The sequence below is a fragment of the Crotalus tigris genome, unplaced genomic scaffold, assembly GCF_016545835.1.
Source record: "Crotalus tigris isolate CLP2741 ecotype Arizona unplaced genomic scaffold, ASM1654583v1 scf7180000019363.1367679, whole genome shotgun sequence".
Classification (NCBI taxonomy): Eukaryota; Metazoa; Chordata; class Lepidosauria; order Squamata; family Viperidae; genus Crotalus; species Crotalus tigris.
Window position 1 is genome coordinate 38,887 of NW_024097499.1, and position 50,895 is coordinate 89,781.

General features: G+C 40.1%; 2 protein-coding genes across 6 annotated transcripts; both read left to right on the forward strand.

Moving 5' to 3' along the window:
• The first annotated feature begins 2,608 nt into the window (after nt 1–2,608).
• Nucleotides 2,609–6,824, forward strand: SP5 (Sp5 transcription factor). Its single transcript, XM_039361816.1, has 2 exons — nt 2,609–2,945; nt 3,672–6,824. Exons 1-2 carry the CDS (start codon nt 2,895–2,897, stop codon nt 4,761–4,763), a joined length of 1,143 nt encoding a protein of 380 aa, XP_039217750.1. The 5' UTR covers nt 2,609–2,894; the 3' UTR covers nt 4,764–6,824.
• Nucleotides 6,825–12,491: 5,667 nt separating this feature from the next.
• Nucleotides 12,492–44,393, forward strand: ERICH2 (glutamate rich 2). Of its 5 annotated transcripts, XM_039361811.1 has the most exons (13): nt 12,492–12,635; nt 12,720–12,768; nt 15,514–15,547; nt 18,372–18,408; nt 21,997–22,030; nt 22,645–22,693; nt 31,707–31,743; nt 34,676–34,759; nt 35,402–35,484; nt 41,013–41,206; nt 42,084–42,141; nt 43,485–43,556; nt 44,179–44,393. In XM_039361811.1, exons 1-13 carry the CDS (start codon nt 12,571–12,573, stop codon nt 44,313–44,315), a joined length of 933 nt encoding a protein of 310 aa, XP_039217745.1. In that variant the 5' UTR covers nt 12,492–12,570; the 3' UTR covers nt 44,316–44,393. The 5 variants fall into 5 exon arrangements, with proteins under 5 accessions (XP_039217745.1, XP_039217749.1, XP_039217746.1 ...); XM_039361813.1 differs by lacking the exon at nt 12,720–12,768 and having other exon boundaries at nt 12,523–12,635; XM_039361815.1 differs by lacking the exons at nt 31,707–31,743; nt 34,676–34,759; nt 35,402–35,484.
• The last annotated feature ends 6,502 nt before the right edge of the window (nt 44,394–50,895 follow it).

A 50,895-nucleotide genomic window follows, 5' to 3' on the forward strand; every position in this document is an offset into this window, starting at 1 on the left:
GCAGGAGGGCAGGGTGCTGGATCAAAGCAATGGTGTAAATGTAGGGAAAGAGTGCTCACCACCACCGCCCCTCGCCAGCAGTGTCCTTGTAACTTCTCTGCTATGGCTGGATTTGCAACTATTACTCTGGATGCTGCTATGAGATCGAAACTCCCCCCCCCGCCCCGATTCTTCACCCTTCCGGATTAGCCTCCCCATTCCTCTATGAACTTAAAGAGAATTGAGATCGCTGAGCTAGGCTGCATCCTCCCTACCCCACCCCCCTCCCCCCGCCCTCTGGCTGTCCGGCGGTCTTGGGAATCTCCCTGCTGCTATCACAGGCCGGAAAAAGCTCCTGCGTTTGCTCTGGTCTGTGCCGTCCCATGTAAACAGCCGCCGCTTCTGGAAAGAGAAGAAAAAGAGAGTAACTGCGAGGACGGGAGCGGGAAGGAGAGACGTCCACAATGCGGCTGGTTTCTTCACAAGCCTTAACTGTTCACAGATGGAGCCAAACCAAATCTGAACAGCTGGAGATCGGACAGGGACACAAAGTCTTCTTTACAGGGGGCAAAATAATTACCCAGGCTACTAAGTCCATTTCTGTGCGCACGGGCACGTTAAACATGTAACGTATGTCATATCTATACTTGGGCGCCTCTGCGCTTTACAAACAAGGGCAGGGGGACAATCTTAGCTCTTCCTCAAGCGGACCGCTGGGGGCCTCTTGATTAAAAGCTGTTGTCAAGTATCTCAACGCGGCAAACGCATCGATCTGCTCCGCCGTTCCTCTTCCCACGCCAGCCTGCATTTCCACAGGATCGATACGATTAAGCAGTTACGAGTCGAAAAACCTCAGATGCCCGCTCTCCTCGCGGCACCGTTAACGTGCGAGGTGGAAGGCTATCCAGAGGCCCGGCGAGGGGCTTTGCTTCTTCCTGGGAATCCGTATGGAGCCGTGGGAGAGGCCTCGGCCCTTTAATCCCTTCAAAGACACCGACGCGATTCAAGCCTTTACAACTCTTTGGAACCCTTCGCGGGGCCGAGGGTTGTTTGGATAGGAAGGCCAGATAAAGATATCGCCCTCCTCCCTCCTCTCCCTTTCTCTTTCGCGGCCGGACGGCCCCTTAAAAGGTTTCAGTGGCAACACGAAAACAATTGAGCGCGGCCACCGCGGGGCGGCTCAGGTTACCTGGGGAAAGTAAGAGAAATGTCATCTAGCGGCGGGGAGGAGCAAAGGGCCGCCTCCCGCCTGTGCCCGCCCCCGCCCCTTCCTCTTTCCCAAGACGCTCTTGCCGTACAAAGCTCCTTTTCGGCACGTGTCTCAACTTCAGCGCGATCCCCAAAGAAGCGGCGGTTCGTTCGTCAGGCCGGGCGCAGAGAGAGTCTCCCTTCTCTTGGGCGCAGTCGTTCAGGCATGCGGGGCGCTCTGCGGCGAAAGCAGCCTACAGCCGCCCCAGCCGTTAGCCTGGCCGCTGTTTTCAAGTAAGCGCACCCACTAAAGAAGTACCAAACCGCCTGGAATCGGGACAGCTCAACAGCCGCTCTCAGGTCACTCTGGAGACGACTGCGGAAAATGGAAAGCGCGTAAAGGCGGGAACGGAGCAGCCTTTTATTTGCCAATAAAGAGAACGCAACTCCGCTTCTGAAGCAAACAATCGAGAAGTTAACTGCTAGATCATCCGAAGAGGGAAATGGTTTTGAGACGGGGTGGGGGGGGGGGAAGTGTTTGCAGTCCAACTCGCCATTTGAGAAACTTGGAAGGAATCGAGGGTCTCGCCGCGGCAGCCTCTTTGAGGGTCACCCACTTTACTTAAAAGGACGCCTTTGAATAGATTTCATTTCGGAGTGTAAAGTTCACGAATCGCATTTCTAATACTTTCTTGGGCAGCTTTCTTGCTCTGTAAAATCAGAGAACTTGAGGTCTTCATCGCCAGAAAACGTTGGACATCACTATCTAAAGGGGTCACGTTCAAAGTATTAAATAAATTGCACGACTGTTGTATATTTTTTTAATAAAAGCAAAACAAAAAAAACAACTAATGGAACCAAGATCAAATACGCCTTTCCTTTTGTTATTTACAAGGGACATATCACACATATTCTCTGGCTAGAGAAAAGTACATAGCCACTCAATGCAAACTTTAATATTGGGACCAGGTGTCCCTACGGTGAACTTTTGGCGAGTTTATTTTTTTTTAAAAAAGGAGCAAATACGAGTTACTGAGTGCCATCCAAACAGACCGTCTAGAGGCAAATATCCGTGAGATACAGCAAAAGACGTATTGTCTAAGACTCCGAGGCAAATTTTTAATCGCGATATAGGTATTTCTTAAGGAAAAGTGGGAACGCAAAAAAAAAGCAAGTGGTTTGGGAAAGATACAATGTCTTGAACGTCGAGTGAGTCTCCAGGCGGTGAGAGTCCCTTTGATCAAGAAAATCCAATTATTTGTGTATATACATTTCCCACATAGTGATTACTTCATTAATTGTCCCGCCTTTATCTCCTCCCTTCCCATCCCCCCCTAATAATCAGTTCTTTTATCCAGACCAACAAACACACCATAGGAGCTTTGTGGATTCAAAGGATTTGCTTTCGCTTCTGAAAGAGCCGCTATTCTTTGATGATTGGGCAGCGGCAAACTTCAAAGCCATAAATCTTCCTCCTGACTGGCTGGCGGCCCAGCAAAGTCCTTATCAAATTCTTGGAGGTGATCCTGGCGCAGTCAGACAGTCCGCGGAGATCGCGCTGAGCCTGGGCTGGCGGGCTGGCTGGCCGAGACTGGCCGAGTCGGCGAGGGGGGAGAAGAAATCAGGGGCGGAGGGCAAGGAAACGGGGCAGCTTTTTGGCTGCCTCTTGGCGACTTTATGTCGCGGCAGTGGCCCTCTGGCCTCTTCTCCCTCCGGACGCGATAGCCATGGCCGCGGTGGCTGTCCTGCGAAGCGACTCCCTGCAGGCGTTTCTTCAGGTTAGTCTCTAGTTGAAGATGGAGGGTAGAGTACCGGGGAGCCTACTCCCCCCGCCCGCGCGACGATATTGGAATTTCAGGCGACAAGATTGGCGGGAGACCACAAAGCGGGAAGGTGGCGAGCTGGTGGGTGTTTAGGAAGGGGGCCAGCTCACTTGGGACCCTCGGAAGTTACGGGGGTTGATTGCGCGTGTAAAATAGACTTTTGAGTAAATCCCCTGATCCTTGGGCTTTTTTTAAAAAAAATATCCACTTTTGAGAGAAAAAAAGTTTTCCCCTTTCTGCTCTCAGCGAAGGATTCCCTACAATCAAGAGCCCGCAACTGCATCTAAACCCCGCCCTCCCCTTCCAAAGCTATTGTCCTGAACTCAACTGTCTAAGTCGTCGGAAGTAGTCCAGAGTGAGGGGAGGAGGTAGATGGGCGTGAGGGTCTCTTTCAGCGGGGTTCGCTGAGAGGTTTCCAAGTTGGCACCGAACTGAAGTGGGCGGGATGAGATCGAGGCAGCACCGCGGGCTGCTGACTCCGGGCATCCCAGTTGCGGCTCATTGTCTTCTGAGAAACGCCCCGCCCAGGTGCCAGGCTCAGCCACTGGTACTTAGTGCCTGGCAGTAAACTTTTTGAGATGCTGCCTGGTATCCATCACCGGGCGTCTGCTGCTAGGTGGAGAGGAAGAAGCCCCAAGGAACAGAGATTAACTGCCTCTCTTTCCCCACCTTTTGCCACAGGATCGGACCCCCAGCGCCTCTCCCGACTTGGCCAAGCACTCACCTCTGGCTCTCCTGGCCGCCACCTGTAGCCGGATCGGGCAGCCGAGCGCGCCGGTCGCTCCCTCGGATTTCCTGCAGGTCTCCTACGAGTCAAGCTTGGGCTCCCCGTCCAGGATCTTTCACCCGTGGAGCAGCGAGATGCCAGCCCACTCCCCGGGCGGACTGCCTCCCCCGCCGCCGAGCCTCGGGCTCACCCCGCAGCCGGCTTTCGCGGGCGGCCACGAGCTGCCGCTGACGCCCCCCGCAGATCCATCGTACCCCTACGAATTTTCGCCCGTCAAGATGCTCCCGGCTTCCATGGGCGCCCTCTCCTCCAGCTGCCCTCCACCGGCTTACGTGCCCTACGCCGCCCAGGCGGCCCTCCCGCCGGGCTATTCTAACCTGATGCCCCCGCCGCCCGCCCCGCAGTCCTGCCGGCAGCTCTCGCCGGCGCCCGAAGATATCCCTTGGTGGAGCATCCAACAGGCGGCGCCAGGCCCAGGCACTTGCGCACATCGCTTCGCGGCCGCCGGGGGCCTTCCGCGCGGGCTGGTGTTGGCGCCTTCGGAGCTGGCGCAGTACCAGTCGCAGCTGGCCGCCCTGCTGCACCCCAAAGCGCCCCTGGCGGCCACAGCCAGGAGGTGCCGCCGCTGCCGGTGCCCCAACTGCCAGCTAGCAGCAGGCACCGGGCCCGACGCCACCGCCGAGCCCGGGAAAAAGAAGCAGCACGTGTGCCACGTCCCCGGCTGCGGGAAGGTCTACGGCAAGACGTCGCACCTCAAGGCGCACCTGCGCTGGCACACGGGCGACCGGCCCTTCGTGTGCAACTGGCTCTTCTGCGGCAAGAGCTTCACGCGCTCCGACGAACTCCAGCGGCACCTGCGAACTCACACCGGCGAGAAGCGCTTCGGATGCGCCGAGTGCGGCAAGCGCTTCATGCGCAGCGACCACCTGGCCAAGCACGTCAAAACGCACCAGAACAAGAGGCTCAAGGCCGGCCTTGGCCTCGGCCTGGCGGGGGGCGACGGGCGCGCTTGCGCAATCAAGCGAGAGGAGTCGCGGGACTTGTGACCTGTTGCTTGGTGTTGGTTGAGTTGAGGCGCTTTTGCGCTGCTTCTGTTTCCTCAGCCGCCCCTTGCAGGTTTCGGAGCGGGCCGCTTTCTCCTGCCGAGAAAAATTCCACTTCAGCCCCATACAGAATCTGGACATTTCGGGAAAAACCTAGAGAGCTCTTTATTTGGAGACCATTAAAGAGGAGCTAGGAGGACACACACACCCGGAAATTTTCCAAAGTATGCATCTTAGAGGCTTGCATTAGTTAGACCGATTTCCTTTGAGAAGCAGTTGGAAAATCCTTGGTCAGGAGACCTAAGGGATTGATAGTTTTCCTTGGATTCGGATCTTCACCCTCTGGAACCCATAGTCCTTGTTTGTGTGCTTTGAAGTGCAACCATGAAATCCATCTGCGGATTTGGAACTGCTCTGTGGATCTGAGATTAGCCTTCTGTGAAGAGGTTTTGTTTTTCCTTTGGATCTCCCGCAACCCCCTACACACACTTTTTTGAACTCCAGATTAAAGCTATCCTAAGATCTCATCTTCCATCCAACTCCTCCAAAGGATTACGGCTTCATTGTCAGATGCTTGTGGCCAAAAGACTGTGGTCCCATCTTCCACCACATTTGGAAACATCTGGCCATAATGGACCAGAATGCTTTTTTAAAAAAAAAAAGAAAAAGAAAAATAGAAACAGCAACATTAGCCTGGTTATTGAGTGTCTAGGTATACTTTTTTGCCTTGTATTTAGGGCAGTGTTTCTCAACCTTGACCATTTTAAGGCATGTGGACTTCAACTCCCAGAATTCCACAGCCAGCAATGCTTAAGTCCACATGCCTTAAAATGGTCAAGGTTGAGAAACACTGGTTTAGGGTGAGAGATCAGCCCTTTGTATACAGTTTATTTAAAGCTTTGGGAAAAATCATTCCTCTTTCCATCCCTCCCCTTATTTTTATTCTTGACTCCCTTATGGGGACTACACCATGAGAAGTTTGAAGTGACCCACAGTGTGTCAGCATGCTAAAATAAATGCATCAACCCTGGGGTCATATTGGAAAGATCACACTGAGCTGATTTCATCTGATTGTTTATTTCTTTTGAAACTTTTTGAACATATACCACTAAGCCATTTTAAGTGTTTGTTTCACTTCAACCAATGCCCCATTTAGTTGGAGAGCACCTTAGTATGAGCTCCAACCTGCAGCTCATATTAACTCAGCATTGAAAAGATCACCTATATTTTCCTTGTGGAATATATTATGATGGTATAAAATGTGTGAGTTTTTATTGCTTTATCTATTTTTTTTAAAACAATGATTGATCAGAGTTGTAACATTAAAACATTACAAGGAAACAATAATGTATATATACTGTTTGCACCCCAGTGGAAAACTGCAAAGTACAAGGAGCTTGATCCAAAAAGAGAAACAGAAATCAACTACTGTACAATTATATTGAAGAATTTATGTTTAGCGGTGTTAAAATCAGCAAGACTTATTTCTGTGTAATAAGAACCACCACACCAAAGTTAAAGTATGTTTTTATTTAACTTCCATTGTCTTCATTGGGTTTAGGAGTGCTTAACTTGCAAGATCATGCTTAAGGTCGAAAAAGCACCATACAGTATGACTTGTTACTAGAAGATATATTATATGGCAGTATAATGCTGTAGGAGTATGGTTTGTCAGAGTCTTGCCATTTTTGTTCAGTCTTCTGCACTGCTAAAATTGTTTCACATTGAAATTGTTTCCCCATCTTTAAATGGACAAGATGAAAATCAAGAAAATCAAGTTTGAAGTTTCTTTTTCATTTCCAGATGTCAGAAAAAGGCTGCAGTTTTGTACCATATGCGCATAACTTGGGAGTGAGATTTATTAAGTGCTCCTAACGCACCTAGAAAATATCCAACTTTTTCTGAGCCACAGATTTTATTTCTCTATTATATAAACATTTATCAAAGCAGTGAGAGCCCCTAAGCGTTCATCTTGTAAAGCCTGCAAACTGTCAGATCTCAGCCCTGTAAATTTGTAATATAAATATAATACAAAAGGAAAATTCCGTATTCTTTGAAAAATAATTTGTCAACTACATCTTAAAATAAAGATTTTGTTACAAACTAACATGTATTCTCATTTAAAGTACAAAAACAAATCCAGCTGGAGCTTATTGAATAAAATTCAAGTTTGTGTTCCCAGTTTAGTAAATAGCAACATCACAGTGAACTGTTCTAGGACTCTGGTACTAGTGAAAATATCCATCTGAAATAAAATGGTTTAGTTGCATTTGCAATTTTATTATTTTTTAATGTAAGCATTTGGTAAATCGTATAAATATCAAGATGAATTTGTTTTCAAGGTACTGCATTGGGTTAAGCAATTTAAAAAAGAAAACTGTCAAAACTGATCTCCTGTATAATTGTTGCAGTTCTTTAGAACATCTTGCAATTAATTTTATAAGTGCTTGCTTACAGGTAAATTTTATTATTGTATTTTCAATGAAGCTTATTCTTATGAACTGCAGTCCTGAAGAGAGAACATAGAGTAGTAGCTGCTATTTTTTAAATATTTCTTATTTTTTACAATATACAATAATGGTTATCCTTTTTCAATCTAATAAGAAGATAGGTTGATTGTATTTTTATACAAAGAATATATTTTTAAATATATAAAGAATATAATCCTTTTAATATATTATGAACAGGATACTTGTTTAGGTTCATCTTTTATGAGATACATCTTCATTTTTTAAATAAGCATCCTATATTTTCCTAAACTGAAGTCTTCCGTCAGTATTAGCTAGCATGCTCATGCAACTTGATAATGGTAATTTCTGGAGAAAATTGCTGTATATTCTGCAAAGCAGTGATACAGAATAAACCTCTTTGCACATAGGATTTGCTTCTGAGAAGACACTGGTTTGCATTATATTTATCCTATGTAACTGGGTAAGACCATGTGACACATACAAATCAATTAAGATCAACTATGTCAAACTGATTAGACTGGGATTGCTTTAAAGCAAACACTTCAGTTTTATATTTAAATGAATGAATGTAACTATCTGTATAAGATATTTAAATCAGCGATTTCCAACCTATCCCACTTGGCCTGGCATTGGAGGGGAGGAAGAGGAGATGGTTTCATTTGAGTTGTGCTGAGAGTGCAAATACCCGCTGTTCACATGAATGGGGCTGCATGTATGAGTGCCTGCTGCTCGCACAAGTGGAACTGTGCGCATGAGGGCTCACTCATCTTTTGTGCAATGCAGTTCCAAATGGACTGTGGCTAGGTAGTGAGCCACAGCCCTGGGGTTGGAGACTCCTGATTTAAATTACATAATATAAATTCCCCAACGTTCACAAAGTCTCTGTACTCAGAAAGTCAGTCATTCTGGGCCAATTCTAATTGTCGAACAGTATGTTTATATATTTCAGATTGTCTTAAGTTGGATCTGGGTTAATTCATTTTGCATTTTGTTATAGCATTCTCTAGCAGCTTGCTTTCATAATAAGGAAATATTTTAGATTATTTATTTGATACATTGATTATAATTCATGTGTTTATTTATTGTACGTATATGCTTCTTCCTCCTATGATGCTAGATAGCTCACAGTAAAACAAAAACAGATATGGCATTGTACATTAAAATATGTTCAAATAGTAACACACATCATGTTGCCTTTGAACTAAATATAGCAAACTGGATTGCTTCAGTTATATTCTATTGTATTTATACTCCAAAGTCCTGTTGGAAATGATCTTAATTACTTTTTAACATGATAATAGCAAATCACCCATCCCAATCTCAACTAATTTAATTTTCCCCTTCACATGCCATGATGTGATTATAATGGATCCAGAGTCCAGAACTTGGTTATACATTCTCTAAAGCTGCAGATCTATATCCTCCTAAAGTTAATGGTGACTAATTTTCATCAAATTTGATGCATTAATTAGGTAAAATTAACATAAAATATGTCAGCTGGGCAATTTATGAAGAATCTGAATCCAGTCTGTAGTGTCCACACTAATCTTCCCTCTCTTTGCTTATGGGCAATGGCTTTTCCTAGCTTGGTGTCCTCCCACTGGATCTGAGTGACTGCTGCTAGAATTTCCAATCAATCTGGCCAATCATTGGGAATTCTGGAAGCCACATCCAGAAGCCATTGAGTTGGGGAAATACACTGTACATTATGAAAGCACTAACACAGGGAGTTAATAATCATTTCAGAGATGATGTGAAGAAGACCTCACATTTCCAGGATTTCATCACATTCTTAGGATATTCCTATTTTTGCCAAACACACAATAGTTGTGAATACTTTTATTTCAGCAACAGTATTGGTCTACAAAAGTACAGTATAGCTAGGATATAGCCAACCAATGGTTTTTACTAAACTGAACTTGTCCCATATTTTTAAGATAACAATAATCACATGTATATTTGCTGCTGATTTTGATTCATTGATACCCAACTTATGGTAGTCTTACTTCAAACTGATCCAACAAAATAAATGTACATCCAATTGGCAATACTGCTGATTCCAGGGTAACAGCAATACTTCCTGCTCAATCCAATGCTCCTTCTCAGAAGTAAGGTGCTTTATTTCTTTAGGGAAATTAGGCCTAGAAGTTTCTTCTCTTCTAAACGTATACAAGAAGAAATATTTATAGGGGAAAGAGGTGGTTCCTGCATATTTAATCTTTGGTCATTGTTTTATAATTTCTTTTATTTGGGAAGACAGCACTAGGAAGCTAAGTCATATTCTGAAATGTTTGACAGACTTGGTGCTTGTGATGTAAGATGAAGGAGGCACTGTAATGATATAAAGATAACATATTTCCATTGTGTGCTAGGGATTCATTTTTTATGTATTACATCATAGGGGAATTGAGCTTTTTTAAAAAATTATTTTATGGAGTGATGTTAGTGTGTTTATATTCTCCCTCTTGAGGGTTTAGTTGTAATTCATCTGTCATTTTGTCAAAGCTCTGTTTCCATTCATCTCCTGAAATGTTCTGTGCTGCATATTTTGTATTTTTACAGTCAACCCAGCATATTCTTCTGAGTAAAATTGCTGCAAGCAGGCAATTGCTTTCAGATTTCCATCAGTGATTATTATATCAGTGATGGAAATCTTGGTTTAAAATATTTCTTTGCTTAAGAACAAAAAAAATGGATTTCATATGTTGTATTTCCTACACTGGGTTGCATTGTTAGCAATATCTATGTATAGATGCATATATTTTGAACTGGAAAGCTTCCTGTGAATAAGCAAATTAATACATCAGTTGCAAACCTTTCTAGATTAAATTAGTCTAAGATGTTACAGAAGTGGTTAAATATTATGCATATACAGTGGGTATAATCCAGCCATGATCAATTGTACATAGGTTTAAAGATTTTGATTTGCTCTATTGATTTGAATAGGAATTAATTAGGCTGTTTTCTTCAATGAATATTCTTTTCTGAATTACTAACTTTTGGATGTCATGTGGTTTAAAAAACTACTTCCGTTTGGAGCAAGAAACTTTCCATTTTTTTCTTCCCAGTATGCCTATAGTTCAGGGATAGGCAACCTTGGCTCTTTTATGACTTGTGGGCTTCAACTCCCAGAATTCCTGAGCCAGCATGGCTCAGGAATTCTGGGAGTTGAAGTCCACAAGTCATAAAGAGCCAAGGTTGCCTACACCTGACCTATACCCATCATCCAAGCTGCTTCAGAATGATTTGGAGTTTATTCAAGGAAAGGATATACTACTGGATGAACACCAGGTTCCTGTTTGAAGTATGGCCTCAGTGTTTCCTGATTGTATTAGTTTGTAATAGTATGAAAATGACTCTCAGTAATAATTTCCTTGCATGGGATCAGATAGCAAGATAGAGAAGTATTCTGTAGCCATTCCATTCACATCATTTCACCATCAATATGCTGATATAGTAATGCACACAGTTTTTATATCTGTTATTGAGTAATATTGTAAGATGCTCTAGGTCTCTAGTGACAAAATTGCTTTGTTGACTGTTATTGGATTCTCCCATGAAAACATACCAAATCCAATATTTTTGAAAACACTGAAAAAAGGTTGCCTGTAAGGAATAAGGCTTAAGTTGTTTCTTTCTTTCACAATTGATTCAAATAGATGTTATCATCTACTTAGTATCTAAATTTGAATAAATGAAACCTCAAATAGCTCTCAGGGTCGTCAAAATCATATAAACATAGAATGCTATAAACATAGATTTGTTGGGAGATTACTCGCTTTGCAAGCATCCTGCCATAAAAGGAGATAGAAAAGAAGAAAAAAGCAGGGTTCAGTCCAAAATCAGGAAGCTGGCTTTGGAGAAAAATCCAACTTGTTTTGGCCTAATCATTTATGAAGCAAAAAGAAGGCCTGAAATAAAGTCTTCCAAGGTACAGTATGTGATCAATGTTGTGAGGTATAGTCTGGCTTTCAGTGGCTGCATTCACAATCTTCATTTTATTAAGAATAAAATATATACAAGTACTCCTTGACTTACAACCACAACTGAGCCTAAAATTTCCATTGGTAAGCAAGACAGTTGTTAATGGAGCTTTGTCCCATTTTCTTGCCAGAGTTGTTAAGTGAATCATAGTAGTTGTTAAGTTAGTAATCCAGTTGTTAAGTGAATCCGGTTTCCCCAATGACTTTGCTCATCAGAAGGTAGCAAAAGGTGATCACATAACTCCAGGCAGTTGCCAAGTGTCTGATCACATGACTATGGAATGTTACAATGGTCCTAAGTGTGAAAAATGATAATGTTGCTTTTTTCACTAAACAAATGACTGTAACTTGAGGACAACTTGTATCTTGAATAAACAATTGCTGGATTCCCACAGGGGACTATAACACCTGATTTGCCTGGATAAGGCATCAGGCTAAAAACCAGGAGACCATTAAGTTTAGTCCCACTTTAGGCACAAAGCCAGCTGGGTGATCTTGGCCAGTCACTCTGTCTTAGCCCTTGTAAGCAGACAAGGCAAAGCCTGGGAAAAACTTCCCAAGAAAATTGTCAGGACTTGTCCAGGCAGTCTCCAAGAATCAATCATGGTTGAATGGAAAGAAAAGTTTAGTCTTCTGAACAAGCCCGGTCATTTGTAGTTCATCGCTCGCATCATAACATACTCTGACTGGAAGATGGGGAAATGGAAGGATCATCTGGTCATCTGCATTCTTTTAGAGAGTCGTTGAGGCCACTTGGAGGTTTACCTGTGTCTTCACGTTCACCTGAGTAATGCAAATGTGTGGCTGCAGGATATTTTTTGTTGAAGACAGGCACAAGCTGTTGGGGATGAATCTGTGTTGTCTGCATCTCAAATATAAATCCTTCCATTCCCCACCATCCAGTCAGTGCTAAGAAGCTTCTTGGATGAGAAGCGAAAGTCTTCCAAGAAAAACAAGGAAGTCCAGTTGTCTCCTGAGAAAGCACCTTTGGGAGCCCAATCAAACTGTTTTGCGTGTTACTTAATACGGAACCCGGGATGATAGCTGTTCCAGCCAAATTTAATTTATTTAAAAAGCGCTCTAAGGGTTAATTTCCAGATAGCAATTCGGCTCTACATTTTCTCATCTCCACGAAAACTTTTTACATTCCCGGCTCCTTCCGAGTCTTCTCCGAGTGCGCGCCCTGCAAGGCTTTACCAGCCGCGCGTACGGCACGCACGGAGGCGGAACGTTTCCGTCTCAGCTCAAAGTTCCCCGTCGGCCTCCTTTTGCGGTAGGCTCGGAGATGGCCCCAGAGCATGTTGTTGCTATGGCAACTGGGTGGCTGCTCGTCCCCGTAGAGACGCTTTCGGCATTATGCAGGGAACAACTCCGGAGTTCAGCGTCTTGTCTCGCGGGCAGCCGAGTCACACCATGAATAGGTAGCTCTAAAATACTTTTCCGAAGAAGGTCAAGGAATACGTATGAATGAGGCCTAACCCTCCTTCCCTTCTTTTCTCATCCAGATTAAATGTTCTTGTGGGGCAAGGAATGCCTAGGCCAGGGGCTTCTAAGGTAGGAACCTCGATCTTTTTTTTTTTCTTTATGCGGGCCATAAGTTGACCTTTCAACTTATGGCCCGCAACAAAAACTTTGGACATCCACAATGCTTAATATGGAAAAAGGCCGTACAGCATCTGTTGATCCTTACTTTGAAAAGCATGTAGGTATGTCTAAAGTTTGCAAAACACTCAGAATCTCACATGTACAATCTCTGTAGCTAAGCCAACTGGGGAAAGCCTTCATCTGTCTTCAGTTAATTTTCTCTCTGTCTTCCAATAACCAAAGAAACAATATCCTCAAATCATTAAACAAACCCACAAGTAGGTGTCCTAGAGAAAATTGTTTTATAAACCTGGTTTATTAATGGGGTTAGATTAAGGGGGATGGTGTTTGAGGGGCTGCATTTTTCATAGGGAAGATTAGGAACCATATTTTATAGTGTCTGTAAAACTTACATATAGAGCTGTTAATAAAATCAATAAAAAAGTGAGGATGATAGAACAAGCAATAGTATCAAAGCCATGTGTGTTTCAGTATGTGAGACTGAGAAACAGAAATAGGAATTAATTAAAACTTTTTATCTTTTTACCACTGTGTACTATTTACGATCAATATATTGGGAGTATTAAAAGTTTAGAGACAGCATGGAGATATTCTGTTAATGTAAAATCACAGATATAAAGCAGTCCTCCTGTAGTCCTCAAGGCAGCAATACCAAGCACTGATGCACTGATGTTTTTCTTTTCTTAAATAATTTATATCATTTTATGGTAGAATAGTTTTTATTCCTTCCCAATACATGCAAGAACAGCTGGGGGAGGAGGCACACAAGTGTTGTCAAGTATTGGTCAGATCTACAAAGCATTCAGATTACTTTATTCTCATTTGAACTCAAGCCAGACCTGCTAAATGCAGTTTACTGGTATAAATGAATTTCAGATTATGAATACAGTGATTTGCAGAAGTTTTGGTGTTCTGCAGAGATAGCAGTTGCACGTATGATACATAATTATACACAAAATTATATTTATGTAAATCTGATTATCTGGTCCCAAGAGATGAAGGTTACAACTAGTCTATAGATAATTGATACAACAATTATATAGAGAAGGTCATATAATAACTATTAATGGGAATGTTTCAACTCTGAATGCAAGATTGGAGGGTGACTTGCTGAAGAATATCCAACATATTTGAGTATTGTGATAGTAGGTTGATTCTAGAATGATCTTTTCTTACCCTTTAATTCTGGAGATCCTGTATTCACTAAAATGATTTCTTTTCTATAGCAGTTTAGTTGACACATTTTGTGTCATAATAATTAAGGCTAAATTAAAGCTGCATAATTTATATTTACAAACTACAAATCAGCAATGCTGTATCCAAAAATAAGTTGCATCTTAGTTACCTGGTTTAGTAAGCTTTTTACAATATTTGCAAAAGCAATTATTGTTTAGGGACTTTCTATTGGCCCTACTTAAAGTTTACAACAGCACAATAAAGCAACGTCAATCTCAGTCTTCCCCTTTGATTACATTAGCCCAGGGGTGTCAAACTCAATTTCATTGAGGGCCACATCAGCATTGTGGTTGCCTTCAGGGGGCTGGGTGGGTGTGGCCAGGGTGGGTTTGGCCTACTGGGTGAATGTGGATGGAGTGGGTGTGGCCTACTGGGTGGGCATGGCCAGCTCTACATTGTTTGCGTCAAGGGTGCCTGTGGGGACCTGGGCAGGAGTGGGACAGATCTGAGGGTCTCTAGCAGAAGGAGGTGGGATCGGAGCAAGTGCCAAGGCATGGTGCATTTCTTCATTCCTCACGAAGGGTGACACCTCCCCAGCATGTACCCAGGGGGTGGGGCCAACGCGGCAGGGGCTGGTTCCTCGCTATTTCTGGACGGCCTTATGGAGCTAAGACTGAATGCATTTCAGCATAGATGGCCACCACAAAATTGTACGTTGGCTCCTGGCCGGCCTGGGCCAGGGCCAAGGCAGCGGGTCCCGTTCCCTCATTGTTTCCAGGATGGCTTCACAGGGCACATGAAACCACTTTGTCGGGCCGCATCCGGCCCCCGGGCCTTGTGTTTGACATGTCTGCATTAGCCTCATTGCAGTTTAGGATACAAACGATAATACACCATCATTTTACTATACTTAGTTCATTTGAATTAAATTACCAAAAATCTAGCTTCTACAGTGTGCTTTGTGGTTTATAAAAATTGAAAAAACAACATATATCTCACAGACATATAGTGTAAAAGAAGGTAGATAGAAGAGAGACTTTCAGGCTTGCAAAGAGTAAGAGGGGTTTTTGTTTTTCGCAAAAGTTGGTCTTATTATAATATACTTTTTAAATGTGTATGTGTATATTTAATGCCAGGTGCTTATAATGAATACTGTGAATAGGAATATTAAGTAATATTTTGAATGCATGTAAGATGACTGGTTTTTACATATATGTATTTTATTAATAATAAAGCATTAAAAGAAAAGTATATTTAATCAAAGTAAATATATTCCGTATTAATGGAACAATATAGCATCAAGAAAAAAGTTGTAGTAGAACGAGATTATAGTCATGGAAGAAAGAAATGGTAGTAGTAATGGAGAAGGACTCTGTATCCCCCTCTTTCAAATATTGTCAGACATTGTAGCAACAATCCACTGGTACAGACCAGGTTTCCTAAATTATACCCATATGAAACTTGTTTTCAGAAATGACTTCTTAGAAATATTTGGATTTTTCTTTTACACTTATTCAGGTTTCTGGAATGATGGAAGTGATTGCTCCTGAAGGTATTTATTTAAAATTATATTTTGCATCGTAATATTTTCTTGGATGTCCTTACATTTTAGTTTTTATATCAAAAATATAAATGCTTAAATTCAATCCCATTCTGAAGAATATATAGGTTGAACTAAGTCATTCTTACTTCTGAGTAAGCTTGCATAAGATTGTACTATAAGAAAAATTATTGACAGATGTGCAACTTTGTTAACCTGTAAATTGTAAAGTTGACATTTTTGTCTCTGTGTAGTAGTGCTGTTCAGAGCAAACATGTGGAAAGCAAATGTTTAATTCTCTTCCTCCTCCTTCTCTTAGACAAGAGCCTCACATCCTGTGTTGTGGCTTAAATCACAGAGACCTCCTAAATTTCTCCATCTAAAAATGGAATTTAGCCAATATTTTATATGCAATTTCCCAACTTTTATCTACCAGGATGATGTTAGATGTTTATAATAGAAATTGTGAGAAAGAATTATACTTTTTTTGGTTTCTAAAGTAGATACGATATGAATATATTGCTTAAAGTCCACAAGGCAAAAAATTAAGAAAAAAAATTGGAATTAGGATATTGGGCATATGCAAGCTGCCTTATACAGTACTGTAGATCAATACCACATTTCAGAAAAGATGGAATGACTTTTTGACTACCATATAACAGATGTTTATTTCCAGAAATGAAGGACAACCATAATTATTTGCTTTTTTCTTTTTTCTAGCACTGTGTGTCTCAAACTTTCTACACTCACAGATCACTAAACAAACATTTCTCACCAACATCATATATTTGTTACTTGTATACTTCAGTATATCAGTTGTCAGCCATGGCTTTTGTGAATCAGTTGACTGGTATCGAATGCAGGGAAGTTGGGGTTGAGGCAGGACTTGGCTTGGCTCTGGCTACCTGACCTTCAGTGAATGTGTGGAAGTGGGCGCTCAGAGGGCAGCAGACTCTGGCCAGCTGATTAACAGGGAAGGTAGAGAGCAGGGCTGTTATAGAAAAAAGACTCTCCAGGGGTGTCAAACTCCCGGCCCGTGGGTCGGTTTCATCATACCGAAGCCATGCCCACCCCATTACTGGCAATGCAAAAAGTCATGATATGTCGTGACACGTCACATGACGTGGCGAGTTTGACACCCATGCTCTAGTCTGACCAGTCAGTCAGCAATGAATGCAGTAAGGCAGAGATTGAGGCACAGAATGGTTAAGGTCTGATGGGGCACAAACCCAATGGCTGGCAGAAGTGTAAACAGACTCTGGCCAGTGAACATTGGGAGGCTGTGACAGAGTATCTGGTGGGCCCCCATCAGCCAAACTGTAGTCCATAGACAATAGTTTAGAAATCACTATAGCTTTAAGAGATTCCCGGTACAACTAAATAGAATTTCCATACACAATTAGACTTAATGAGCATGCTTGGAGATGCCATTGTATTATTTAAGACTATAATTTGTAACAAATATGACTCGAGCATCAACCCCATTCCTCCCCCTCCTTTTTCTGGATTTTTAGTCATGTTGCCTGATGAAGAGATACTGAAAACTCAAAAGCTTACATACTGTAAGAAAGGTTTTGCTTTGATATGGATTGCTTTTCCTAATAGCGTGTCTGATTTTTTTTTCTTTTTACAAAGTCTCTTTAAGGACTCAGAGTTTTTCTTTACCATATCCAAGAGATGCTAGGCACTGGATCTGAGATCTTCTTTCTGTATACAGAGCAGGTTGTGCTCCATCAGGGCCACTGCACAAAAGTCAAGATGGTGATAGTAATAGTGTGATTGAGGACTTTTTTGATCCCATAAGTCCCTGTATTAGGATATTGAGAGGATAATTTTTTTTCTAATTAAAATGATGGTATTGGTGATAACTGTATTTTCTGAATATCTGTTGCATTCAGTACAAGTGAGAAACCATTACCTTGGTTGGTAAAAGCCTATTTTGTTAACTTTTTGTATAAAAATATATATATATATTCTCAACCTTTATCAGGAATGTATGTGTATATGTGTGTATTTAGGCTCTAAATATTTATACAGTATCTATTAATACACATTGAAATTGGTAAAATGTGCAATATGATTTTATAAAGAAACTATTTTATATAGTTTATATAAATGTATATAAATATTTAGACTCTTTTGATTTACAAAGGCAGAGAAGTTTAAAAAAAAAGATTTTTTCTTGCACACTCTTCCAGAACATGCTCCAGTTTGTTGTTTATTGCTAAAGAGTTTACACTTAGAGGTTACTATAAAGCAGATAAAAGTAGCTTCTGAAGAAAAGTATAGCAAAGGAGAGAACTCATAATATACATTCTCCTGACCTAAAGCCCATTTCTGGCATACTTATTGTCCTCACTACTACTTGTTCCAGTTTTTTTCACTTATTCCTCAACATTGCTAAAAGGCACTGAGCATGGTTCTTTCTCAGATGTGTTTCTTTTTATTTGTAATTTTTCTTTAACTTTATCAGTTCAGTATTGCTAAAACTATATCTGAGATGCAAAAAACCAAATAACCTTTAGATTGGTGCAGAGAAAAAGAAAAGTCTAATTGTTTGTGATCATCCTAATTTTTACACTCCTGATCCGGTAGCCCTAACACACCTTCCTGCTCCCCAAATATTTACAAGTCATCACCTTTATTTTGTATGAATCACGTTATCCACTTATATTTATTACTTACATGATTACTATTTTTTCAAATTTTATTTTATATGTGTCTTGAAAACTTTATCAGTCTTTTATTGTGTGTTATTGACCTTAATACGCTAAAGCAGGTGAGGTTTGAAGGCATTGATTGAGTATACATAATATTTTTCTTTCTTTTTTTTAAGATGGGTTTATCTTAGAAACTCGTTTGCCTTTGTCAAGGTAAGGAAGAAAGAAAATTTTGCTCTGGGGGAGTTTAAGCATTTTGAAAATGGAAGATCTTTTGCTCTCCTCAGGTTTCTCTTCCTGATAAAATACTAATAATTTTTAACTAATAATCCTTATTTGGAATTAAATTTGACCAAATAAATGGGGCTTAAATGGAAGAATAGCTGCAGACTAAGAACCTAACTGTACCTTGCACACAGATGATGCAACAGCCTCTTCTCACTTCCTTCCACAAAACTCTTCAAAAGAAAATGCAGCTTTGGTAAAGAAACTGGAGGAAGTGCTTCATCACCTCCCCCTTTCTATTTTCATTTGATTACTCTGTCCCAAAGCTGTTTTTCTTAAAAATTAAGCAAGCAAAAAGTATCTGTTTTATGTATAGGAAACGTTTACAGTTAGAACAATGGCTTATAAGGCCACTCAAAATATTGTAAACAGTGTGCAGGTTTCTGAGTTGTCTGGAAATTTATTCTCATCCTGGAGAAAGGAGGAGTGGGTTGAAATTAGTTACTGGCAATTTTATGGACACTCTGTAAAATTGGAAATGAAACTAGTACAGTACTACACATTCAAATTTAACTGAGTAGACACTACAATAATTTTAGAATGCATATAAAATTATCCATTTGACACTTAGAATGATGTGTAATTTTTGAAAGTATATACTCTGGGAGTTACTATAATCTTTCTCCGTTCATATGTGAAAAATAGGTCCTGAGGTATTTAAGAGAGGATGTGGGGGAATTACATTGCTAATATAATGATATAAATATAACGGGGAACAGAGTATACCCTGCAAGTAAATTTTGGGATAATAGCCAGCAGGGGTAGATAATGATTGAATGCTACAATCTACCAATACGTATTACAAAGAAAACATACTGCTGTTTGGCCTGCCTATTTTTTTTAGACCGGAGTCTAACTAAAGGAATCAATGTGATTGGAAAGGTGGGCCTTCTAAATTAAATGTTTACATGCCAAGTCAATTATTAGGGAAACATCTGTTCTCTAGAAGTTCATCCTGCTTTGTCATTACAAAGATCTGGCCAAAAGAAAAAGAGGGAGTTAATTTTTCCCAGCTCTGCCTGGCAAACTGCTTTGGATGTAGCAGGACAGACGGACAGACAGACAGACAGTAGATCCATAGTCTATAGGAGTTTGGTTTTCTGATCAGAAGCTCTGTCTAACTCTCGTCCATTTTGATTGATAAAATCTCTCATGTCCCAGATAGTTATGGAAGATTTTTAGTGCTTTCCTACCTGTTTAAAAGAAGTTGTGATAAGAACTTTTTTTTTAAAAAAAAAAAGTCCTCCCTTAAGCCAGGAGATCTCTGTAATATAGGCCAGTCTCAAATATTATATATCTGAGTAAGGTTGAATGAAAATGTTTCTGATTGAAAAAGTTTCTTTTCAGTACCAGATGATTTTAATTATATTGATTAGGCAAGACAATCTGAGTTTCAGCTGACATAGGATAGTTGGTCATATGTCAGCTGAAATATTTGATCTTGATGGATGATAGTTTATTGGATATTTTGGTAGTCTAACCATTGTATCCCTCTGGGTGATCTGGTGGGCTTGGACCTAGAGCTAGGAACAGTTCTTTGCAGAATACTGTGTTTGCAATGATTCTGGTTCTATTCTTTGGACATGTCCAGAAGATAGTTCTGGGAGATTACTATGCAGTACTATGGCTACTGACTGATGGTCCCCAACTCTTTAAAATGTACCTAAAACCACAAGTCATTTGGAGCTTTAGAAGTATGCTGATAACACCCAGGTCCACTGATTCCTCCTAACTAATTCCAAAGAAGCAATCAGTACACTAATGCCTAATTTAAATAATGGCCCGGATAAGGAAGAATCTCCTATGAATCTCTGCTGTTGCTAGATTCAGAGGTGGTGACTGCAGCAACGAATGTATTTGCATAATTGCAGACATCCATTCCTTTCTGATTTTTTTCATGCTTAACGTTTTTTCCCTTGACTACATTCTGTCTTGCCTACTACAGCATATTTTATGTGGAGGTATTCTTGAAAAATATCTTTTGAAATTGATGCAAAATGCTGTGGCTAGATCCAAGGCTTAGGGGTCACAAGAGGATGGTATTAAACTGTCTGTATTAGCTTCTACTAGCCTAGAGTGAAAATTTAAGTATTGGTTATGATCTTTAAAGCCATAAACAAGTTGGGTCCTTTTACCTGGCATGAATTAACTGAGTCCGGAATGAACAAGGAAGAGGGTTTGAAATGTTCCCATCAGTAAATTGGTGGGAATGGGGATGGCAGTTAAGACGTGAGAGAATCTCACAGCAACCAGAGACACTATTCTGCAGATTAACTGAGTTAAACTAGGCTTTGTTTCTAAAGTGGGGCTATAAGGGCAAGAGACAGCTGTTGCTTTTGCTGTTGTTGCCATACCACCCCTTCCTCCTATAGAGCAGCATCCCTGCCCAATCTGTTTGACCTCATTGCTGGGTTAGTGGTGGAGATCCCCAGACTTGTGGTGCTAAGTGGCTTCAACTCATCTTGGGAAAGGAATCAGGAAGTTGGGAATTCATCAAAGGTCAGACATAAGAGGCTGGTCAGACATTAGAACTGCTTTCCATAAATAGATGGAATGGAGAGGTGCAGTGTGACACAATAATCTTAAGGTAGAGCTTTCACGGGAAGGACAAAAAGGATGTGCTGAGATGACGGTCTGGTAGTGAAAATAGGAGAGCCACCAAATAATTTTGGGCTGGGAACCTGTAATCATTTTACTAACTAAACTGTACCTGGTAATTTTCAGAGGAAGATTAAACCAGAGAGCATTCCTATTCTTGCAGGAGCAGTCTGATATCTTACCAGAGCTCCAGGCTGATTACTAATGTATATGCTGTCACTTAGCAGTGATTGAAATTGTGATTAAGTAGTAGGTAGATATTTTTTTGGTGCTTACATACTGTGTTATGGTTTCTTTGTGTGTCAGGAATATTGTCAGGAAGTATGTATCTGCTTCCATAAGGATTACTGGCAACGCTTCTTCTGAATGATGTAGCACCTGAACTGAAGATCACTGAAACACCTTCCATTTGTATATTATTATATTGTACCTTTGAGTCAGTCTTGACTCCTGGGGATTGCCTGGGCAAGTTGCTGCAGTTCTCTTTGCCTGATAGAGAGTGACAGGCACCCATATGGCTTTGTGTCTAGCATGGGACTAGAACTCACAATCTCCGGGTTTCTACCCTGGTGCCTTAACTATTACCCCAAAACTGGATTTGTAAACATACACTAAGCCATAATATAATTGCTTGGAATATGTTTTGGCATGCTGTGTTCTATGAACCTAACCTTTGTGATATATAAACTGTGGTTTATGGGAAGATGAATTGCATGAACTGTCAGTTACGATTTTTTTTTAAAAAAATGCTTAAGAAAACTATATTGTAGCATGATAATGTGAACCACTTCAAGATTTAGTGGTCCCCGGAAAATGAGAGAGCTGTTGTGGGGTGCAAGTTTATTTTGAAGCATTGCTTGTGTTTTCCTATCCTATTTTGCATATACTTATTACATAAATTATTTTATCTTATATTAGGCATAATGGTTTAGGAAGGACAGATGCAATGAAGGTAAAAATATTTATCTGGATTTTGCTATAAGTTTATCTTTAAAAGGAATGTGCATGCTGGTATTTAACAGCTTTAATAAGAAACATCAGTTTTAATCCATTGAATATACATAACTGTAATTAAGAGTCACATTCTATACCAGTGATGGTGAACCTTTTAGAGACTGAGTGCCCAAACTGCAACCCAAAACCCACTTACGTATCGTCGGGTGCTGGGTGGGCGTGGCCTATTGGATGGGTGTGGCCACAGTGGTAATGGCAGACTGGGTGGGACTAAAAAGTTCAATCAATCAATTCCAACTTTGCGAGTTCTTTTTTTTTTCCTGCAAGAAGTTGAAATTGATTGAACCAGGGGGTTTTTTTGCACACGGCGGCGGAGGCCTAAAGCGAAAAGGTTTTATAAAACCCAGCTGAAGGCCTAGGACTGGGGCGATGGCACGTGTGCCCACAGAGAGGGCTCTGCATGCCACCTGTGGCACGCGTGCCATAGTTCACCACTACGGTTCTGTACTGTGTTGTCATCTCTTTTTTTTTAAGTTATTCTACTAAGAGCACTCATGGTGAAGAATTTAAAGACCAAGTATAATAGCCATTCTTACCTTGTCTGTATTGCAGGGACAAAAGAATAAACATAATGGAAGATTGCATGTGTTTGGTCCAGAAGGTAAATAGTTCATGATATCATAACTGAATGCCATGGGGCCATGTCCCTAGTAACATTTTAAAAATCATGCGCCATTTCCCCCCCTTGGCCTCTGGACATGCCCTCATCACGTATCCAGCTCTTGAATGAATCGGGTTTAAGTCATTGTTAAGTATACTGGATTAGGCTTCTTCTGCTTAATCCTATTATAGCTTCAAGGTGTAAAAGACTGTAATACTTTGTCACAGTCATCTTTGTAGATATTTAACTGACTTGTTATCAGCGTGGACAGAGGGAGTGTTAAAAGGAGTATGCACACTTCCTCACTCCCTTCAAAACACTAGTCAGCCATTTCTGTCCAAGTGTTTGCTCTCTCCATAAAGGCATTGTTTCTTAAGTTTGTTTTGTACCTATCACCTCCCCACCCCCTCTAGATTACTGATACCAAATATTGTCCAGACTTGAGAGGAGAACTCCACTATTTTATTCAGAAAAAAGAAAAGGATATTTGGGCTGATTTACTTTAACGATTTGTAAAATGTGTTTTTACCTTTAAATGCAACAGTCCCATTTTCCCTCATTGCAGTGTTCAGACCTGGGTTTTTATAGGTTTGTGTGTGTGTGTGTGTGTGTGTGTGTGTGTGTGTGCGCGCGCGCAAGTTTCCCTCTATTTGTCAGTTTCAATTAGTTTTTCACTTTTTCCATGAAGTAAAAAGGGGGATTGCTCAGAAATTGCTCTGTTTTAATTATCCTTCTGTATAGGGCCTAGTTAACTGCACTATATCGACGTCTTTGCTTTCCTAGAGCTACTTCTGCCCTGTAGATTTCTTTATTTCACATTCAGAAAAAATTGGGAGATGCCCAAATGGAAGCTGCAGAGAGCAAATAAACCAGACCAGAGAAGCCCAGATGGAGCTCTGAAATCAACTTTCCAATAGTACTGCATAACCCTGACAGGTGGATGTAATTCCTGTTGGTTGAAAATGGAAGAACTAGAGAGAAAATCAACTGAATGGCTTAGCATGGGTGTCCTGCTGATTTCTCAGGGCAATACCATTGAGCACAGACCTGGAACAGAAACAATAGAGGCAGGATAGGGATTGGGAATAGGGACAGTGCATTTTTATGCCAATATTATTTTGCTCTGATGCAAAGATGGGAAGATTTTTAATGCAATTTTTTAAAAAAGCCCTTAATTCTGTGGACATCTGATCTCATATATGATTGAGAAATACAGTAAAGCCGGATTTATGTATTTACAGGTAGTGCTTGTGTTAGAGAATTTTAATTTCTCTATTGGTGAAAAAATAAATCAGAAGCTCTCACAGTTGACTGCATTTAGCTGATTCAAATAACTTTATATTTATATAAAAATATTTACAATACCATTGTTCTTTACAGCAACATAGCTTAATTGAAGACTTCTTACAGAGACAGACCAGAGATAAACCTTGAGACTGGAAATCCAGCTCCTAACTCAATACTCTTTTTTGCACAGACTCAGTAGCACTTTCTTCACATTGGCTAACTGAGTTAGCACATGACTCTTCCTGTTCATGAATATTCCAACACTCCTCCCTTCATGACAGGAAGAGACATCAGACCTATTGACTTAATACATTCTTAATTTGTGAAAAACCTTGTGCCACTAACCTGGCCTTATTCTGTATATCATTATTTGGCAATACCTTTTTCTTATATACCCATTTACAACCCACAGCTTTGGTTCCCTGTGGCAAAATCACTGATTTAAATACTTCATGGTCTCTCATGGATTTCATCTCTTTATCCATGGCCTCCTTCCATTTTTCTTGTTCAGCTTTTGGTAATGCCAACACCTCTTTATAACTTCTTGGCTCATCCCACACATTGCAAACCTTTACCTTGCTGGCAGAATACCTGTCAGGCGGAATTCCTTTATTACACCGCTCTGACCTACGTGGTATTAACTGCTCCTATGTCTCAAGTCTTTCTGGCTTCATGTCTTGTTCAGCATCTCCTCCCTGAACATGGACATCTTCAATCATCATTTTTTTATCATTAGATGAATTATTGTCACTAAACAGATCACCGTCATTAAGTGAGACATATCCAGAATTTGCATTAATTCTGTCCCAATTTTGTTCTGCAAAATTAGCAGACCTTGAAATTATAATTCTCTTACTTCCATCAATAAAGCGATATCCTTTTGACCCTGGCTCATAGCCCACAAACCTGAGCTTTCTTGCCTTTTGCTGCCCCTTTCGTCTAATTGCTTTTGGAATATGTACCCATGCAGTACTTGCAAAAATTCTCAAATGTGCCAGTGATGGCTTTCTCCCATATAGAATGGCATATGGAGTATTATTAATGGAGGAACTCCACAGCCTGTTAACTATATAATTAGCAGTCAATATGGCTTCTCCCCAATATGACCTGCTCAAACCAGAATCCTCCAATAATGAATCTTTCATTGTTTGCAAAACACCATTCCTTCTTTCAGCTACACCATTCTCTGCTGCTGTGTAAGGATTTGTACGTCTGTGTCTTATCCCCAACTGCCCCAACCATTGTTGGAATTTAGTTGACATAAATTCAGTACCTCTGTCAGTTTGCAACTGACACACTTGTTGTCTGTACCTTCTCTCTACAAAACTTACCCACTGTTTGAATTGTTGTAGCACCTCTGTCTTTGCTCTAAGCAAGTAGCAAAACGAATACCTGCTATAATCATCAACAATTACCAGTGCATATTTTGCTCCTCCCAAACTGGCTTGCATAGGTCCCACCAGATCTGCATGGACCAGCTCTAGAACTCTTTTTGTTTGTCTTGTGCTACATTTACTAACTGGGAATGCCTTTGACTTTGATGCTTTGCATACTGCACAGTCCAAATATGTTTTGTATCCCTTCAAATTTAGCCCTTCTGCAAAATCTTGCATTTGCTGCAAAACTTTAAAGCTTGCATGGCCAAGTCTTCTATGTAGAAGATGAACACATGAATCATGCTCTGCAACACTCTTAAATATATGGGAACATTGAACCTTTTGTCCATGCAATACATATAGATTACCTTCCTTTATGCCTTCTGCACAAATATTCCCATTCCTTTTGATGAGACATTTCCCATTTACAAAAATGACCTCAAAACCTTGTTTGTCTAAATTAGACACACTTAACAAATTATGTTCCATCTCAGGTACACAAAGCACATTGGTAAACTTTGATTCCAAATATGGAATTTTTACATCGCCTTTTCCACTGACTTTTGCTTTCTGGCCATTTGCCAAAGCCACAGCTTCTTGTGCTACTGGAACAAACCTGCAAAATAATTCAGAGTCATTAACAATTGTTTGACTTGCCCCACTATCAATTAGCCACTTGTCTCTGTTGTTATTATTGCAAACTTTTGCAACACCAAAATGTTCCTTTTGCAAAACAGTCCTTTTTCCTTGCACAAATGTCTTTTTCTGCAAATTGTTCCTCTGCAAACAGTTCCTTTGCAGATGGTTGTTTGCTCCACAAATGTAGCAAGTCTTTTCCCGCCGAGCAGCTCTCTGCTTGCAAAATCTCTCCTTTGTTGCAATTTGGTCCAGGTCTGATCTGCTTGTTTCTTCTCCTCTGGAGACTTGCAGTCTGGACCCCCTCCTCAGGAATTTCTCCTCGTGGCTGCTTCTAAAATGGTGTTTTTCTTCTTCATTAAGCAAACATGCCTTTAAAGCCTCAAACTTTAAGTCTTGCTCTTCTTTACACTCAAATATGGCAGAAACTGTGTCCCAGGTTTTATCTAAACTGTTCAACACCAATAAAACCTTCTGGGACTCAGGGAATTTAATCCCATGTTGTTCTAAGTCCAAAAATAAACTTTGTATTTTATTTAAATGCTGTTCCACAGATTCACCTGATTGCAAACAGGCCCTGTAAAGTTTTCTTGACAATTGCACTATATTGCATGCAGAAACATTCAGGTGCACAGCTCTCAATTTCAACCAAATCTCCTTTGCAGTCTTTAAATTTGCAACATTTGGAAATTGGTCATCATCTAAATTCAAGATAAGATAAGCCATAGCTTGATCATGGCTTTTCTGATCTGCTGCTGCAAACACTTGTCGTGGATTTTCAACAATATACCACAGCTCTTTTGCTTTCAGCAAACATTCCATTTTTACAGCCCACACAATGTAATTTTTCTGGCCCAAATGAGGCACACAGCTTTCTTTAAATTCCATTGCAGCCATTCTGCTAATTCTGCCTTGTTCTTATACTTTCTAAACACAGGAAATTTCTTCCAGCTTTAAATTACAATGCAGTCCTTAGTAAGCTCTGGGCCCATAACCTGTTAGAGAATTTTAATTTCTCTATTGGTGAAAAAATAAATCAGAAGCTCTCACAGTTGATTGCATTTAGCTGATTCAAAATAACTTTATATTTATCTAAAAATATTTACAATACCATTCTTCTTTACAGCAACATAGCTTAATTGAAGACTTCTTACAGAGACAGACCAGAGATAAACCTTGAGACTGGAAATCCAGCTCCTAACTCAATACTCTTTTTTGCACAGACTCAGTAGCACTTTCTTCACATTGGCTAACTGAGTTAGCACATGACTCTTCCTGTTCATGAATATTCCAACAGCTTGCTTTGCAACCATTTCTTTAGTGACTGTTTGAAGCTACAACAGCCCTGAAAAAAAGCGACTTAGAGCATTTTTCACTCATATGACTGTTGCAGCATCCTCACAGTCGCATGGTTTACATTCTGTCATGGATTTATGACAGTTGCCTTGTCCTGGGATCATATAATCACCTTTTGCAACCCTTCTGATGAGCAAAATCAATGGGGAAGCCAGATTCATTGAACAACTGTGCTATTAACAATTGCAATGATTTACTTAACAAAGGTGGCAAAAAAGATCATAAAATGGGGCAAAACTCAATAACTGTCTTAGCATCGGAATTTTTTGACTCACTTAATGGTCATAAGTCTAGAACAGGGATAGGCAACCTTGGCTCTTTTATGACTCATGGGAGTTGAAGTCCACGAGTCACAAAAGAGCCAAGGTTGCCTACCCCTGGTCTAGAACTACCCTTATTTTGTTTGTATGCTGCCCAGTCCCAAAGGCTTTAGGCAGTCAATAACCTCATCATAAAATAAATAATACTACGAAATGAAAAATGAACTCTGATGTATATGTTCAACATCAAAATGAAAAATTAAGAATCAGAAAATACTAAAACTGTGTTCCTAGACACCATCTTCCATCATAGTATACCCTTCTTCTGTACTAGATATAATAAATAGGCCTTGATACTTTTCAGAAAGTCCAGACACAATGGAACTCAGTATCTCTCTGCAGGGAGGCAGCTCCTGAGTATAGAAGGAGCTATCAAAAAAACTAATTTCTAAAGCCTTGAATAATTTACCCTGTTCGGTCAAACTGGATAGATAGATGGATATTGGAGAGGTCAGCCCCTTCGATAATCAGATCTGGAGTCATACACTACATCAGGCATGTCAAACTCGCGATGTCACGTGACGTCACGCGATATATCGGAGCTTTTTCACCATTGCCGGCAATGGGGTGGGCACGGCTCTGGTATGATGAAACCGGCCCACAGGCCGGCAGTTTGACATCCCTGCACTACATTAAAGGTGGCAACTGTCAGGCTCAAAAACTAAGGAGGATACATGGCGATTCTTTCTAGCTGAGTTCTTTGTTGTTCCATGACTATAGACAAAATCTTGCCAAACTGAAGCACTCTACTATCTGTATTTACCATTTATCATTTACCAAAATGTATTTACATTTTGAGAAACTATTAGGGAAAGGCTGTCTGCACCCTCTTTCTCTCATACATTATATCTGGACTGACCTGCCTCTTATTCCTCTGGAACAGGGCTTTTCAACCTTTGCACCCATTGTACCACTTTTAGTATATGGCAATATCTGAGTACCATCAGTCGCCTAGCAAGGTGTCAAAAACTTGATGACCCAAACAAATGGCACTGAAAAAAGTGCCCCTCAAGCCACAGCCAAGCAAGACACCTGCCTCCCACCTGGTGGCACTCTTCCTCCTGTCCGAGGTTTTCATTGTTGTGAGCATTTCTGTTGAGGATTGGCAGCGGGGGTGGGGTGGGAGGGTGTTTGGGTTTTATTCCCCCAGTCTGCTGGGTGGTTGCAGCAGGTTTTGGTCACTTCACATGACCCTGCGACACTGTGACCATCATAAATATGAATCGGTTGCCAAGCATCTGAATGTAAATGACAAGACCCTGGAGAGGCTGCAACATTCCAGATGATCGGCGCTTCTGGGCTCAGCAGAAGCACCAGGATCAGTGTTGCTTTCCAGCTGATTGGTGCTTCTTCAGGGCTCAGCAGAAGCACCAGGATCAGTGTTGCTTTCCAGCTGATTGGCGCTTCTTCTGGGCTCAGCAGAAGCATCAGGATCAGTGTTGCTTTCCAGCTGATTGGTAGTAATAGTAATAGTAATAGTAGTAAAGTTGGAAGGGACCTTGGAGGTCATCTAGTCCAACCCCCTGCTCGGGCAGGAAACCCTACGCTATTTCGGACAAATGGCTGTCCAGTCTCTTCTTAAAAACTTCCAGTGTTGGAGCATTTACTGTTTCTGGAGGCAAGCTGTTCCACTGATTAATTGTTCTCACTGTCAGGAAGTTTCTCCTTAGTTCTAGGTCGCTTCTCTCCTTGATTAGTTTCCACCCGTTGCTTCTTGTCCTGCCTTCAGGTGCTTTGGAAAATAGCTTAATTCCCTCTTCTGTATGGCAGCCCCTGAGATATTGGAATACTGCTATCATGTCCCCCCTTGTCCTTCTCTTCGTTAAACTAGACATACCCAATTCTAGCAACCGTTCCTTATATGTTTTAGCCTCCAGTCCCCTAATCATCTTTGTTGCTCTTCTCTGTACTCTTTCTAGAGTCTCAACATCTTTTTTACATCGTGGTTACCAAAACTGGATGCAGTATTCCAAGTGTGGCCTTACCAAGGCATTGTAGAGTGGTATTAATACTTCACGTGATCTTGATTCTATCCCTCTGTTAATGCAGCCTAGCACTGTGTTGGCCTTTTTGGCAGCTGCAGCACACTTCTGGCTCATATTTAGGTGATTGTCTACTAGGACTCCGAGGTCCCTCTCACAGTTACTGCTATTGAGCATGGTGCCACCTATGCTGTACTTGTGCATTTGGTTTTTCTTGCCTAAATGTAGAACCTTGCTTTTTTCACCATTGAATTTCATTTTGTTAGTTAGTGCCCAGTGTTCAAGTCTGTCCAGATCCTTCTGTATCTGAAGCCTGGCGCTGATCCTGGCGCTTCCACTGAGCCCTGACAGTTCCGAAGAAGCGCCGATCAGCTGGAAAGCAGCACTGATCCTGGTGCTTCTGCTGAGCCCTGACAGCCCAGCAGCTCCAGTCATCTCTCGCTCAGACTTGTGCGGTGCTGCCACCGGTTCAGCTCATTTCCCTCCCCCGCTACCACTTTTCTAGGATGGTCACATACCACCTGCAAGGTGCCAATGTACCACAGGTGGTACCCGTACCACTGGTTGAAAAGCCATGCTCTGGAACACACCCCCTTCCTCCTAATGATCCAGCCTCCTACATTCCATCATAGGAACCACCATCTTGAATTGTGTCTGAATGGGAACTGGGAACCAGTGCATTTCTCAAAGGAGCAGGGTGACTTAGGTTTCCAAGATACACCCATTATTGCCTAAGCCAGCACATTCTGTACCAGCTGTAGCTTCCAAATCTTTTTCAAAGGCAGCCCACATACAGCATGTTACAATAATCCAACCAGGAAGTGAGTAGATCTTGACTATGAACAAAGTCTTCGGATTCAGAAATGGTTGCTTCTTGGCCACAGCTGCCACTTCCTTATTGAACAAAAGCTGTAATCTAGGAGGATGACAAAATTGCAAGCCACTCCTGAATGGGACAGCACAGTCCTTTTCAGAGTCAGAGTCAACAACAACAACAACAATAAAGTTGGAAGGGACCTTGGAGGTCATCTAGCCCAACCACCTGCTCAGGCAGGAAACCCTATATTATTTCAGACAAATGGCTGTCCAATCTCTTCTTAAACACTTCCAATGTTGGAGCATTCACAGCTTCTGGAGGCAGGTTGTTCCACTGATAAATTGTTCTCACTGTCAGGAAGTTTCTCATTAGTTCTAGGTTGCTTCTCTCCTTGGTTAGTTTCCATCCGTTGCTTCTTGTCCTGCCTTCAGGCGCCTTGGAAAATAGCTTGACACCCTCTTCTTTGTGGCAGCCCCTGAGATATTGGAACACTGCTATCATGTCCCCCCTTGTCCTTCTCTTCATTAAGCTAGACATACCCAATTCCATCAACCTTTCCTTATATGCTTTAGCCTCCAGTCCCCTAATCATCTTGAAGAGAAATTTTAAAAGAGAAATAGGAAGACGTTAGATGTTAAAGAGAAGTAGGAAGAGGAGAGAACCATGAGGGATTCCATATTTAGATGTCTTTGAGCAGAATTGTCCTTTCTCTCCTCTGCTTGACTGGACCTGCCCCTTCAGGAAGGAAGAGAGACCTTGCAAAAAACTGTGCTTCCCTCCTCGGTGCCTTTGAAATGGTCTAAGATTTGATAATACCAAAAGCTGTTGCAAAGCCTTTCCCTGGGTAATCCAAAATGGACCAGTTGAGTTTTTATGCTATATTTTGGTCTTGTTTGCAATGGTTTCAAATAAGCTGTTTCCTTTAATCGCTGGAGTTGCATGGCCACCCACTCTCTCTGCAACGTTTCCTAGCAAGGAACGTTGGCAGCAGATGTAAAGTTATCCAAAATAGTCAGATCAAATGAAAGTTCTTGAAGAGGGGGCGCATGACAGCTGCTTTTAGAGGCCACAGAAAAAAACCCTCACTCAAAAGAAGTTAAGGAAAGTCTAGCAAATATATTTTATATTTATTGCAGACATTGTTATCATTCTGTCATTTCTATTTTAAGAGGAGAAGAATTATGAATAATACATTGACCCTGCCTCAAATGAACTATGACTTTCTGTTTATGTTTTTAGAGGAAGTAGTTATTGAACCAGTTCAAACAGTCCCACGGTAAGGAATCCCATTATGCGGCTGGTATAGTTCTTGTATTTTTAAAATCATACCTTGTTAATAGATAGATTGGTACCAATGCCATAATTTTTTATAGGTACGCATATAGTTTAGAAATAAATTTCATTCTTTCAAGTAAATACAAATAGGATTGAAATCACAATTGGAAGAACTAATATTGATTCATAGTTGGTGTATATTATATAGGTAAAATACATACTAGAATTTCCCGGCAAGATTCCTGTGAATCCCAGGGTGCTTACAGATGCTGCCCTTATTGCCTGCCAAGGCGCCATCCTCTTCTACTTTTTAAATATTTAAATTGTTTTAGTTTTAAACAAAAAGGAAGCAAGCAGGGTACAAAGCAAAGTGCCCTTAGAATAACATACATTGACAAGAATACATTCGGAATGAATATGGATCCCAAAGAAGTTCTAAGGCAATAAAAAGCCCTTTAGATCTAGCTTTATAGATTATGACCACTCTGCTGAGAATAAAAAACAACAACATTAAGGATAAACTGGGGGTTAGGAGTGTACTCTCTGGGGTGTGTAGTGGGTGATTGGTGATTGGACAAAGGCCCCCATAGCAGCCATTTTCTTTTGCTATATATAATATGTTTCCAAAATTTCAAAGCTCCACCTATTAGCTCAAAAAGTTTGGGAGCACTTAATTAGTTTAATACAAGTTTGTCGAAAGCATATATCTGTGCTGATTTCAAATATTCATAGAATATATATTTGGTTCCAGCGACTGGATAACTTTCCACATCAATCTTGGGTCCAGTGCAGATGTATTGTAAATGTAAATAAAGTGTAAAAATGAGGACTGGGCTATTCAATTGCATTTAGTTTATTCTTGATAAAGTAAAGAATCCAAGCTCCACTTGGTTCTCACCACTACCACCAAACCATCCACTGGCTTTGATTTTGATGAAAATATTCATAATCTGACCGCCCACTCCTGTTCTATTAATTTCCCTAAGTGCTATCGTATCTACATTTCACCTGTGTATAATGGTTTGTTATCACTATGCCTAGATTATAATCCTGGAGCAGTTAAACATTCTAGGGTTTGGTTTGATTGGGTTTGGTTTGATTGGATCTCTCACCACTATTCGTAAAACCTGTGCTAAAATTTTCTTTGCACTTTTTATTTATAAGGGCAAAATTAAGCATTCAGAGTAAATAATTCAGAGCTTTTCTTATTTTCCTTCCACGATTGTGGCTAAGACACTGAAGTTCAGTTTTCCTGGGGTGGAATATTTGAGTTCTTGTGGCCTATTATTCCCAGTATCGCTTCATTCCCCCCCCCCCTTTTAAAAATTTACAATAGCAGAAAGACATACTAGGCTGCCAAAGGTAACCGAACAGCAGCATCACACAGTTGAACTTGCTGGGGTCAAACAAGGCATAGCATCGCACACTCTTTGCTTCCTTTTTATCTACAAGGAATAAAAGGCTGTTCTGTCAGAAGATTGCCTGAGAGCTTCCTTTCACTTGCCAAGATCAGTTGACCTCAAGCAAATATATTACACGGTGGTGGTACTCTTCATAATTAAACACATCAAAATGTGGTCCTGAGCATTTCCTCTGCGTGATACATAACACAAGAGAGAGTGTGCTGATGTGGGAGGTCTACACTGCTTGTGTTGGAAATAAGTTTTAGTAGGCTCTACATCACACAGGTGTATCCATTAGAGCTAACAGCTACAATCATTCAGTTCCTTGAACCTATGAGATATAATTCATTGTATGGATTTTTAAAAACTCCACTAAATTAAATTTAAAAATCACAATTTTCAGCTATTGGTATGAAAAAAAATGAAAATGGAATGCTCTGTTTGTATGTCCGAGTGTATGTTTCATAGACACAAAAGAAGCTTTTAAATGGATCAAAATACGATTGAATCATTTTTAATCCCCCCCCCAAATATATGTATATTATATATTCAGTATATTTCTGACTTTCCAATGCACTGCGTAAGATAAAATAAAAGTTTATGATTAAAATGTTAAAATCAATCAAAAGCACATCAATAAAATGAAGAAACTAAAAGTAGATATACTCTCAGTTAAAATTCCTTTCAGTAAAACTGAAATGTTAAAATTCAAGGATTTCTCTCAGTATGAACAGCTTCATCTTCTGAGAAAGGGTATTAAAATGAGAATGGACTCCTTTGATGGGAGTTTCAGAGTCTGAGAACTACTTTAGATAATCCCAGAAATGTTTTCTATATAGTTCTAGATTATTTCTAATTTAAATATGTACTAAACTATCCATAAACTATTATGAATAAATGATGTAAACATTGTAAAAACTTACTACAGTGAAAACTTATAGTTGAAAACTTTAATAATTAAATTGTAGTTCAGAATTATTTTAGAAAGATTATATTTAAATGGGGAAGTATTTTACAATGAATATGATATTAATGTATTTACTCGTGTTGGAATACCAGGGCTATAAAATAAGACATTTAACAATATTCCAGAAAAAGGTGGGGTAGCAAACCATTTCGGTACTGTTTCCAAGAAAACTGTGTAGATATGTTTGTACAGTTATCAAGAGTTGAACTTGACTCAATAATATCTTTGTTGGTCACTCTGTAAACTAAGGTATTTAAATTTAAGAGACAAACTTACATTAATTGAATTATTGAAATAATATATTCATTCTCTGTAGAGATATAAGGTTGGTTATCATTTTAGAAAATGTATTAATTACATTTATTTTACAGTATGTCCGTATTCTGTTTGCGTTATCGTTGTGTCAAAATCAACCTTTGATCCTAACCTTGAAAAGATGGAATACAACAAAGCAAAAATAAAAAGTGACAGCAACTGTTTAAAATTATATTTTAGTAGAATCATTATTCTGATGTTTAACATTTTTTGCAGTGATCTTTTTTTAAAATTTTTAACCAAGGTAGCATGGGATGTGGAAATGAATCTACAAGCAGATCTTACACTCCGTCAAAGCAGATCTTGTTATGTACAGCTAAATCATTAGAAAAGTAAGTCTCACTTCAGTTGAGTTGTTAATTAATTCTATTATGAGAACTGCTGACATCAAGCTTTTTAAATAGTTAACTGTTGTTCAGCTACACAACTTTGTAGATCTTGACAAGTTTTTATAGTCAGCTCTTCAGACATTGTAGAATATTTTTTTATTTTATGCAAGTCAGGGAGGTGCTGCCTCATGATGTCTGATGCCAATGTAACATCTAGAACACAATAATAATGTGAAAAGACCCTCAATAATTATATTGGTCTCTATGGCAATTGGTGTGAGGATAGAGATACTCCCTGCAATGAAGCTGCAATAATAGTTTGAGATCATTCATGAACCATACCACTCTCAGTCCACAGACAGGGTAATGCAGCATTAACTCTGAATAGCTTTTTTCTTCGCCAAAATTAAACAACGCTAAATGCGCAGAAAATGCTACTTTGCATTTTTTTAAATGGGCATGTTACATGTAAAATGCAATTAATTTGGCCCTAAATATTAAGTAATTCTGACTTAATACTAACCATGTAAAGGAAGTTAAAAAAAAAACCCAAGATTTATTTAGTATTTATTCTGTTGACTTAAGTTTGTTTTTGAAAAAAAAAATTATGCTTTTTTATTGTTTGGGAAAAAATGCAATGCTAAGACGGAATGCTTTAGCAGCAAGAATTACAAAAAAGAAAAATCTAAAGATGAATGTAAGACCGCATGACTGCCTTGAAGAAACAGGTGAGATTTATGTCTGCATTTGTGCTTTATAGATAATATGGAAGATTGTCTATTGTTGGAATGGAGAGTAGAAGCTGGAATTCAGCTATGCATTTCCACCATGGGCAGCCTCATTTCTTCTGTGTCTTGTTCTGATCGTGTCAATTTATCTGTCTTTTTAATTTGGTATTGTCTTAGAGACAAATAATGGTTCTGGACATGCATGATTTTGCATGTGTGCAGTCACTTCATCTTCATAAAGTGGTATCCATTTGAGCAATAACTACACAAAATGATTATCAAATTTGATTGGAGATCCTTATAAATAGTATTTGGTCTTGCTGTGGCTGCTCTTTCACAGTGTCTGGAGGCTAGAGGCTCTGGATGGGGGACAGCAGGCTTCAACTGAACCCTGGAAAGGCAGAGGGGTTGTGGGTGTGTGGAGCCTCAGGATCAGCTTGTCTCTGCCATCTGCTGCTGTGTCTCGCACCCCTCTGGTCACTTGCTTGCCCATTTTTGCTCTCTTTCTCTCTCTGGCTCTCTCTCTCCTTACACTGTTTCTCTGCTTCCTTCACTCTCTCTCACTCTCCATCTCACTTCCTTCTCCTCCTCTCTCTTCCTTTGTTCTCCCCCCCCCCCCGTTTCCCTCCAAACTCCACCATTTATTCTCTTCTGTCCTGTGCTGCCTATCCCCCCCCCAATTTACAGACAATTCCCTTTTCCGAGTGATCATCCCAGGATTTCCCAGGTAATTAGAATCCTCCCTGCTCTCAGTCACTGTCCTGATGTCTCAAGGTCTCTCACTCTGCCCCTCACCTTGGGGGTCAGCTTGCTCTGATTGCTCGCCTAGGGACCTCCACTTGCCCAGCTCAGTTTGCCTCTGCTGTCCTTTGGTGCATCTGGTGCCCCTTCTTGTCACTGGTTCACCCACTCACCTGGATTAGCTTGTCTCTGCCATCTGCTGGTGCATTTGGCACCCCCTCTGGTCACTGGCTTGCCCGCTCTGGACCAGCTCTTCTCCATTGTCTCCTTGTGCGTTTGAATCTCCCTCTAGTCACTGGTTCCCCCCCTCACATGGATCAGCTTGTCTTTGCCCTCTGCTGGTGTGTCTGGCCTCCCCTCTGGTCATTGGCTTGTTTGCTGCCCTGGATCAGCTGCCCTCTATAATCCATTGTCAGGTTTGGCGCTCCCTCTGATCACTGAGTTGTCCACTTACCTGGATCAGCTTGTCTCTATCATCTGCTGGTCACTATTGAGAATGGATCAGCTTTTTGCTATCCTCTGTCAGGTCTGGAGCCTCTTCTGGTCCTGGTCACCTGCTGGCTTCATTCCTCTCCCTCCCTCCCTCTCCTTCTCCCTCTCCCTCTCCCTCTCCCTCCCTCCCTCCTTCCCTCTCCCTCTCATCTTGTCTCGTCTCGTCTCTTCTCTTCTTCTCTCCTCTCCTGCTTACTTTGCCTCCTTCTACGCTGGTCTCTGCTGTCTACTTTTTCCTCACATTGTTTCTCTGCTTCCTTCACTCTCTCTCTTTCTCCATCCCCCTTCTCCTTCTCTCTCCTCCTTTGTTCTCTTCCCCCCCGTTTTCTCCCCCCCGGGATGTCCCACCCTGCCAGTGGTGAGTTGCCTCCCTTCAGGCATCCACATCTGGTCACCAGCCAAACACCGCTGCCCTGCAGCCCCCTGCCTTCCAGCTGATCAACTGTGCACCACTGCCAGCACCAATCATAGCTCTGCCCCGGGACACCCACAGCCAGCTGATCAGCTGTGCACTGCTGCCACTGCTGATCTTGACCCCAGCCAGCTGTTGCTCAGCCAATCAGATACAGTGAATGCTGCTGCTGGCCAGGGCTCTGGCATAACATCGATGAACGCCACCACTCCAGCCCACCCCCGCTGCACTCTCGCTTCACACTTCTATTCGTTCTTATTGTAATCAAATAAATGCAGATCGATAAAAGCAATCTTCACTTCTAGTTTCTTTGTTAGTTTAAATATATAAATGAAAGGAATCATAATATACATTGCAGCATGCTATCCCTAAGCCTTTCACCCTTTCACCTACCTTTGTACAAACATACCTGGCAATCACTTATTCTTCCATATTTCCCATGATGTGGCCTTTGTCTTGTTTCCAGCCCATGGATGAGCAGACTTGTAAGTTGTCCTTTGCGGTACCAGGATTAATGTAGTGAATGAATTTGATGGCATTGGCAAAGCCATTATGCTTTGCCACCTATTAGCTCAGAAGTATTGTGATTACTGAGGGTGCTTGGAAGTATTGTGACAACAGAGCAGCTGTTTTATTCTGATATGAATACTCCCCTTCCCCTCTGCTTTATCACTGCTACCATCTTCCTCCTGTGGCCTCCCTAAAGAGCTGGAGGTAGCAGGCTGCAGAATTGTGCAGTTGAGCTAGCCTGCTTTGCTGGCAGTACTGAAATTGTTTTAATTCTATGGGTTACCGGTTTAACTCAAGGTTGAAATAGCTTAACTCAAGGTTGAAACAGCCATATGATATGAGATAGCCTAACTCTGAAAAGACAAGACAAACCTCTGCTGAGATAGACAACATTTCTATGACGGCATCTGCCTCCTGAGTCTTGTCTCAGTATCTGTTAGAATACTGTTAGAAAGTTAGAAAGTAAAAAAAAAAAGTCTGCATGATAAAATGAACAGAGTTGTAGAATATTTTGCATGAAAACGGAGTGGAAGTTTGTTTGCTGGACACAGTAAAATCTGTATATGATGGAAGTGGGAATAGATGAGATTCTTACCAAGTGGGTTAACGTTGTGTAGAGAATTGGCAAGAAAGTGTGATGCCCTTTAGGTGGTTAATGTAGTTATGGGTAAGAAATGTTCATGCGAATGGTAAAGGTGTTTTAGTTGGGGACATGAATAGAGCCTTTTACATGCAGATGAAGTCATGTTATTGAGAACCCAGATGATTTTCCAACAAATGTTAGATAGGTTGCAGTGAATGATGCAAATAAGACTATAGATTTCAAATTAATTACCAAAGACCAAGGTAGTTGTGTTCTTCTTCTTCTTAATTTCCTCTTTTACCACTTCAGGTATTGAGGGAGATGCAAAGTTCTTGTTCTTGCTATTTCTGGCGGTCTCAACTATTATTATTTTATGCTGTCATAGTGGGTCTTCTTCTGGGTCTGCCTCGTGTTCTTTGCTCTTCTCTTTTTGTGTATATCTGGTGTGATATAGAATCCCAAGATAACACAAGGTAGTTGTGTTTGACAGCTGAGAGTAAATTACTGCAAGTTACACATACATGAAAAGCAATTAACGCTACTCCATTTTTGCATCATGTTAAAATGTTTAGATTGGAAATAGATGGCTATATTTTTAAACATGCAAATGGTGACAGAAGGACAATAGGTGAGTTGAAAGAATTAACAATTGCTGAAAGAAGTAAAAATGGCTCTATGTAATGCTTCTGCCTACCTTATTACGTGGAAGTGAATGTTAGGTATGTCAGGAGAAGTATAAAAGATACAAGAATGTGTTACTTAACTATGAATGGTAAAACAAGAACAAGTGGAGGGTAAAAGTATTATAGTGAATGGTTTGGGTTAAACTAGATTGTTATGCATGTTTCTTTTTTTTTTACCTCCCACCTTAAATTTCTTTTGCTTTCTACTACTTACTCATGTTCTGAAATTTTCATAGCATAGCTTATTCCAAAAGGCAATGAAATGGTGGATTTGTAGCATAGGCTACCAAGTCTAAATTTTCAATCAATAAAAAAAATCAATGAATTGACTAACTCTTGCAAGCCTATAATTATTTCTTTTACCAAGAAAGTGTAATTGGCATGGTCTCCTTGCCCCGCCTTTGTAACAGATGCCTACTTAGCATCTGTGAAGAATATGTCCTCACCGCTGCCATCCTATTGCTAGCCCACTACCGATTCAAGCTGAAGCTGAATCAGTGAGATCCACCAGGAAAGTGCAATTTTCCTTTAGAAAAAGGGATAGAATTTCCTGTGTGAACTTCTTTTGTGTGCCAAGAAGGGCAGCAAGACCCTTCTTGGCTTAGTTTAAGAGCTTAGGTAAAAAGACTATTGTGGAAGCAGCCGCTTTTGGTGTCACATACTTTCTTCCATTTGAGGGAAGAAAACACCTCAACAATCCACGAGTGAGCTAACAGAAGAAGCCACGGTCTTCTACATCCTTACATCATTTTATTCTAAGTATTAACAATTCATAGAAAAATTGTCAAATGTTGCATTGTTTTTGAAAGTAACTGACTTTTGAAGTTAATTTGCTCTGTGTTCATTGATCTTTCCAGTTCTTCCTATTACCTTTTTTTATGAGCTAAACCAGGGGTCTTCAAACTTGGCCCTTTTATGACTCATGGACTTCAACTCCCAGAATTCCTCAGCCAGGTACGTTGGCTGAGGAATTCTGGGAGTTGAAGTCCACGAGTCATAAAAGGGCCAAGCTTGAAGACCCCTGTGCTAAACTCATATCACGGTTGCACATGATGTCATATTCACTCAGCCTCACTAAATGAAGGGTAGGTTGATATACATTTTAAGCTCAGGAAAGCTATCCTGTGAGGATTGACAACTCTAATGTAAAGTGCAGTGTGCAATGGAATATAAAAAAATCTAGTGAGTGAACCTCATGATCACGTTTAAGGGAAAGTCCTCCTGCATCTGAGGCAGGCTCAGTTTAATTTCAGCATTCCAGTTCCCTCGTTGGCAAGCCAGCTGCTGAAGGGAAACCTAAAAATAAGGTACTACCGGAGTAATCTCCCCACAGTGAGACTCTCCACATATTGTTATTCTGTATGATATCCTCTTTCTGAAGAAGGAGATTCCATCAGTAGACCTGATTAATGAATACATCTCATTTTTATTTTAGAGCTAAGCCCTCAGCCAGCATTAGATTCTGAGGCAGAAATTCTGTAAATTGAAAGATTTTTAAGTTGTTTGTATTGGCATTTATCATTGGGGAAATTTGTTCTGTTATTGGGGAAAAGAATCTTTATCTCCTCCAACCATATTAGTTCTTTCTTGAGTTATCTTTTTCTAAGATAATGGCTTAATTGCTACAGTCTCGTCCCACGTGAAATATGCTTTCAACATTTAAGTTACTTGGCTGTCTTACTGTAGTTTTCTTTTAAAGAGAACTGTTATTAACTACACCATATCCATTGGATGTGAAAAAATATTAATCCAAATCTAATTATGAAGTACATGGTTGTTATTAGAGAGGGCAGGGTAATTCTCATGCTTCCCACCCCTTAGAAGGTAGAACAAATATGGAAGAATATACTATTTATTGGTATCAGTAATATTTGACTGTATGTATTTAATTGGATCAACAATCCAATTCATTTTACTGTACAGGCACTCGAAATCATTTGCCTTACATACTGTATATTTAAATATTTAACAAAGAGGGCAATTTAATGATAATTAAAATATGGACCAATCACAATGTGATTTTGTTTGTGTTAACATTTGTAAAAGGTTGGTATAGAATTCCAAACGCCTCTCTTATCCTTTTCATGGGTGTTTGAATTTTGTTTAGGTGAAAAAATGAAAAATTCCAGGATTGATGAAAAGACTATCAACAATGAAGTCTGTACTGAACCACAAAAGGACAGCATGGACCAAAAAAAGGGTGATGAAAAGCCACCAGATAGTTCAGATGATGAAAACAACACTGGCCAAACAAACAATGAAACTCAAAAGAGAATTGCACCACTACAATTGATGGGAGAGGTACAAGAATATACTAAATTAACTAGCAGTGAAGCAAAATTAGCTTTTCACAGAAAAGAAGGAAACATATTTCTCAGTATGGTTACTATTTCATAAAATAGGGTTTACTTCTTCACATATAAGTGAAAATCCCATTATAAAGAATGTAAAAAAATTGTAAGAATCTACTTTATATATAAAAAACATGGTAGGCATCAATACATTTATGAGATGTATGGGAGAAATAGTTTTGTTTTGCGTGAAAAACAACAGTATTTTTCATCTCAACAATATTAGTGTGATCTGTCCACAATAAAAATGTAACATGTCCACTCTAATGCAGATATGGGGTGTGATAACCTTCTGATGCTTTCTTCTGCCCTAAAGGCTAGGAAGGCAGCATCACTTTGCTTCCACCTCTTTCAGAGAATACAAGGTCTACAACATATATGGACATTGTAATTTAAATACCTCTGACTCCAGAAAATGCATGTAATGGCACAGTATCTTCAATCTTTTCTGTATCATATTAGTTTTGTAATTATGTCATTTTCTTCATCTAAAGTTCTTTAAATAATATTTACATTAAGAATGAAGAGCATAAGATAATGCATAGACAGGCTATATATTACCATTGTTGGTTAGTCTAGTCCAGGGATAGGCAACCTTGGCTCTTTTATGACTCAACTTACCCCTGGTATAGTCTATGGATGCAGTATTTTATTTGTGATTTTATTTAAGATATGCTCACGGCTTCCACTGCTTCAATCCCAGAAACGGCCATAAATCAAATTTAAAACAAACCTGAAATCAGTTAAAAGTAATAAATCTTACTACACTCTCAAATAATCTTAGATTTTTTTAAAAAAACATGTATATTTTAAAATCTCTTTCCTAGTTTCTGAAAGCAATAATGGAACGGAAATATAATCTTGCAAAGAAGCTTTGTCAGATGAGTAAGTACACCATTGGGTCAGTATTGGATTGTTGTTTATATTGTTCATTATTTTGTCCATTTTTTTACTCCTATGTTTACCACCCAGAGTGGCAATTGTAAGATTAAGTACCATATTTTTTAAAAAAAAAATCCTTTTCACCCCTTTGGGTGGCATATGTCTTCCTCAATCTCGGGTCCTCAACCTGTGGTCTGGGAGTTTGAGAGTTCAGCACAGTATCTTAGCTGTTCCCAGCTCTGAACTGCTTTGGACAGAGAGCTCTGATATCATTCATAAGATCTGTTGGAGCCACTCTCCTATCTTAGGAATCACAGCCCCAAATGCTCCTACCACCACTGGGACACTTTGGCCTTTAATTTCCACATTCTCTCTTATTCCTCCTTCAGGCCCTGGTACTTCTCCAGCTTCTCATATTTCTGCCTGATGTTTCTGTCACTTGGCATTGTTACATCTAATCACCACCACTATCTTCTGGTCCTTGTCTACTACCACAGTGCCTTGTTGATTGGCCGATACCCACCTGTCTGTCTGTATCTAGAAATCCCACAGGCTCTCAACCATGACCTTTGGTAGAATCCCCCATCTGGAAATGGGAAGATCTAGCCCAGGAGTAGGCAACTTTGGCTCTTTTATGATTTGTGGACTTCAACTCCCAGAATTCCTGAGCCAGCATGGAATTCTGGGAGTTGAAGTCCACGAGTCATAAAAGAGCCAAGGTTGCCTATCCCTGATCTAGCCGATACACAGTGCCAGCCACTTGGTTGTGCTATTCAATATATGCTGTTCCTGCCTGCATGTTACATTCTGCCACTATGGTTTGGACTGTTTAATATTAATTTTGTTATTTTATTTCTCTTCCCACTTTAAATTGGAGATCGTATTCAAAACTCAACATTTTGAAAAGATAAGCTACATTTTGATTTGCATATTGCTTAAGGAAGCGTAATTTAAGTTCCCATCAAATTTTAGATGTGTTGCCCAAAGAGAACTTGAATAATTAAATATATATACATATAATTTTGAGAGAGCAGAGTTGTAATGCAGCGTTATGCATGATATTTCCATTTACATTGTGGGGTTAATCTCAATTTATGAACATTCCAGTATATTGCTTAACAGCCCCTTCCATCCCAAATTCACTGTATACTATCTAGCCAATGCTTTGGAAGAAGAAATAAACAGCTATTTGTTTTCAGCAGGGGTAATCACCTAAATAGAGTGCATAGAAAATATTTTTGCACTCATGAAATAGAAGTTGATGGTTTGGATTAGGGGTGGGAAGAAGAATTTGTATTTTCTTGCACCCCAGAAATATTAATTCCTTCTCTCTTGTCGAATTCCAGTCCTGATATATGAACCCAGCAATCCTGAGGCTAAGCAGTTTCTTCCACTTATTGAGAAGAAACTGCTTCTAGGTGAGTATGGTCATTAGAAATATTACAAACTATTTAACAAACTTTTATGAAGTTACTATTCCGATTGCTGATGGAATAGTTCCCACCAGAGGAACAGATCTCTTGTCTCCCCTCCAACCTCCTAAGCCAGGGGTTCTCAACCTTGGCAACTTTAAGACTTGTGGACTTCAACTCCCAGAATTCCTCAGCCAGCTTTGCTGGCTGAGGAATTCTGGGAGTTGAAGTCCACAAGTCTTAAAGTTGCCAAGGTTGAGAACCCCTGTGGACCTAAGCATTTTCCAAATCTGCTTTAGAGAATTTGGAAATTTATGAAGCAGATGTGGAATTACAATTTTTAGATCAAAACAATGTAAATCTTTCTGGCATGCAGTTCAAGCTGCTGGTTGTTCACCTCTCCAGTTTGTCTATTACATTTTACGACACCCATTTCTAAGTTTTGAAAGGAGATGTGTAGAAAGTTTCATTTCCATTGGATTTTCTCTTAAGACGTAGTCATCTTCTGGGAAGCAGGAAGAAGATTCAAATGGATTACGTAAGGGCAGCAAATAGGAGACCACGGACATAATGAACGTTGAGAAGAATGGCTGCTTTTAAGCTTGTGTCTTTTACATTTCTATGTTAGAAAGTCAATGTACTGATAAAGAAGATGAGGAAAATGATGAAGAGAGCAGTGATGAGAATGAAGAAGAGACCAACAGCTCAGAAGACAGTGAGACTGAAAGTGAAACAAGTTCTGAAGATTCTCATCAAGATTCCTAAAAATTTGGAAGCACCCTAAATAAATGTTTCTTTTTCTTTTTTTTTCTGCAAAATACATTAAAATCAATAGTCCATTAATTCAGCTGTTTATTGTGAGATACACATGTGTGGCTTGTGCATAGCTTCTTACATGGTGTACAATTTGTGGGATAAATGTTGTTTCTAGTAACCTAATATTTAGGGTTGATTGCCTCAGTTACTGCTGTGTCTGTCTTCACTCACAGCATTAAAGGCAGGTCTTATATGTATCCTCTGATTGTTTTGAAAGTATAACACAAGAGGTTTCAAGAGGGTTAGAGGCTGATTACAGAAATTACTATTGTGATTTTTGAATCTCCCAAAGATTTCTACTAAGAGAAAGCAGAAGAAGAGAATGTATCATACGTCTCTTTCCAGACCCTGCCTTGTACCAGAAACCAAATTTGCCAAACTGTTTCCTCCAGATGAATGGGACTACAATTTCCTTAATCCCAGCTGGTCTGATCTGTAGTTAGATTAGCTGTGAATGATGTAAGCTAAAATCCAACATAGTACATTAAAGAAGGCTGAGAGATTATGAGAATATTTTTCCCATTTTCCAATGGGTATCCTCTCGGCTATGCTGTATAGTATTATCTACTTTTCAATTACTGATGTTTCATGATACTTTTGCTATAAGAATTTCTCCCCCCCCCCATACAGTTTCTGAAGTTAGTTTGAGAATTCTAAAATATGGCTGTGCTTAATCTGTTTTTCAGCTCCAATTATGTTTTAGTTCCAGTTACAATTTGATGTTTTATCTCTTGCTTAGTAGAAAATATAGAAGAAAAAAAACCTCAGGGTTAGAATGCTGAATGAACCCTGACTTTCTGGAATGTTTCTACATGCCGAAAGGCAAAGGAAGAAATCTCAAGCCAACAATCGACTCAGAGAGATAAAAGTATTTCTAATCTTGTAGAAAATTCATACTTGTTCATGCCACTCAACCTCACGGGCTCTGATGAGTTTACAGTATATCTTTAAACAAATTAATAAAATCCTTTAAAAGTGCAGAACTCCAAAATACGTATTTGAAAAGATTTGATCCCCTTACTTAACTCTAATAGAGAAGAGTCTTGAATCAATTCCAGAAACAGGTTATTTTATAATAATTGCCCTTCCATAAAAAGGCAATTACGTTAATGTATCATTGCAGAATTTTTTTTTAAAGAATGTCCTGCTAATAACCTAAGTAGCCTCAAAAAGGTAGGAGGATGCATTCTGCAGATAACCTGAGCCTAAATTATGTAAGGCTGTGAGCACCTTTAACTGGGTTCAGGCTTTATAGTGTATTCAATAAACCATAAGATTTTCAGAGGCGGAATGCACCTGGAGTTTTATTTGGATTCTCCAGCTGGATGTTGACATTTACGTAGGCATTATATAATATGAGAGCTACCTTGCATCCCTGTGAGATTTCTCAAAGAGCAAAGTAATTGTCTCCTAGCACCACTCTCGGGGAAGAGTGCACGGAAGAATGAACTCAAAACTCAGAGTGATCAGATAATTCTCCTTCCCCCTGGGATCCAGAACTCTGTTACAGCCTGGGAAAGAGGATTAAGGAAGTCCCACCCACTCCTTTAGTACAGAGCATGTCACATAAGATGGACAACAAATCAAGCATGTGGGTGGGTAAGAAGGAAGGAGGAGTTAAGTCAAAAAGACAGCAGATAGGTGGGAGAAAAATGCCACAACAAAGTTAAAAGATGGGGGGGGAGGCAAGCTGTGGAGTTGCAAGACCTGCTGAGGAGCAAAGATTGGGTTGGGGAGGTGTCAGAAGCCCTGATCAGAAACTGCAAAAGAAGCAACCAAAACAAGCCCCCCTATATGCTACATCCCGGGCACACAGCTCCACAAACCAGCTCCAGAGGGGGAGAGGACGGTGAGTGCTGGGGGCAAAGGAAAGCCCCATTTTGCAAGTCTGTAGAGGTGAGAAGGATTTTCAAGTGCAGTGGACTCAGTTTGATCACAAGAGCTGAAGACCTTGCAGAAAACAAGATTGAAAATGGTAGGAAATAGTTAAGATAGGAAAGCAGTGTTACTAACAATGCTAGGAACATGAACATAGAACACAGGATATAAATCCAGATATTAAACAAAATTGTTAGCTTATAGTAATAGGAAGACTCTAAGATTTCATTTAGGAAGATCTTAAGTTTGAGAATGGAAAGCATAGAATTATAAGAATTATGACTTTTAATTTTGTAAAATAAAAGACCTTTTGGGGGGGCAGCAAAATTTTTGTCTCTTACCTGTATCAGATATAACAATCTTATCAGAGTGAACCACTACAAAACAATGCTTTAAGCACTCCCACCTGGCTACCATAGACCTTGATATCAAGAGCCATAGGAGATATAGGAATACCAATAGGATGATGCCTCTTGTATCTCTGTATCCGTTTAGCACCCATACCAACCAAGGGCTCCTCTACCAAAGCAACAACCCAACTTCCTGCAAGAGAAACTGCTAAGAACTTTACTTAGATGAGCACAAACTCACCGCAGCAACCTTGAACAGTGAAAAAAAAAGCATCTATACAACATAGCACTTAACACTTACTTAGGCTTATATACTGCTTCATAGTGCTTTATAGCACTCTCTAAACAGTTTACAGAGTCAACATATTGCCTTCAACAATCTTGGTCTTCATTTTACTAACCTTGACCTTAGAAGGATGGAAGACTGAGTCAACCTTGACTAAGGTCAGAATCGAACTCCCGGCAGCGGGCAGAGTCAGACTGCAATACTGCATTCTAATCATTGTGCCACCATGGCTCTGTAACATATTCCAACAAAATGGATATCCACACAACTTTATCAAAAAGGGCCTGATCACTCAACCTAACACAGCACAGCCAACACAAGCCCTAAAAAGAATAACACTGCCATATATTAAGCACATCTTGGAAACCATCAACAGACTACTACAACCGCATGGAATCAGTATAGTATACAAGCCAACTAAAGCCCCCCAAGGCATCCTAAGTAAACCAAAAGATCCAGCAGCCCCAGAAGAAAAACAGGAGTTATCTACAACATACAGTGTAATGACTGCAACAACCACTATGTAGGACAGGCAGAAGACTGGCAAAATGCATTCATGAACACTAACTAGCAGTCAGAAGACATGATGAAAACTCTTTAATTTCACATCATATGGACAGATTCAACCATAGTTTCAACTGGAAAATTGCAACCATCCTAGACCTAGACCAAGCCAAGCCAAAAACACTAGGGAATTTCCAGAAGCCTGGCACTCTGACAAATTAGCCATCAATAGACTTATAGACATAAACAATATCTATTTACTATGCAAAAGAGAGAACAAGGCAAAAAAGGGAACAAAAAGACCAAAACACCTCCCCAGTCCCTACCAGCAATCAATACCCAGATGAGCATATATTAACTCCACGATTAACATCAGACCAACGATCAAGTAAACAAGACCCCAGTCGAGAAACTGCCAAAGAAGCCAGCAATAAGCAGGCCAACCAAAGAAGCTCTAAGACCTTCCCCACCAACACTGACAAGGCACACTATTAGAATATAAACTGAGAACAAATCCCACTCTTTACTAGCAGTGATGATGTTACCTAGTTTGGGTAATGAAAAATCTGCAAGCAAAGAACCAAGCTCAGAGAGCACCAAGGACCCCTCGACTCCCATCTCTCTTCCAGTACTGATCATCTACCAACGTGATCATGTTTGAGCCCCTATGAAATCTGGATTTAAACCCATATTGGCAAAGATCTTAGCTAATATTTCTGCAGTTTCACTGTATCTCCAATATGGGATTTATTGAACTTTTACTAATCCCTACATGTAAATCAAAATACACTTGGTAGAACAGATAAAATTGATACAGTAAAAACGAAAAGCCATAACCTTTGATGATAAATACAGTAGAGCCACCTAGAAAAAATGTCACTTTTAATTTATCCAAGAGGGAGAAAGAAGTAGTATAAGTAGTACAAGCAGTAAAGCTGGATGAAGAAGTACCATCACAGAAATAAGAAAAAAAAATGCACAGTTGATTAAGAGAAAATAAAAAAAGACTGGGTAAGTGGAGGAGTAATCAAAGCAGTTGATTTGCCTTAGAAAAAGGTAAGCAAAAGCCTGAGGAAATTAGATTGGGAAAAGCGAAGGTAGAGATGCACAGCAACAAAACAAGACAAGGAAAGGATATATTTTTTTACAAGAAGGAAGCAGAAGAAGAAAAAAGTAGTATACATTTTATGGAGAGGTGTGCTTAGGTTTTGCACCACAGATATTCAGAAATCCAGGTGCCTTAATACATACAGTACTGTGAGAAATCTAAATTAGTGGTTGACAAGAAAGAACAAGGGAACAGTGAATCAGCTAAAGTTGAATTAAACAAATGAAACAGTCTAAATGCAATATACCCAGAAGGAACAAAAGGAAAAGGGGGCTTCTCTAAATCAGTGTTGAAATAATATTCCTTCATAATGAGAAAATGTCATACAAGGTGCTTAAGGGTTATACAGTAAGACTACTTAGATCAGTGGTTCTCAACCTTTTTAATGCCGCGACCCCCAACCGGTTGTAAGTTGAGGACTACTCAACCGGTCGTAAGTCGAGGACTACTCAACTGGTGCAGCACCATTTGCAGAATGGGACTTTTGGCGGGCTCAGCAGGGCAGAGACAGCCTGGACAATTTCAAAAGCCAATAGAATAAAAGGGAATAGCACAGCTAAGGAAAAGGGGGAAAAAATGGCAGACTGCGTTGTTTGGCGACCCCCGTGAAATGGTCGTTCGACCCCAAATGGGGTCCCGACCCACAGGTTGAGAACCACTGACTTAGATGAAAGTCTTAAAGAATGTTGAGCACTATTATTAATGAATATTAAATCATTAATAATAATATGCTTGAAGTAGTTTCTACCTTCACCTAGAGCAGAGGTCCCCAACCTTTTGGGCACCAGGGACTGGTTCTGTGGAGAATTTTTTTTCCGCAGAGCAGACAGTGCATGAGTTTGTGCGCTGCCTGCATCCCATGGATGGGGCTTTGCTTGTTTCTGTGGACCGGTTGCTGGCATACCATGGCCCGGTACTGGTCCATGGACCTAGGGTTGGGGACCCCTGACCTAGAATGTCATTTCCACTAGGAATTACCAAATGTGGAATTCAAGCTCTAGCTGGTTCCAATATGCTAACAAAGGCCATTGACATTGTTTTTGTACAACCAACAACCAGCCAGAAGCTTACATTAATAGAATCCACTGGATCCACAAATTCAGCTTGTGCTTTTTGTTTTTGTTATTTGCAAAGGATGGTAACTGAACAGATATTACATGCTATTTTTTTTTTACAACCCCTGTGATCCCTTTTTATTGGAGTGAAGTAGACAGGACTGAATGGAGCTGAGTGTTTACTGGCTGGATGCCCTTCCTGATGCCTATCAGGATTTTACAGCAAATATTTTCCCTTTGCGCCCTGGTAAAGAAATATCTGTCGCTGCTTAGGACTGAACTCTCAATCTCCTGAGCATGAGGTGAGTGTCTTCACCTCTAGGCCAATGCACTGCTCCGGACATTACATGCTATACTAGAGAAAAATATCAAACTTTACACTTACATATGAAATATTCAGATAATTCACAAGTCCAAGACTGGTTGCTTAGCATCAGTATTCTTTCCTTGCTGACAGGTAGATAGCAGACTATTCAATAAATTGATAGTTTTGAATTGATGGACCTTTTTATCTAGCAAGTTTCAAAAATAATAATTGAAATCAACTTTAAAGTCAGAAAAATGGAACATTCAGAAGGTGAGATTGAGATACAGTGCCACTTGAGAAAACTCCTTAATTTAGATTTTTCTTTAAAAAACAAAAAGTTCTATAATAAAGGAGTTAGGTCTCGTTTTTCATTATGTGATTTGTTCATAATTGTTTGCTTTTTAAAAGCCCTTTGCTTTAAAGTGGGACCAGTAATGGCAGTTCTGGAAGTCTTATTTTCATAATAATTGCCTGTTAATGGGGATCCAGACTGAATATATTTTGCCTACACATCCAGCTTAGCTTTTATAAATTATGCAGTCAAAAATGTTCATTAATCTGAAAAATCACCGATGGTTGCTCTTTGTTAAAACTTAAGTCTTCCAGCTTGAGCCTGCAGGTGTTTGTTACTGTTGAAGAGAAAGCAGCATTTATTAGTGTTATTGTTTTACAAGTTGAAGTGCTTTGATTGCTTCATTGTCCTCATTGATAAAATAAAGCTAAAGCTACAAGCAAATTGCAGCTTATAGTTGAAAGAAATTCAATACATTTGGATACTATGACATCTCATATTACAGTGCTTCTTAACCGGTGGTCTTTGGACCCCATAGGATCATCATAGGGGGTGCACAAAGGCTTGAAGAAATTTATGATTTAAATCTTGAGTTAAATCTTGGGGGTCCGTAGTCATGGTCTGTATTAAAAGGGGGTCCGTGGTGAAGAAAAGGTTGAGAACTACTGTCATATTATATAGTACTGTAGGCCAGAAGCAGAAAAATGACAGATCTGAATCGATTCATACATCTCTATGTGATTTTCAGT

Excerpts from the sequence above, each read along its gene's own strand:
- SP5 (XM_039361816.1), top strand. The coding sequence starts at position 2,895 with ATGGCCGCGGTGGCTGTCCTGCGAAGCGACTCCCTGCAGGCGTTTCTT. Across the intron at positions 2,946-3,671 it reads CCCTGCAGGCGTTTCTTCAG|GATCGGACCCCCAGCGCCTC; the intron begins GTTAGTCTCTAG and ends CTTTTGCCACAG.
- ERICH2 (XM_039361811.1), top strand. The coding sequence starts at position 12,571 with ATGCAGGGAACAACTCCGGAGTTCAGCGTCTTGTCTCGCGGGCAGCCG. Across the intron at positions 15,548-18,371 it reads GGAAGTGATTGCTCCTGAAG|ATGGGTTTATCTTAGAAACT; the intron begins GTATTTATTTAA and ends CTTTTTTTTAAG. Across the intron at positions 41,207-42,083 it reads CACTACAATTGATGGGAGAG|TTTCTGAAAGCAATAATGGA; the intron begins GTACAAGAATAT and ends TCTCTTTCCTAG.